The sequence below is a fragment of the Pezoporus flaviventris genome, unplaced genomic scaffold (genome assembly GCF_033815535.1).
Source record: "Pezoporus flaviventris isolate CSIRO_AGI_PZ_B2104156 unplaced genomic scaffold, CSIRO_AGI_Pfla_v1 ptg000066l, whole genome shotgun sequence".
Classification (NCBI taxonomy): domain Eukaryota; kingdom Metazoa; phylum Chordata; class Aves; order Psittaciformes; family Psittacidae; genus Pezoporus; species Pezoporus flaviventris.
Window position 1 is genome coordinate 1647265 of NW_026892614.1, and position 72089 is coordinate 1719353.

The 72089-nt window shown below is 40.1% G+C and overlaps 1 protein-coding gene and 1 long non-coding RNA gene across 3 annotated transcripts; both read left to right on the top strand.

Moving 5' to 3' along the window:
- Nucleotides 1-3454: 3454 nt before the first annotated feature.
- On the top strand, nucleotides 3455-36564 carry KCNK5 (potassium two pore domain channel subfamily K member 5). Its single transcript, XM_061470907.1, has 5 exons — nucleotides 3455-3827; nucleotides 29542-29653; nucleotides 31092-31258; nucleotides 32378-32546; nucleotides 33333-36564. The coding sequence occupies exons 1-5, from the start codon at nucleotides 3642-3644 to the stop codon at nucleotides 34151-34153; spliced, it is 1455 nt and encodes a 484-aa protein (XP_061326891.1). The 5' UTR covers nucleotides 3455-3641; the 3' UTR covers nucleotides 34154-36564.
- A 9884-nt stretch (nucleotides 36565-46448) lies between these two features.
- Nucleotides 46449-50582, top strand: LOC133278665 (uncharacterized). 2 transcript variants are annotated; one of them, XR_009746626.1, is made up of 3 exons: nucleotides 46449-46544; nucleotides 49269-50156; nucleotides 50203-50582. It is a non-coding gene; the product is annotated as an uncharacterized LOC133278665 (long non-coding RNA). The 2 variants fall into 2 exon arrangements; XR_009746625.1 differs by lacking the exon at nucleotides 46449-46544 and having other exon boundaries at nucleotides 48578-50156.
- Nucleotides 50583-72089: the final 21507 nt, after the last annotated feature.

Consider the following 72089-nt stretch of genomic DNA (forward strand, 5'->3'; position numbering starts at 1 on the left):
CCAGAGAAGGCAAACTGCTTGTCACAATAGTACACCCCTCAACTTACTTAAAACCATACATGGCTAGATGCATAGCACTTGAAAGCAATGTTGGAGTTGTCCAACTTTCAATGCATAGAGAAAAGTGACAGATGTAGAGTTGACAGGCCATCAACTAGGCAAAACCAGACTTCCAAGTGAAAAACGGCAGAGCCTTGAAGAGGTCTTATTTCATACTCAGTACAACATGCAGCCTTTGCCACTACATGACAGGTTTCCTTTGCCCAAATAATGTCTTTTATTTGATGTATCTAAAACATCTTCTGACATTTATCCAATCATTTCAGGCTGTTCTAGGAAACATCTGTACAGCAAATGTGTCTTAGACATACAGCTTGGATGAAAGAGATTTCCTTTTGGGCTGGACAGCCTGAAATAATGACCTATGCAAATAATATAAATGATTGATACTTATGGTATTGCTCACCACAGTGCTATCTGCTGTTTCCCGCCTGATTTTTTAATGAGATTTGCAAGCCTTTGAGTGAATAACCCCAGCCTTTTCATTAACTTAGCCAGCATGAAAAGCTGTGGGGCCTATGTGGCAGGTGCTGTGGGTTAACAATAAGGGTACTGTTTAATCCAAGGGAAACAGAGAGTAGAAAACGGCCATGAATAAAAGGATATAGGATCTTTAATGAGGTCAGGAGAGGCATTTTAGATCAGAAAGTACAAGAAGAGGCCAGCTACAAAAAAATATTCCTTCTTGCCACACTCACTTGGACAGCAGCATGAAATTATGCCTTGTAATTTGTTCTGCAAAAGACAAAGGACTCAAAGAGAAGTATCTAAATGCAAGAAGTTTGTTGATATTCAGAGGATTGCTTCTACCTGTGGGAGCTGTTGGCTGCAGTTCCTAAGGGGATAGACTATTCCTCTGGACGGTCCTCCTTCACCAGGCTCACCTCTTTGAAATTAAGAGAAACTCAAGGAGTCAGTCTATCAACAGCAACAGGATTTCAACACAAGGAAAAATGGTATGTGACTTACAGGTTTGTTTGTTTTTAAACACTGACTGACTCAGTTACTGAGAGCACTAATTATCACAATCATGATTGGGAGTTTAGACTGGAAAGCAGAAATGTTGAATAGAAATTGCAAACTTTTTATAAAATGCCTGGAACTGGTTTTGCTCTCATCTGTGCTTTGTAATTGCAGTAGGTTCAGGGTCATTCATGTCATTCCTTGTGCCTTTAAGATAGTGTTTCAGTGGTATAAATTGGCCTTTAGAGACTTGGAGGCAGATGGAGAAGGGTACAGTTTCAAAATTTAATCAAATACCTTCCAGTTATGAAGCACAGATGTATTATAGGATCAGGAACACATAAGTGTAATATTGCTATAATGTGTCAGGCTACTGCTGCTGCTGTTGGAATAATCTAACCCTTTGCAGGTGACTCAGAAGGTGCAAGAGCACCAAAAAGAAAATGATATCATAGTTTGCCTATGGGAACGGTTCTACCTCAATAACTTCAGTCACTTGCCATAAGTATTTACATACCTTACAGTTTCTAAACTTTAATTTTAAATCAGCAAGTGAGGCAATGTGGCCAATGGCTTTTCAAGTTTTGCAGAGGTCTTGGGCCAAGTGATAACACCTGGGAATAATTTTAGTGTGATAATTATGCATAATGAAATTCTTCTTTCCATTTTAGTTAACAGTTCTGCCTTACAACTTCATAAAACATCCCCTATTTTTGCCTTAATAAAAAATGTTACTGTAGTTTCTCTAAAGACACTTGTTATTTTAAAAATGTTCCTTATGATGCTTTCTATTTGATCCCGCCTCTAACACATATATATGATTTTTTTTGTTGCTTGGTTGGTTAAATTTTTGTTACTATTACAGATTGGCAATCCTTTTCTTAATGTTTTCTTTACACAACTGGGGAATCCCATGCAGATAATGATTCTGATCACGTAATGTGCTTGTGGATTTTGTGGTTTCTCCAGTCCTGTGTATAAGCTGCTGGGAACCTCCTGCAGATGTATTTTCACTGAGCACTAGACACTTTAGTTGGAAGGACTGATTAAGGGTCATATAATTTTCTGTGGGTAGTCTCACACAAGAGTAGCCACTGTGCATGATCGAAGTTTTACAGATAGGTGTCTCTGGATACCTCCTAACCAAGGCACATTCCTTTGCCTTCCGCATGCTCTCCTTTTTGTTTTCTCATACTCTGCTGTGTATTTTCTACTTACTTTCTTCCTCTTTCCCATTCTGCTCTAGTCTCCTTTCTCCTGTTTCAATTATGTCTGCGTGAGACATTTCATCTGGCTCCTCTCAGCCTCTTGGTGTGTGGACTCCAGTTTGCATACCTATATATCCTCAAATCCTTAGTCTTAATGCAGTTGATTATAGACAACTCTATTTTTTAGTGTCTTCTTCCTGTTGGGGGTTGTGTGTATGTGTCTGGAGAAGGCAGAAAAAAAGCTATCCCCACAAAAACAGTGTCTATATGGTGAATCACAAAGCACTTTGCTAGGGTGCAAAACACACTGCTGTATCCTCTCACTGACTTGCTCTTTCCCTGACCCATTTGACCCTATTTCCAGCCCCCATCTATTCCAAACAGTTGCGTTGCCTTCCTTCTGCCTCGAAGTGTGAACATGGAGAAGCCTGCACTTGTGCACGGGTGTAAGCAGCAGCTCCTAGGAAAGGCTTCATGAACGGGGTGAGCTTCAACGCAGCTTCAGCCCAGATGGGGTTTTGAGCATCCTGTGGAAAATAACTAGCCAGTGTTTCTCCTTGCTCCCAAACACGCACATAGTAGCATTTATTGAAAGCACAAAATGCATGAAGGGAGACTCAGTCCCTGCTGTGAAGGATCTGTAACACACACTTGTGGAAATCTCGGGGATGGGAGAAACCAGCCAACAGCCCCCCTTCTTCTCCTCAGAGCTCTTGCTTGCCTTCCCCCCTCTGCTTTGCCACTGCTCTCCTTTCACAGCGTTCCAGCTTCGAAAACGATAAATTCCACTGAACCTGGCAGCACGAGGGAACGGAGGGACGTCAACCCTTCTCCCTTAAGGCAAAACACGGAGCGCGAAGCGCGGCTCCGTGCACAGGGACCACCCGCTCAGGGGAAGGCGCCGGGGTCGGGCTCAGCTCAGCGGCCGCCACACACTCTTCCCCACGGCAGGGCGAGAAGAGCGGAGGTCGCGACTCCGCTCCCCCCCCTTCAGGCGGACCCCCGCGGGAGAGCGATGGTGGTGGCCGGACCCAACCGCCGCTCACCGCAGCCGTGAGGCGGGGCCAACCTTTGGCGGGTGAAGGGGCGCCCCGCCGGCCTTTCCCCTGGCGGCAGCCTCGCATGCGCGGGCGGGTAGGGGGAGGAAGCGGGAGAGCACCAAATTCAAATTGGTGCTGAGGAGGGAGGGGAGAAGACCAGGGGGAGCGGAGGAGGGAGGAAAGAAAGAAGGGAGGAGGAGGGAGAGTGGGAGGGGAGTGTGGAAGACTAAGGGAACGCGGCAGAGGCTGGGAGAGGCAGCACGGCGGACGGCGAGGGAAGCCAGAACTGTCAGGGGAAGGACAGGGCGGCTTCAGGCACCTACAGCCGCAGCGCGGGGCAGCCGCCCCAGCCCGTCCTCCCGCCGGCACCATGGTGGACAGGGGCCCCTTACTGACCTCGGCCATCATCTTCTACCTGTCCATCGGGGCGGCGATCTTCGAGGTGCTGGAAGAGCCGCACTGGCGCTCGGCTACCGACGACTACAAGCGGCAGAAGACGGAGCTGCTTAAGCAGTTCCCTTGCCTGGGCCAGGAGGGGCTGGACAAGATCCTGCAGGTACAGCGGGCGCCGGGGGTGCAGGGCGGCAGCAGCAGGTGCTGCCGGGCGCCTCGGAGCGGAAAATACTGCACCTTGGGGCGGCGGAGGGGAGCTGCGGGCGGCGGAGCCGGACGGCTCCCCGGGAGCACCCCACCGTAGCTGCGTCCCCACAAAGCTCGGTGCCTAAAAGCTGCCCCTCTAGCGGGAGCGCGGGGAAACCTCTTAATTATGCCTAACTGCTTAATGGTAGAGTGATTAAATAGGTCCGCGTTTCCTCCTCTTCCCCCGAGAAGTGGTGAAGGCGGTCGGGGTTGATTTCAGTTTTTGCTGGCTGGTCCTGAGGCTGGAGGAGCGGGCTCACGCACGCAGCATGCTCCCGCAACGCCTCTAGTAGCCGTGAATGCAGCTCTTGTTTTAGCACATGGGGTGGTTTCTTCTGCCTCAATGGGTCTTGTGTTACGAGATGAAGCCAGTCTTGATCCTGTTCTGTTTGGTCTGATGTCCTTCCCCTTCTCCTTTTTTACTTTATTTTCGTATTAAATGCTGAAAACGTGTCTGGGGGTTGGGTGCGGGTCCCGAGGTCAGTTGGGGTTATCGGCTTGCGTGGAGGGATGCTCACAACTCTCGTGCGGTTATTCTGATTCCAGGACAATTACTTCCTTCCAAGCTATAAGGAGTTGATAATCGTCCTATCTTGCTCATCTGGCAGAATACTTCTTCAAAACTAATCATTAATCAATAGCGTGTATTAAATCATAGAGCAGTACAAACTTGGTTAGTGCCTTCTTATGGATGTGGCATCCATCAAAATGTGGTGACAAGAAATGGTGAGCCATAAAAAAAACAGTTTGCCCAGATATGTAGGGCTCCAGTGATGAGAATGAGTAATTTGGGACTTTACTCCAGAGATGTTTATATTGACTATATCTTCTGGGATTTCTTTTAAATTATTATTTTATATTTAAAGTCACTAAGTTTACAAAAATGCCAAAATACAGAAGACTGAGGAAATGGCTCATTAGTTGTATTGGTGTAATCAATACTGTGAAAGCGTAGAAGAGTTCTTGATCCTAAAAGTTTATGGTTTAAATTCTCTTTCTTCATTTGGTGGCTGCTTTCTGTCTGCTCCAGATAGCAGAGCTTTCTGGTGGCATTGTTCTTCCTGTTACCATCTTAGTACCCTATTAAATGTGTTTTCGTGGTATAAAGTAGAACGGCTAGATAGAAGCTTGAGATTATAAAGCGATGTTGGAAAATGAAACATGCTGGGTTTTTTTTTGAGCAGGATTTTCCTGGAATCTTGCTGAAATCTTATTCTAGGTTGTATCCCAAACCTGTTCTCATATCCTTAAGAAAAGACCCGTATTTGGACTGGGATGTGTGTTAAGCCTGGCATGTTTAACTTGCTGCAGACAAAATGTAAATCTAGATTCTGGCTGAAATTAGGATGAAATTCATACTGGTATGAGAGTATCATTAGTTGTTTTGTTTTCCTGTGATCTTTATCACAATTAATCCTGAAGTGGCAGAAAGATTTTTCTGAAAACTTCACTGTCTGTTTTCTTCCAGACTTGTAGTTTTGTTCCTGTTCTTATTCAACTTCTATATGAGAAGTGATTGAAAGAAAGGCGAGTGGCATTTCTTGTAGAGGAGGATGGCAAGGTGAAATCTAGCCCAGCTGAAGCTAGCTGGGATGGGGGAAATCATGTAAGGACATCAGGATTTTATCCTGAGAGAACTATAAAGTATATCAGAAAAAGTCTTTGTCCATCCTCAACCACTATCTATGTTGCTTCTGTCAGGTTCTGCTGAATCTTCAGCACATTGCTAACATATGTTCTCTTTTGGCAAGTCCCAATGATCCTGGTCTCATATTAAACCTCCAAATATATCTAGAATGTTGTAGATTTGAAAATGTGCATCCCCATCCCCACCTCTGTTTTGTTCTTGTGAACCTCTTTCTTTAGCCTCTTCCATGGACTACTCGAACTTAAGAATAAGTTTTTAAATTATTTGACTAATTTCTCTGCTCTTGTCTCTTTACGTTTATTTATTTTTAAATTACATTTAGTCTTTATTTTAGAACTTTTTCTCCCAGTCTGCTTGAGATCCTCACTGACACATGTCTTTTCAGAGCCACATTGACCTTTGCTATTACTTTACTGATACTTTTTAATATCCCCATTTAAAACACACTGGACAAAGATCTACAAATATCACCAACTATAAAACTTAAAATGGTTGTTGGTAGAATGCAAGGATGCTAAGAACTGTTGTGTTAGCAATAACAATTCTGTTTCCAGAAGCGGCCTGAAAGGTGACAAGGATTGAGTTATTCAGAGACTGATCTCTCTTTTGCCATTGTTCCCTATCCAGGTTAGCTTGTGTATTCATCTGAGCCTAATGTTAGCTGTAAGTGCAGTGGAAACTCTGTGTGGAATGGCTACAAAGATCTGTAGTGTCATCTTAACCACTTAAAAAGATAAGTAGGTTATCAGCACAGATTCTCAATTAATGTGCTTCACATGACCATTTATGCAGGCCTCCAAAGGCACTCAGCCACAACCATGTCTTGGGACAAGGAACTATGTAATCTCAATAAGTACAATTACCTTGGAACAAGGTATCTTATGACACTGGAATATCTACAAAAATAAGTGTTTTTAATAGTAATGTAACTGCAATATATATTGGCATTGTGGACCCTTAAAAGTAGTGTAATATCTCTGTCTTGATAAAAATTTATAGCTTGTCCTTGCCTCTTGCTGCTGTGGGCCAAAGCCCTAGGACTCTTTAGGAAGAGGGGGAGAAGGCGAAGATCCACAGTAATGACACCTTTGCCAGCCCTGTTGTACGAATGAGGTTTGGAGAGTAAAGCAAATATTAAGGCAGTTCAGTCATTTCACTCTTCTCCAGTTCCTTACTTTTACTCTTTATTACTCCATCCTGATTGTGAAACATCAGTTTAATGATAAAGGAGCTATTCATGCAGGGAGGAGCCCTCTTGACCTTCACATTACTGTTCACATGAGCAAAGGTTAGCCAACACTGGGCTACATCTTATTTACTTGGAAATCCCTTTTACTAGCCCACCAGAGTCATCAAAATCTCAAATACTTCCTATTGATAAGCATCAGGAGTGATGAAAAGAAAATGAAGAATCTGAAGATGAGTGAAAATGGCTACTTTAAAACAGAGCAATGAAACTAAAAGAGAAGTTGTTAGCTCCATTTGGGAGACACAGACAAACATACTGGGTATGAGAACAAAACACTGAGGTCTTTATTTGAAAGCATACAAGACTCTAAACAGGCCTCAGAGAGAACTTTAGAAACCTAAATGTTTAGATTTAAAGCCCAGTGCTGTGAACAAACATTTAGAAGACTTTTAAGGAAAGCTTCTCCTGGGATATACATGGCACACATGACGTTTATGCTAAAGGAAGTAACAGTCAAGTAGCTTAATAATAATTTTTCCCTTTTTTTTTTTACGTCAGGATGTCTTCTCTACTCACAAATATCAACAGGTGCATTTACAGGATTTTGGTTTGTGTATGAGGATGCCAAAGTTTTCTTCTAGAATTGTTTGTTCTTGGAATTTGTCAGTTATATTATGAAACTTCAAAAATATTCTCTGATTCTGAGCACTTTTTCCCCATAATGCTTTACTACTTGCTACTTCAAGGTTTGAATCTATGTGCAATACTCTTAGGAGAGTCTGCAAACTATAGTTTTCTTAAAAACCTGAGCTAGGTTTTAAATTATTTTTGTTAGTTCAATATTTAATTAAAAAAAAATATGACTTATGCTTTGTAGCATGATTATTTTTTTTTCAATGTAAAGTTAATATGAACAAATCTTTCCCTTTCCACATGTTCTTCAGGAGATTCTAAAGTACTAGGCTTTGTTTGTTTGGTCTTTAACTTCCTGATCCTTTCTGTCGAGGGTATTCCTTTGTTGGAATGCCAGATGAGCTGTGTCTTTCAAGACTAAGACTTTTGTATGGGCTTAATGCAGTAAAGCTGAGCAGCTATCAGACGTGGACAAGTGGCTGACAATGGAAAATGTTTGACTGCAGAGCTGTTAACAACTACATCCAATACATCTTGTATAAATCTTTGAGGTGCAAATTAAGGCTTATGCCTGAGAAGTACTTATCACTAGATTTGTCAAACAGATATCTTTAATTATGCACCTACAAAGTTCAGAAGGGATGAACCGAGATGAAAAATGTAGGACCACTGTCCACAGTTCTCTGTGGCATCTCAGACTGTTTTACGGATATTGCCACTGCAGCATTAGGAGAAGAAAACTGAGAACAGGCAGTTAACAGCTATGTTACACCACAGCTTTTGCCTGTATGCTTCTACATGCAAACTCAAATGTAAGCAGGCATTCTTTTCTGTGTGTAGGGTTTTTTTTTGTGGTTTGTTTTTTTTTTCTTCCTGTTTAACCATTAAATTGTTTGAACTTTCTTGGAACATAGTTAAACAAAGCTGATAATGCATACAGTGCAACTTTCTCTGCTGATGGAGCAATAGTAGTCGATCAGAAGTTTTCCTGCAAAAGAAAGCCTATGGGCTTTTCCTTTCTCCTGCAATGTACTTAATCCTTGAGTGCTTGTAATACGTTGTCTTGTTACTTTAGGACAGAAGATTTTTGTCCCTGCCCATGGCAGGGGGGTTGGAACTAGATGATCTAAAGGTCCTTTCCAACCCTAACCATTCTATGATTCTGTGATTTGTATTACCTGAAATGTTACCTTCTGCTACTAGGCATGTTTTCTGGCAAGTTCTGCTTTAGAGGTGATGGCATGCAAGAAGATTTTCAGGTTATCAACAGCTTGTTGTCCTGAAAGGTCTTGGAACTCCTGCTAAGGTTCATAGTGTGTTTATGGTTATTGCAAGATATCTTCTATTGCAGGTACAGTGCAACGATGACTTTGTGCAGATTTCCTTCTTAAAAAAAAACAAATTGTTGTTTTGCTATTAATACTAATTAAACACAATTTATTTTTTGCTTTTCTCTGAATGCCGTTGACCTTCAGAGCAATCACATTTCACGCCAGTACTCCACGTAGATGTCAACATAGTAACATAGAAGCAGAAACAGGCTGGACTGTAAGTGACATATGGTAGTCTGATTAGCAGATGAGCATGTGAGAATACGTTTGTGCTTTGGTGCTGTAGACCTGCTGATCACAGTGCCTGTATTTGCAGGGATTTTATTTGACTCTTGGATTTGACTCCTATGGATTGAATGCCTATGAGCAAGTAATTAAATTTCTTCTAAAGTTTTATTTAGTCCAAAATCAGTTCCACTCATAAGCTCTAAGCCTCTCTGTAGTATGAAACAAAACATGGTCATGGGACAACTGGAAGAGTTGCACTCTTCATCTAAATTAAAACCCCACTTGAAGCTTTCCATGTTGCTACAGACATTCTCAAGAGAAGCATGCTTAGATGCCGATTGAGCCCTTAAATTGTGGTATGCAGTTTTAGTAGCTCTGTTTATTGAAGGGATGGCTTAGGCTTGAAGGCATAAAACTTCATCTTCCTTTATTTTTTGGCCTCATTCTGGTTCAGGTTCCTCAACAGCACTGCTGGTTCTAGTTACTAGATTTTTTCTTTAAAACACCAAGTTCTTTAGCAGGGAACTTCAGACTGGCAGTTTTTTGTGTCCACCCATGTTATTATGTCTTTATGTTAGTGTTCTTAGATATTGCTGTGTTTGTTATGTACTTACCAACGTTTTAATTGTAGGCAGGAGAGATGCCTCCTAGGCATACCTTGCCCTAGCAGCTCTATTTACAGTCAAATCAGTAAGGAAGTTATAATTTTTTTTTTTCCCATTGTGTTGTGTGAACTCCAGTGGATCGAAGGCACCATTAGGTGCAAAGTAGCTGCTGAAATGTTTTACACTCATGCCTTGTACACTGTTTTAAGATGATGAGAAGGGAATTAGAAACTAATAATAGGTTGTATATGATAGCCTCTGAATCTGAAATCAAGTTCCTTTTCTTACAATAGGTCTATCTGTAGTTTTTCTTGTGATGGACCTGTCTTGTTAACCCCTGTTTTGGGATCAATAGCTATAGATTAGCCCATCTATAGGACTATATTTCTGCCTTAGTGAAAGTGAAAGACATGGACCGTGATTGAGCAAACTGGCAAATACTAAATTGACCTTGTTCTGTGCTGGCATCTTACAAATATTGTGTAAGTAGGTTCCAACTACTGAGAAACAAAACCCAGACCTGTGTGTCTCTGAGGTTGCAACAGGTGCAAAAAAGTCCCAGTTGGACCTATCACAGGTCTCTGAACTCTGATCCTTCTTAGCAACAAAGATGACAGTTATTTAACAATATTAAAGTATTAAGTAATGAGATTGTCAGGTAATTACAGCGAATGGGTGATGGCTAATGGAACTTGAAGACAATTCTGTAAATGATTGTGAAGGTCCTGAGATAGAAAACATAGATACGGTACAGTATTCTTAGTGGCTTGGCTATAATACCAAATTCATCAGTGATGACTTCTGTATGTTACCTCCAAATGTTATCTGCATTTGTGTAGCCTACAGAAGTGCTCATATTGCTGCTCTTTTTTACTCCCAGCCCACTGAAAGGAGCAGAAGAGCTTTGGAGGAAAGTTGCTTAAGAGTCATATATGATCTGTCATTAGAGAAACAACAGCTGTAAGTATTTTGATCTGGCCTATTAGGGAAATGAGGCTGATGAGCCTCTTCCAGGCACCGAAGAAGCAGGAGAGGTGTTTGGAGCCAAGCAGCTGTATTAAAAAAAGAAGGGGTCTAATCAAGCTCACTGGTGGCACTGACTTCTCCTTTGGTTTTTCTTGCATCAGTCTGACTGGAACCCTCAACCTACTGCATGCTCAGCTGTTACAGCTGCTGCTAACCCACTTCACAGTCTGTAATGCAGATATATTGGAATCAAGCTAAATAGTTAAACTATGATAACTTGCCGGTTGAATTAGAATTCTCCCATTCAGGCTGTGGTGTGTATGTGACTGCAGAATGACAGGGTGGTTCTGTAATCAATGCTTGCCTTGTTGGCATGAGGGTTTTTGAAGGGCACTGGAATTCATGCTTAGAAAAATTACTCTTTCTTACAGCTGTCAGTGCACTCTGAAAGTTTTTTACCTGTCACTAATAATTTGCCCTCTTAAAATAATACTTGCATTTTTCAGAGTCGAATTTTGGGGGGTTTTAGAAGAAGGCAAGAGAAGGGAGAGGAAGAATGAAAAACTTTGAAGTTGCTTCTGTTGTAGCTACTGGGTTTTCTGCTACCGTTATTGTGTCTCTACATGATTTGTTATAGTAATACTAGATTTTCAAGGTAGTATCATAGCTGGATTGTGACTGTAGTATAACTGCTTTTTATGAAGTGCTACATAGTCTCTGCAGGGTCGTAAAGCTGTCAACTTGATTAATGAAATGAGCATAGATGTCTTTATTGATGTTTAAAAACAGCAAAATATAGTTCACACTCTGAGCATGCCTTGGCTTTATTTTCATGTGTTTTAAGAATGCTTACTCATCTCTGCTACAATTAGGACAGTAGGTTATTTGGACAAATGTCCCCACAGCTGGCTGCATGTTGTTTGCTGGTAGAGAAACACTTTCAATACAGTGGTTTCACACTAGGCATTGACTAGGTGCTTTCAGCTGAGTTTTGTGCATCTTAAGGAAAGCATCTCACTTCTTTAAGGTAACTGCAGCTTTTCTGTGGGTTTGGTGACTGTGCTGAGCAGTTTTTAATCTTGCGGGTTCTGTACTTAGCAGTGTGCAAGTGCTTCCTCCGTCTCAGCTTCTAAGAAGGTAATAGGTGCCTGCTGAATGGTTAGAAATGTCAGTTGCAGGAAATCCAGGCTAGGAAGGAGAAGAGTGTAACAAACAGAAGACAGCAGCTATAGTGTTCCTGCCATCTGATCCCTCTTCCCTTTAATACAATAGCAAGAAGATAACAGAGTGGTTTGACTTTCATACATCCTCAGGGGTGGGATCGTTAAGAAGTGACAGAGGAGTCTGTTAATTACCTGCCACCTGTCAGTGCTGTAAATTACTCTTTGCCTTAACTTGACTTGTGCTAAATGTTTAGGAGTGGCCTGCAAATATATGGGAAACATGAATCTGAAAGTGCACACTGTTTGGTAATCTTAAAGTTGACAGGATTTTCAGTTTACTAAACTTGCTTTTTCAGTTATTCAAAACACTGTCTACAGGACATATGCAATGACTTGTTTGCCATCAGATTTTGCCCAGGAACTAAATGTGATACGGGACTGAAAAGAAGAATTATTGAAGCAGTATCTGCTCTGCTTTTTGTCAAATTTATTGATTAGAAGCTCTCTTGGGAAGAAAGCCTCTTCTGTGTACTTTGTAATATGCCACAGAGCATTATAAAATAGCAGAAGATCATATTCCAGTGTAGCATGTTGTGTGTATTTAGTTTTTAATGTTATACAATCCCTGTAAAAATGGGAGTTGTGTGTATGCTGACACAACAGTGTTTAACAAATAATCTAATGCGTAGGCAGTTCTTACCAGCAGACCGATGCTATTGCCAGTTTAATTCCCTCACCCTGTAGAAGAAACAAGATAAACTAGGCAAATTATTCTGTTATTTATTTGAAAATATTTGTCCAGAGCAGCCTTCTCTCCTTTCCCAATCCTTCTCAAGGATCAGTCTTGAGCTAATATAGTGTTGCAGGTATTTATAGTAACACAAAATAATTTGTTTCAGGTTAAGCCCTGGATAAAGCTAATAATGCATAGTAAAAAATCTTGAAGCAAATAGTGTTTCTGTGTCAAATTTTTTTCCCCTTGTTGCTCCTCTTAACATGAACTAATCACCTTGCCATTAATACAAAGCATCCTGTCCATGTTGACATTGGAAGCCTCCCTTGCCTTGCCTCCTCCTCCTGCTGTCTGATGGACAAATGAAGGGAGAGAGACTAGATTGAGGTTATGTAAAGTTTTTGGTTGACCCCACAAACTTTTTGTTTGTTTGGCTTAACAGAGTGAGTTAGTAAAGCTTCTATCCCAAAGTTCATAGCCAACAATGTGACTCTGTCTTGCTCCTGCTCTGTAGTTGAAAAGTCTACTGCTCCACCCAAGTCTGATCACTTTCAGTTTTGTTTCATTAATTTGGTGGTGTTGTTTTAGCAGCACCTGCTCACTTTTTTCCCTCTTTTTTTCCCCCTCTTTTTTTCACTTGTGCTACCAGCCCACTTTGTCAGCAACTTCTAGTATGTTTTCAGAGAAGCAATAACATTTTGTATTGAAATTTGGGGGTGAAATGCAAAAATGCTGATGAACCCAAAAGCCTATTCCCTTTAATACAATAGCAAGAAGATAACAGAGTGGTTTGACTTTCATACATCCTCAGGGGTGGGATCGTTAAGAAGTGACAGAGGAGTCTGTTAATTACCTGCCACATGTCAGTGCTGTAAATTACTCTTTGCCTTAACTTGACTTGTGCTAAATGTTTAGGAGCCTATAACATTTTGGTCATAACTACTAAGAAGCAAACCCAAATAGTTCTTAGGCTGTTTCAGCAAAGTGACTTTTTGTATATTTCTTATTCTGAAGCGTGTTTTTATGCATGGTTATAAATGGAAGAGAGCATAATGTGCTGCTTAATGCAATGTTACTGCTGCAATTCATTCACTGATTTGAGAAGCCTCTTCAGCTCTCTGTAAGCAAAGTTTTCAAGCTTGGATTACCTGTGTTTTGACTTGTCCTAATTAACTATTCTTATATACTGAAAGCGTGAGGGTAGGGGGAAGTTTAAAATGAAACTCGGCTTCCTCTTTTACTGCTTGTGTGTTGTATCAAGGTGTTTCTGTCTAAATATTCCAATTTATACCCTTTTATGAGTGAGTGAAAATCTGAAGGTTAATTAGATTGCTGGATTGCTAATTCTGGTGCTTGAGGCCTTGTTTAAATGGGGGAGGGTGGGGAATTGCAACACTTCAAAGGTATGGTCCAACCCCTCCCCATCTAGTTAATGAATCTCAGTAAACTGTTTTGGTTGACACTAGGATTGTTTTGCTTTAAATCTACTTAAATCAATTTCAACAAAACCGAAATACATTATTTTGGAAACTCACTGCTGCATGGGTTAGCATCTGCTTATGCAATTGGTACCAACTCTGTTGCAATAGTCTCATGTAAACACTGTCTGGTTCTAACCCTGCCTAACATAGTTCACCAACTGGTGTGAGAGCTTGATTAAACTCTTGACTCTTCTGCTTCCACTTTCTTATCTCTAAAAGGGGGAAAACAGCATTTCCAAAGCCCTTGTAAAGGGGAGTTGGCTACATTAGTCACCATGCATGTAGTCAGATAGGAAGGAAACCTAATCTGCTATTACAGATTATTCAAACGTCTTATTTTCAACTGATGTAACAGGAAAGCTCTTGAAATACTTTCCCCGCTTCCATCCAAGGAAAAGTGTGTTACAAGCATGTTTACTCAGAAGCCCTCAAAATTAAGCTGTATAAATGAAAGTTATGAAATAGTCTGATAGGTTGTATTTCAAAATGAGAAATAAAAACGGCCAAAGAAAAATTGGGACACTCAGCATCTGCTGAACAGCTGCGGTTCTCATGCAGCAGTAACCTTTAGTTAATTTGTCTTCAAAACATGTCTATGTGAAACTTGGGAAAGTGAAAAGGAAACAGTTCTATAATTGCATTAATCACAAGAGCAAGGGAATGCTGGTAAAGCACTGAATATGCTTTTCATCAAAATAGTTTATTAACTAGTTCATTAAACTGGAATTTAGTCCTGAAATTGATGGGGAGGGGGAATCCGTATCAACTGTTAAATTCTGTAGTCACGATCTGCTGTAAAGAAGTCAGCTGCCTCTTCAAAACTGCTAGTATTTAAATCCGCCACATATAATAGGAAAGGAGAAATAAAGTTAAGCACCATTAGTTCATTCAAATATAGAATCTGTACATATCACAAATAGGTAAGCTTTAGCATATAATCCTGCAATGACAAAATAGTTCCAGTTAACTAATTTGCTGAATTATGAGTTTCACTTATTTAATTCTGCAGAAAACCACAAAAAGGAAATAACCTTGTTGATCTCTTTCCGTTAATAGCCCTCACATTGTTTGTCCTATGAATTATGACTTATAGGAAAATTAACTGCCCATGCTATACATCATGTATAAGCAAATCTTAAACAGTGAATGCTGTAAAAATATTGACATGCCTCCAAGAGGTTAATATCCCTACAAATTATCACTTTTTTCCAGAGGAAACAGTAACACCTATTTTTACTGCAGAATGGAAGTGCAGCTCTGTTCATTTACTTTTTTTCTTTTTTTTTCTCTTTTTTTATGGGCTCTTACCACCTAAGTCTCACTTGACTTCACATTTCATCCTAAAATAGAAACTATTCCAAAACTTGAGAGTTTATTGCAGAATTAATTCATTCTCTAATTACAGTAGTTTACCTTTAGTCTTCTTTTTCACACATCTGTGCTGGGAAGTCACTAATAAAGTATGCTGTTAGCTAGCTGTTATGGGAAAGAGGTTATCAGCAGGACAGCAAGGGTTAGAAATGAGGAGAAACTTAATTCAGATATAATGATTCAATTTGCAAAAAATACTGCACCTCAAAATTCACTGTGTAGCACCTTACAACTGCTTGATTTCTGATCAAACAGTGGCTTTAAATTCTTCAGTGCTTTCTGTCAAGGGCTCAATTGCATGCTTGATTTAATTTATAAGAACTAAAGCTGCTGATGTGGCCACAAGAGAGTTCATGATTACACACTTAAGATACAGAAACATAATAAATATTTCCAAAGACCTGATCACAGATTTCTGTAGAGTCACATGAGCAATGCTGGCTTGGCCTCAGCTTGCCTTGGTAAGGAAAAAAGACCATGTGAATAGGTCCAACCTTATTTGGGCTGAACAACCTTTTGCATCCTTATTTTTGAATTTGCTGTGTGAAAACTGAAGCCTCAACCTGGGACATTCCTTTCAGTAGAGGTAGTTTGGGAGAGCAATGGGGAGTTTCCAGAAGGATGGAGGAAACAGGCAAAACACTGAATTTGTTGCAGACCATGAAATCAATAAATATTATCCAAATCCCAGCTGGGCACAGGGCAGCAGGTTTCCACAAACACACATGAACACAATGTGAAGACTTAAGTATCTTTCATCAGAAAATTTCTCAAACTGCCCATTTTTTAAATGCGTTTTTTTGTAAAATAGAGGTTTATGATGGATAACTGCAAGGATAAATGTAAGACTTGCCTTGCTTTTTACAAAATGAGCAAAGACCTGCCCTTCTTCATTCCCCTGCCCCCTCAGTTATGTAGTATTTCTGATGCAGTCCTTGATTAGCATTCTGTTTCTTTTATTAGCTGGAATATTTTCATGCAAAATTTGCTTAATCCAAAGGGATAGCTCTTGTGTGATGTTTGTAACTGTAGCCATCTATAAACCATTCAGTAGAATGGCTCGTTGTGCAAGTAATAAGTGCACATAACCATTACAAAATCACAATTTGTACTTCTGTTAAACATGGCCTTAAGGTGAGACTTCCCAAAATCAGTTAGGGCAACATGTCCACTTGTAGAACCACTAGTGTACTCAGCAAAGGAAATGACATGTGTTTTATGATACTTGAGCCTTTTTTCAAAGACATTTAAAGCTCTTGTTAAAGGTCTTCCAGAAAAAATATAAATCAAGCTGGTGCTGCTAAAGTTTTGGTGTTCTATTTATCAGTACAGTTGTGTCTTTCCAAGTAATTTGTTTTACTCTCTAGCATTTATCTTTCACCTACTCTGCATTGTGCCAGTTGTTGAGGAAGAACTGCAAGCCTTTGAATGGTGCCACAGAAAGGTGGAACTGTTTACTCTTTCTCACAGCTTCTGTCTGAAGAACTTCATCTTACTAAGAGGATTTCACTGTAGGACAATAATATGCTCCCCAGTGCATTATAATTTTAATAAGGATTTCGGATCAAAAGATCTTGCCTGTAATACCATGTTCTAGAAATATTTACATTAAACTGGACCAATCAGTGTTTAGCTGGATGTTGGTTTAGACAGGGAAGTTTCTCTACACTACCATGCTGAATGCTTTGTTTAAAAACTATTGCATAGGTAGAGAACCTGTTTATATTACATATGAATGCTTTGTTTAAAAACTATTGCATAGGTAGAGAACCTATTTATATAAAAACTATTGCATAGGTAGAGAACCTGTCATGTTTGTGGTCTTGTGTTGTAGTTTCTGATAATAGTATAGAAAAAAGCAATCACTGGTTTTATTTTTGCAGTACAAATTACTTTGACTGACCCATAAGGGTTGTCTTATTTTTCTAGCCCTTGTTTGTCTCTGTTCCCATTTCTGGAAGGGAGATGACCAGAATTGTAGAACTAGTGCTCGCTAATTTTCACCAGTGCCTTGCAGAAATGATAGCAAGGCATCAGGAAAGACATTTCCAGCATCTAGCTGTTCCTTCAAGTTCTTCCCCTTTTGTTTTTATTTATGTGCTTCTGTTGTTGAATTGCCAAAACTGTGTGACTGGAGTGATGAGATGTAATGAAGGAAAAAAAGTATTCCCCTTGCATTTACTGCTGTTATGATAGCATTTTATGTCATTAAATGGAAAAGGAGAGGCAGAATAAATGGCAGTGGGTGACTAAGACATCTTAAAGCTGACTTTAAAAATATCCAATTATTGAAACATATTTCTTCATTAAGATATGTTTACTTGAAACTAAAGCAGTAATGATTTAGTCTACACTTGGCCAAGACTGTTTACAGGCTTCTCAAATCAGCTGAGCAATAAATGCTTGAAAAAGGTGTTTTTACGTTGAAATCTTGTCAAGGTCTGTAATATGACTAGATTTACAGGGTGCTCAAGTGGGTAATATATAAAGGTCAACTGCCATCTTTGCCATGAATGCCAACAAATGACTTCAAAAGATTTGGCCATTGTGCCAACTGATCGCTCTGTCATTACTTTTTCTTTAAGCTTACAGCACTTCCGGGGCTTATCACAACCCATGTGCTACCTCAATAGAACTTTATCTTCTCTAAATAAAAATTAATGCCAAAACCTATATTACTTTCAAGGGTAATGAGGTCCAGTTTCAAGATATAGAAGTTCTGGAACTCTCCTCTGAACTTCAGGCTAATTGAAGGAGAAATTCAGTTCATAGTATAGGCTGAAGGAGGAAATTCCAGAAACTAGATACATTTTAAGCTGTATTTTGTTAGTCTGCTCTCTCTTGTGGAAGGATATAATTGAACTAAGTCAGATGGTTTTCCAGTTTTCTTCTACAGGCAGGCATTTTCTGTTGTTAAATCAACACCCTTTCCTGGAATGACTGCTTTTCCATTAATTTTCTGATACTGTGGAAGCTGGGAGGGTTGAGTGGTACATTTGTTCCCTACCTGCTTGTTTGTGGAGATAATTCTCTGGTCATGTCAATGGTGATTATTTCCCAGGTTATTTTCCATTAAGTTTAAAACTCTCAGTCCTTGTTATCCTTGTCAAGGAATAACCCCTCCTCCAACAACAATAACAAAATAACCAACAACCAAACCACAGACAAAAAGCCCCAAACCTAAACACTACCCTTTCCACTCCAGCCAAAACCCCCCACCAAAATCAACACACACACAAAGAGTGCATTTGCATCTCGGGAAATATCATATCCTCTTAATTAGGTTTATTACTCGGCTGTAATTTTCCATGCAAAATTAAAAGATATCAGTACATTTTGTGAAGCTTGTGTGTTGGGAATGAAGAGCTGATGGTGATGGTTGCCAGTGCTGATTGCGCAGGTAATCTTCTTACAGTATGTTACAGCAATACTGTTTCTCCAAGTAGAAGAACCCTAAAGACTTGCTGTAGCTAGGGTACAGTTCATTGCAGTGATCAGCATTTGCATCTATATGAACTAAAATGGCCAGCAGATTTAATGCCTGGTTTAAATTGGGGGTGGGAGGCCATGGGGAGGAAGAAGAGAAGAATATTCAATACATCTAATTCTAGCACTGTAGAACTGCCCAAGATATTTATCCTTACTTCTTCTGAATCCTGTTTCATCCTGCTCATACTTTGTCTCATTTCAATCAGCTTTCTAAGCAGGGAATAGCTGGCACAATTATTTACCTTCTGTATTTCCAAAAATAATGTGGAATTAATTTAACTGTAGACTCACAAACTGTTTCCACTGGACTGTGTCCTGAGGCCTCCTGACTCATAAATATTAGCCACAATTAAATTTTTTTCAGATTCAAGCAAGTACAAAGATGGTTCTTTACATCTCCTCTAAATTCATGATTTATTGCATGGCCTTCAGATAACAAGCTAAATCCAGGCTAGAGCATATATCTTCTAATTTTGCATTTAAAAACCTTTCTCCCCTGTCTTGTCTCTGACTGATGAGAGATATTCTGATTAATAAAATGAGATTGTGCTTGAAGAGCATGATTTGTCTTGCGCAGTATGGGTTAATTAACAGATGCCTTTCTAAAGGATCATTTAGTCTGGTTAAACTATAATCGAAAGACAAGAAAACAGATGAACACTGAAGACTGGAATAACAAGCCTTCCTATTTGCGACAAATGTGAATTCTCTACGCTCATTCTTTTTGCCAACTAGGAAGCATGTACAGTAAGAGACTTTTCTGGCAAGAAAATATGTTTGTGCCTCTAGTACTGTCTTTAGCAGTTCTAGTTTGTTTTGAGATATTTCTGTGTTATTTCTCAGTTCTGAGCACCTAAATAAACTTCAGATGAAGCTTCCTCTGAATTGCACTATAATAGCAAATATTTTCCAGTGTCAAAGTATGTATGTAAGATGTTGAATGCTTTCTATTCCCTTTTCAAGCTTAGTCATGTTCTTCGAAGGACACACAAAAGTTTTTTTCACAGAACAGTGATGTATTTAGTCAAGGGTCTTCCCTCTGCAGAAGACCACTTCTCCGTTTCCCTGTGTTTGGTAGTATTTTGTATGTCTGTGTTTAGTGCTGTAATCTTCAGGTGTTCTTACTAGACAGCTTCTTCTGCTTTCCTGGCTAATCAGTAAATTAATCAATAGCTCTAATCCTTGGCTTTCTTCATAGTATGTACTTAATTACTTTAATTGGAATCTGGTTTCAAAGTCCAGTACAAGATGATGTATCCCAGTCTGTGCTTTTTCCACCTAATAAAACTAGCAAGGCTGCTAAATAAATAAATAAATAAATTTTTAAAAAAGCTAAGAACGCTGAAATCTAGCAATGGGAATGTCCCCCAAAAAAATAATAAAATAAAAATACTTAAAAAACAATAAAGAATTGTGACAAAATGGTCTAATTAAGAAATCAACACCAAGATGCATGTAAAAAGCCCTTTGGGTGTGCTGTATTTCCAATTAATAGAGCCAAATGATGTCTGGTTTGTTGTCCAGTTATGTAGCAAAACTATGCAAAATGAAACTCAGGCATGTATTTACGTGCATTCTTTAAATATCAAGCTTAGATGTAGGGACAGCCCTGTGTGAATTTGCATGTGCTGGAGGCTCTATTAGGTAAGAAAAGGCTCTATTAGGTAAACTTAAATGGAGGTCCAAATTGCTGACAAACCAAAGTTAAGCATAATGAATGGAAAACAGTAGAGTATTTTGGTTCTATAATTCATTTATGCATTGAGAAGTGCTGTTGCATGAATAGAATGAAACACTGAGAGGTTGCCTGAGTGAATGAAGAATCAACAATATTAGCTAAACTTCCTCTGTAGAGCAAGCTTGATCTTGTTTTATAATCCTTTGGATAAAATGTGATATTGGCAGTGCATTTGACCTGTATATGGTACTTTTTTTTTTTTTTTTTGACACTAAGTTACTGGTGAATCATTTAAAGTCATTTTTTGCAAATTTAAATAACTTTATTCTCATAGAAAAAAAAAGAAAGGAACACTGATACGTTGAAGCAATTAAAAAGAAGAGTTGACTATAACTTTAAGAATTCTCATTTTCTGTGAAGACTGGAAAACTGACAAGATAACATTCTATCTGCTGGATCAGTAGGAGTATAAAAATACCATCTCATTCTGGGTTAAATCTTGTTATTGCTGGGGAAAAAAAACAAAAACAAAAAACAACCCTCCAATGGATTATGTAAATCCAATTTTGCCAGGACTCTTTTTTTTTTTTTTCCCCGAGTGGGAATTTTTAGAAGTTTGCCCTTTGGTAGGAATTGTATTTTATGACTTAATTGTTGACTGAAAACTTCAAAATACTGTTTTTTTTTTTTTTTTGCGATAACACATTGCATTTATAAAATGGTTGGTTGTGACAGCAAGGGGAAAAATTGTCCCGTGCTATTTGTAGTTGATCTATGTAGGAATGTAAACACTGGGACTAACACTTGCTTTCCAGGCTTTTATTTTGATTTTTGTCCTAGTCCAACTGATAGATATGGGGGAAGGAATCTTGTGTATCTGTATTGATCTCTCTAGATTTTGGGATAATATTCATGTATGCTTTTGGTTAGGTTTATTATTTACCTCTGTCAACACCAAGCATGAAGCTTGTGGGTTTTATTCTTTTAGAAGTGAAAGTAATATTCCCTCAATGACTACTTCCTATTTTTTGCCTCAGTTTCAACTTTGGTCTTGTGGTAGGTGGCTATTGGCCGTAACCTCTTTGTGCTACTAGAAACAAGCTCTTTCTGCCTCAGATTTTACAATTGTTAAAATAGACTATGGAATTTCTGGTATTAGTGAGTGTCTTGGAGAACCAGCAACACTTAGTGTAGGTTAGCTGTGAAGAAATGCTATGCACAGCAGTTGTATTAACTGCAGATTCACTCCTATATACTCAGCTGATCCAGAATTAGACTTGTGTAGTTAGCCTCTTTAATAAATGTGGAATTTATGAAATCCCACCATCCTTCGCTAATGCAGGTGCTGCTGACTCACATCCTGCACCTCTTGCCCCAACCACCTTCCAACTCGACTCTCTGCATAGGTCAGTAAAGGACAGAAAAACTTTCACAGGTTAGCAAGACACAAGGGTGTTGCCTGTTAGACTGAGACAATGTGGTTCACTTGTCTTATTTTTCTTTCTACAAAAAAGGTCGCAAACCATTCCCACAGAAGTGAAGTAGGAAATCCAGGGCTCAGCTAAAAGATTTCTTTTTACATCTGGCATAGTTCTTGTCCTGACAAACATGAAATTCATATTGCGAACACAGATAATGATGAGAGGGAAATGAAAGGTCAGCTATCCTTCGTCCTGCTGGTTAGCGTAGTCCTGCAGAGACTGTCAAATGGCTAAGGCAGCCTGACAGGCTTGTTCATTTGGCCCTGCATCATAGCCCTGTTGGTATGCCAGTGAGTTTGAGTCCAAGTGAGCAATCAGAATAAGCCTGTCATTACACTAGAGATGGGGGTGAAGAGAGTCGGGTACTACAAGTGTATGTTTTTCTGGTGACTTTGAGCTGCTCTGGAGGGGTGGATAGTTACCAACATCCTTCCCTGAGAAGATATTGAGCTAATGACATACCAAATGTGCCAGGTGCCAAGTGGCTAAGTGGCTGTCAGAAATACGCTCCCAAGTAGAGTGCTGCTGTTTTGTATTCCGGGCTGTGTTTACTTGTATTCTGATCCTCAAAGGATTCCGCCCCCCCCCCCGAAGTGATGAACTTCAATTTCTCTGTGCATAGACATGTGTATAGCAGCCCTCCTAAGGATGGCATTGATATTTCTGCTGTCTTGATGAAATGATTTAACCTAATGTATTCTCTCATTTTTTTTCAGCACTGCCACGTTGTGCCTCTGGCTACCAAAGTGAGCATTGTGGCATGGCAAGATTTTCTTAGCAGCTGTTTTTGGAAGTGAAGACTGAGAACAGAAGTGAAATATTTCAGTCTCAAAAACATATAGGTTAATATGAAAGTTTTGGAGAACTCAAACAGAAAAATTTAATAAATTATTATGTGTATATGCTCATATCTAGACATGAAAAGTAAGGGGAGAGGAGGGAGGTTCTGCTCATTGGTAAAACTATTAGTTGCATAGTTGGCTTCTGTTTCCCTTTTCTTACCCAAATTCTAAACTGCCAAGATATTCTAGTGAGGAAAATATTTTCTCTGATGGGCAGTATCCTGTGTTCAGTCAGCACACATCAGGGGTGCAGAGGGAAGGCAGTTGGCTTTAAATTTATCTTTTTTTCCCTAAGCAGTAGATCATGGCATTTGTTATTATATTAAATATGTATTTGTTGCTTAACAACTAGACACACAATTTTACTCAAGAGATGAGTTATTACAACTGTCAGCCAGGATTAATATATTCCTAGTTTGAATCTGCTACTTTTGACCTAGCTATAAAGTATTTACAAATTCAGACTGCCTGTGAAAGAGCTTCTGCTGCTTGTAACATACAAGCAGATGTCAAAGTGCAATATGCCAACAGGGCAGGAAATTTCTGGCCATGGCCACTGGGTTGACTGGTTGTTCTGTCAATCTAGCTGTGACCACCTACAGACTTATTCCTTCAGAAGCAGTACTGAGAATTCTCTTTATTTATACGTCATCCTAAGACAATATTACAAAGTTCTGCTGACCTACATAATGCACATAGAACTTTGTAATGCATATCTGGCCTGGGAGTCTTAACTCAATTTTTTTATTACTGGAAAGACAAACATTAACAATTAAATATGTGTTGGTTGCATTTAAAAATCTGATTATTATGAACAGCTGAACACTACTGTAGCTTTATAACTGGAGCCAGAAAACCCAGTTAACTGCAGAAAATAGGACAAGTAGGAGAGTGTGTAGTTTGTATGTCACGGATTTTTTTTAAGTTATTATTTTTAAAGTAACATAGGAGCTACTTTAAGCCTTCTCTTGATTTTAAAATCCAGAAAAAATGCCCATACAGCTTCTTATACCACTTAACCTATTTGTTTTGCTCTGCTGCTGCTGGCTTTGTTTAAAATCAGCCCAAAGGTGATTATCAGTATAGAGTTTGATTTGATAATTATAATTTTAAACCTTATTATCCTGTACAACCTATTGTGATTGATTAAGTTGCCAGTGTTACATGTACCCATAATTAGATAACTACTGCACAGTTTTCCAATTTCTTCAAATTGTATTAAAAGATCTGGGTGCCAGTGTGAAAAGAGATTTCTGTGGGAGCTTTATTCCTTGTAAGAAGGTCTCTAAAGTACTTGGTAGATTTGTAATTCTCAGTGTTTTTTCTGTGCATTGCATCTTTACATTTTCAATAAAATAACTTGAGAAAGAAGCAAAATTAGTCTATGTTCCTTCAGATTCAGAAGTGGGGATAAAGCCAAGGAGTCCTGAAAGGATACATCAGTTATTGCTTTTGGATGAAGCAGCCAGTTGTGATTGTCCTTTATGTATCTGGTGATTATCCTGAGAGTAGAATGAAAGCCACTGGTTCTGATTTCAGGCTTAATAAATAGTTCAATTACATCTCCTTTCTTATGGAGAAGCACTTAGTGTTTGTGAAACAGTATTGCTCATACCACTGGGAGAAGCTTAAAACTGCCCTTAGACTTATGTGTCAGATCTCCACGGAATGCTTTGAGTAACATGGGAAGCTTCAGCCTCTTCAAAAGAGACCTGGCACTGAGCAATATGTCTTCTTGTTTGCAGTAGGGTGCCTGTGGGGCAGGACTTGTTGCTGTAGTTTATATAGCCTCTTTATTGTCTCATGTCTTTAGTCTGGCTTATCTATTTGGCCGTAAGTACCCCAGAAGTCAGTTTCCTTTCCTATTGCTCATTGTTATCAGACCCTGCTAACCCTTATTAATGTGTCTAGGATTTCATGCCAAATATGAAATTATTCCTGCTTAATATGCAAAACATGTGTCACAACTTTCTTGCGGTCCTTAACTCTTAAAATAAAACGACTGTGTATGAATTGATGTACCAGCACATGCTGGAAAGAGCTTTACAGAAAATGACCTGGGTTCTTCTGGATATCAAGTTGAACATGAGCCAACAATGTGCCCTTGCGGCAAAGGTGGCTAAAGGTATCCTGGGCTGCATTAGGCAAAGCATTGCCAGCCCATCAAGGAAGGTGATCCTTCCCCTCTACTGGTGAAGTCACACCTGGAGTACTGTGTCAAGTTCTGCACTCCCCAGTACAAGAGAGACATGGAACACACTGGAGAGAGTCCACCAAAGAGTCACTAAGGTGATCAAGGGAGTGGAGGGTGTACCAGTCTTCTTATGAGGAATGGCTGAGAAATCTGGGTCTGTTCAGCCTGGAGAAGAAAAGGCTCAGGAAGATCTCATCAATCTATATAAATATATATAAATACATTTAGTATACATATAAATCTATATAAAGGGAGAGTGTAAAATAATAGTTTTCTTCTTTTCCTGAGGAGAGCCTTGTGCATTTGTTCATGCTTACAGAAGTAGAATGTTCTGTCCCATTTTTCCTCCTTCTGATGGGCAAGAAGCCAAACTAAAATGATATATTGAACATACCTAGTTATGATATGCTTCGAGGCATATGACTGCCTAGAGGCAGTTTCCAATGTGCTTGTTCTTAGTTTTGCACCCTTGCATTACTTCTAAGGGCTAAAAGTCATTCTGTTGTCAACCATTTTACCGTGCAGTGGTATTGGTCAAATTTTAAACCTAACCATCCTTCCTGCTAAAACCAAGACAAGGACAGTTGAAATGGGTCTGCAAGCTTTTCAGCCACCATAGAGGTGGCATAAATGAATTAATATGTGGTTTCCCAGTTTGGGAAAACCGTGCTGCTATTCTGGCCTTACCTCCAGCAGAAAATGCAGAAGTAGAATAAAGAGCTGTAGGAATATGCACGTAATACTTATGAGTCAAGGCTTCCCCTTGCTATTTTTAAATTTGTTTTGGGAACTTTTGAGCCCTGTTATTACTTACTTATAGGGAGGCATGCAAATGGCATGTGCCCTAAGCACCCGAGAGAACCTCCTCTCCTTTAACCAAGAACAACTAGTTCTTGTGATAGGTCATAAACCTTGAATGAACCTGCTCATCAGAGGGTTAATAAAGATGTCCCCAAGACCAGAAAATACAAGGCTTTATTGGAGCAGTGCTGGGGTTTGTCTGTGGGGAAGTACCTGAAAATGGAGCAAATTGCTTATGATCAAATAGGATGCTTCTTTCAGTGTCATAAGAAGATGCATTAGTTTTATGTGTGTGTCTTATATCTCCCTCTGTGATTGCAAGTCTGTTTACTTTCAGCAATAACTTCAGGGGCTCTAGATCTTCTTTTTCTTTTTCCTTTGCCAAAGTGCAGAATTGGAGTGGTGAGGAGTAAGGGAGAAGAGGGGGCTTGATCCCTGTGAGGCAAAAGTTGTCTGAAAATATAGTCCTGCTTTATCAGTACAAAATGTCATGGGGGGGGGGGGGGCAGGGCAGGGCTGAAGCAATGCATAAATTCCTAGTTAACTGTTTTCAGCTTTTGAATATGGGCATATTTGAAAAGGTATTTTCTAAATGACATGCATCAGGATACTAAGAACATTTGCACCATGAATTCTCTTCTTCCTCTCCTTCCATGCCCCTATTTTCTCAACCAGAGGTGATTTAGAGGATGATCAGGGGACTGGAGCAGCTCCCATATGAAGATGGGCTGAGAAACTTGGGGCCTATTCAGACTGGAGAAGAGAAGGCTGTGTGGAGACCTCATAGCAGCCTTTCAGTATCTGAAAGGGGGCTATAGGATGCTGGGGATGGACTATTCATCAGTGACAGGACAAGGGGTAATGGGTTGAAACTTAAACAAGGGAAGTCTAGATTGGATATAAGGAAGAAATTCTTTACTGTTAGGGTGGTGAGGCACTGGAATGGGCTGGCCAAGGAAGTTGTGAATGCTCCATCCCTGGCAGTGTTCAAGGCCAGGTTGGACAGAGCCTTGGGTGACATGGTTTAGTGTGAGGTGTCCCTGCCTGTGGCAGGGGGGTTGGAACTAGATGATCTTAAGGTCCTTTCCAACCCTAGCTATTCTATGATTCTAACTTTTCTGCAGTTTAGGTTTGCCAGCACAGGCAACTTGGGGCAGTCTGTATCCTGGCATATGAAAATAAAGGCATATCTGACATTGCCTGCTTGGAAAACAAATGCGTATTTCCCACTGCGCCAAAGCTATCTAAAGCATGTTTTGTGACCATCTTTATTCCTGCAACTGGTATGCATATAGTGCATCCAGGCTTATTGTAGTCATAAGGTAACTTAAAATACTAGACTGCAGATCACAGATGTTTGTGTGCTAATAGCAGATACCTGTGTGTAAATAGGGACAGGAAGAGGGTGGCAGCTTTGGCTGGAGAGTATGTGATTCTCTATATGAAGTGTTTTTGTAACACAGATACGTGGCTGTCTCTCACCCCAAAATGTTAACTGCCTGGGTATGAAGGGCAGCTCTGTGCTGCAGTCCAGCAGCTTCTTCCTCTTGCGTCTGAGCCCCCTTCATGCCTCCGGACCTGGTGGATTTTAGTGTAAGTGTACATACCGGGAAGTAATGCTCAGAATGAAGGTGGAGTATTGCAATGAAATAACAGCACAGTGATAATGGAAACGGATACTTCAGTGCCTGTCTTATGAGATCAGTTGCTTTGTGAGGAAGGAATAATAAAAAAATATCCAAGTGTGCTTATTGAGTGGAAAATGACTGGAGAACTGGTGTTTGATATAACATTTAACACAGTATTGCATTAAATTCTGGTCAGCATCAGAAGTCAAGGCATCTTTTCAGGGATAATAGATCACAGATTGTACCTGTCAGGTACTTTGAGTGTCCTTTGGGACTTCTAGTAAGTTCATCTGCAGACCCTAGCAGAAACGGATGAAGTTACTTTGATTGATCTCTACTTAGACGAACTCTTGTGATCCATTGTACCTGCCTCAAATATTTTTTTTGGTGGTGTTGTGTATTTACTTGCCTGCTCTCAAGCTGCCCATTGTAGGGCTACTTCTCATTTCAGCAACTACTTACTTAGGACAAATGACTGCCTTGGTGAGTACTCTATCCTTTTCTATCCAGAGCCTGTAGGCTATGGAAAGGTACTGCATGAAGTTTACCAGGAGAAAAATCTAGCTTTGAACCTTCAGTTACTTTCAGTGCTTCTCCTTTTATCTTCTGCTTGTGTGTTGAAAGTGCATTTTTAATTAAATTGTTTGCATCTTGTATATGCACAATACATTTACTTTGAGGGTATTTTTATTACAGCAGCAGTGTGGTGATATATAATAAGTCTCAAGAATAATTAAAACCTGTGTTAACTTGTGTATGTTTTCCATAGTGATTGAACTTTGTGTTGAGTCTCTGCTGGGTCCAAGATCAGATCTTAATCAAGTAGGAAGGAAGGAAGGGATGATAAGAGAAGGAACAGTTGGTTGTAGGACCTCTGAAGTTCTTACCAGTTTAGCAGAAACTTCACCTGTCATGTTTACTAAAAAATGTATATTGTCTCCAATTTTAGGTATTTAGCTAAAGATAGTTTTTCCAGCACTTACTGAGGGAAGTTGGATAATGTTATGAATCAACTTTAGGAAATATCATCACCTCTCCTGTATATGGATGTAGCCTCAGAGTTTTGTTCAGGCAGTCTTGGTTTATACTGGAGGTAAAAAAGCAGAGTAACCTGAGAAGGCTTTAACTGCATCACAATGTTAACAGACCTTAGGAGAGAACATGATAAATCATTTGTCTCTTTTACTTCAGGGAAGCAGAAATACATGTCGGAGTCAGCAAGGTACATGATTTTGATCTGAAACTTTGACTCTCTGTACTGAGTAGTCATTAATTTTTCTTTTAAATCAAAGAGATTTCTGCAGTCTAAGTCTGGAAAGGTAGGGAAGGCTGTGGGTCTTCCAAGTCCCTTTCTACAAAAGATGAAGATGGTTAATAATGCTTGAGCACTTGAAGACCTGAAAAGACGTTAAAAAAAAATTGACTTGCTGAATCTGGAAATGCCAGTAACTATACTTGCTTCCCCAAAACATTGTAATCAAATGGTTTACATTCATCATGGCATACTAGGGTTCAAAGATGGGATAAAAAAAGGGGCCTGATTCAAGGGCAATGATTGTCGTCCTGTTGCACGAAATACTGTGGAAAAGTCTTAATTTTTCTGTCTTTGCTGAGAACTGGAGATTCACAGTGGCTTGTAGATGGTTTGACTTTACCAAAGACAGCAGGTGAATTAACATTAATCATGCTAGCTTTGCTAAGGATTCTGTGATGTCCTGCTCATACCCAAATCAAGCTGGGGCATGTAACAGTGTTTTGAAATTGATAGTAGTTCTGATGAAGTCCCTAATATTAAACGAAATTCAAGAACTGCACTTGTAGTTAAATGCTAGTTCAGTCTGGAGGAGTGTGTTTTGTCTCTGGAAGAGTTCCATTTGGGTTAAACTGGTAAATCAAGTAACATCTTACCTAATTAAACCCCTGTATTTGAATGCCATAGCACCTGCACTACTTTTTCTTAGGTGAAGCAAGTTTTAATTTTTCATTGCATTATTGTTAGCAAATATACTAGGCTAGCATTCACAAAGAACTTCAGTGATTATTTTGAAAGTATGAACAATGGTGGAAAACCTGAGAGGGACAGACAATTTTTTTTTTTAATTTTTTTTTTTTTTTTTTGAGGCTGCTAGGATTTTCCTAGATTGACTGACTATAAAGAGTTTTCTTGCAGGTTGTGTCAAATGCTGCTGGACAGGGAGTTGCCATCACTGGGAACAACACTTTTAACAACTGGAATTGGCCTAATGCTGTTATCTTTGCTGCTACTGTGATCACTACAATTGGTAAGTATTTATTATGTCAACTTCCCTAACTAGTTTTCTATCTGCTCTAGTTTGTGTATACTCTCCCATTTATGTGCCAAGCTAGCCACTGAATAAAGTCCCCATGGCTGGAGCTGCCTAGAGTATGTGTTCACCTGCAGGTTCATAGAGGAAAAAAACTCAGAGGAACTCTCTCCATGGGTATGTAGAAATGTGTGCTTTTCCAATAAGGAATGGATTCAAGGTGGTGTTGGGGAAGACTGGTGTCATTCCAATTCCCTTAATTCATGCACTTAGATTTCCAAATCATTACATCCCCAAATGAAAGCATTACAAAGCATTCCATTAAACTACTACTTGAAGCATGTGCGTATGAGGTGTTTGTATAGCTGTACTGTTACTCAGGTGCATCCTTTTAAGCTACTGAAGTGTTCTTGGTCTGCAGGACAATTTAGACTTTGTATCTATCAAAGAAAACAAAGTGTAACAAGTGTTCTCCTCTAAATTCCACTACTGATTGGTGCTTGTAAAACCCTCTGCACTGAAGGACTTCTTCCTCCTTTGATATGCAGATTTTTCAGAGCTCAACATCATCACCCTTCTGCTTTTACAGAAGAATATTTCCTACATGGTATTGCTGCACCCAGCAAGGGTGTACACCTACAGTACAAAAAAATCCCCCAGGAATGCAAAATAACCAGAAAAGGCTGGAGGTGTATAGAAATGGAAGTCTTACTGTTAAACCATATACAGTACTGTGGTTTTCTTTATTATTTGAAACTTGTAATACCTAGCTTATAGTATAATTTATGGCAAAAGCTTGAAGTCAGAAAACACCCATAAATAAGAAAGCTTTGGCAGACGTTCAGAAAATAGGCTGCTGATTTAGAGTTTGAGTTTGTCTCTTTTGGATTCTGTGACCAGCAAAGACCTAAATTCAGTTGAAATATCTTTCTATGTCACAGCTCACCATGCACTTAAAACTCTCAAACCCTTACCCTGGAAAAGTACCAGGTCACAGGTTAAATGTGCAAAGTGAATCTTTCATGTAGAACCTAGCTTCAGGATGAGTTTTGAGGTTTTCTTCTTTAAATTTGAATCAGTCAAGCTCTTAACAGTGCTGATTAAGGTTGGACAATCATATTAGAAGTTTTGAGATGAGCTTTGTATCGTATTTATCTCATATTGCAAAGAGCAAAGATGCATAAAATCTAGGAAGCATTTAAAATGCAGTAATACTCTCAGCTTGCATTAATGGAAGATATGTTTGCTAGAGTAGAATTGGAAGGCATCCAAATTCAGAAGATCAACAGCTGGAGTCAACTAAAGCTCTTATAGATGGTGAAGTAGGGAGCGTCTGATACAGCAGAAGCCCACGCAATGTTATTTTGTGCATAGGTAGAATTGCCTTGAATTCTCTGCAACAAGAACAGACCGTGCACAAACTTATCTCTCTTAGGTTACGGAAATGTTTCTCCAAAGACACCCTCTGGGCGTCTCTTCTGCATATTTTATGGGCTTTTTGGAGTTCCTCTCTGCTTGACATGGATCAGTGCTTTGGGGAAGTTCTTTGGAGGACGTGCCAAGAGGCTGGGCCAGTTTCTGACAAAAAGAGGAGTAAGCCTGGTAAGGAAGGCCTTTGCTTGTTTACCCTTGTGCTGTGTATTTTTGATGTATGAATTAAGCTTACACTTCTTAACTTGCTTGCTAATCTTAGTAAATGAACACTTGCACAAATGCGTATTTTCCCAAATGGTGTTACATATAAACAACTGAAAATGGGATTTGGTCTGATAAGTTAGTTCTGCAAGAAATTTTAACAAAATAAGATATTGCAGAAACCTTTGATACTAGATATAGATCTTGTAGCTTCTATGGAAACATGTATCTCCTTACATTAGTAACTTGCAGGACAAACATAGGTAAGGCTCCACTTCACAGGTATTTCGTGAAAGTTCCCCTGGCACAGAAATAAGCTGTCCTGCTTTGTTCCCACATGCTTCTATGCTAGTATGAGAACTTTCTGTGTAGTGAAATATCTGGAAAATAATGTTTTGTTATGAGTTACTGGCTTCTTGTTTTTTTTTTGTGGCTTTTTGTTGTTCTTTTGGTGGTGTCTTGGATGTGACTGTCTGACTTCCCCATCCTCCCTCCCTTTCCCCCACTAATAAGTACATTCTAACTCTGCGTGGAGATGCAAGTCAATGCAGGGCCATAGTGCCTGAACAGCTATGAGACTGGTTTAGGTCCTGGTTTCAGAAACGAAGCAAGAACACTACATTCTTTGTTCAGCACCTGAGGAGAAATTACTGAAAAAGATGGTGAAATGCATCCTTTTCTGGTGAAAGTACAGAAAGGATGGTGAGTGCAGCTTTGTGCAGAGGTTGCGTGAGTGGCAAAGGGTAGGAGACATAAATAGGAGAGAAGCATCTTAAAAACTTCTGAACTTCTGCTCAAATGAATAAAGGGAAAATCAGAGGTACTGACTGCTTTTTAGACTAGAGTGCTATGTCTGTATCCCATGCCTATTTATAAAATATCAGGAACTCCTTAAGCTTTTCAAGAATGTGAAGGAAATAATCCTATTTGAGCAAGTAGTTATAATAATAGTGAGTCCTGCGTAAGGGAGAAAACCCCTTTTTGTCAGTTTTTGTCAGATGATGCTTGATGCCATGGATGGGAAAAGAAAATCTGGCGATCTTTCCCTGACTTCTTATTTTCCCTTTTTTTTTTTTTTTTTTCCAGAGGAAAGCTCAAATTACATGCACAGCTATTTTCATTGTTTGGGGTGTCTTGGTCCATCTGGTTATTCCTCCCTTTGTCTTTATGGTAACTGAAGGATGGGATTACATTGAAGGCCTCTATTTCTCATTCATCACCATCACCACCATAGGATTTGGAGATTTTGTTGCTGGTCAGTAATTATATTTTATGTGTTATTTCACTACGTACATATAGTGTAGCAATTCTGTTGCCAAACTCTAATTAGAAAAGGTGCTTTCCCAAAACATTTTGCTGAATAGAAGGTCCAATTAATGCCACGTACTGATCTAGTGGACTGAATCTTGGCTCTTCAATCTTTGTTTAGATACTTAATGCCTTTATTGGGCTAAGTCTGGAGTTCACAACAATAGGCGCCCCAGGTCCCTATTTCAGACAAGGACCTATCCTAGCCACCATGATAGTTAAGCACCTTTGAATGGGATCCAGTTTACTAAGCAGATTGCATAAGTACTGGGCAATGCTCTCTGCAGCTGTCTAGAACTAGTAACAGGAAATGTTAAGTATGCTGGTATCTCCCTCCTGAATCCACTGTAGTGGTAAGGGCTTTGGAGATGGTCCTTGTAATATGAATCCTTTTCTTACGGAAGGTACTTATATCCATACCACAGTGGCAAGGAGAAGGCTTATAATTTTCAAACAGGGAAAAAGTTCATTTTCATAGTTTACAAAGGGAGGATAAATATTCTGCCATTTTGTTTTAGTCCAGTGGCCAGAATACACACAGCCAGGAAGTGGAAAACCCGGGACCAATTTTTTCTTTCAGAAGGGTTTCAGAACCCTGTTTACCACCTCTCAGAGCAGTGTTCAAACAAGGCTCTGTTAGTGTAGAAAGGAGTAGTTCTCAGGGTCATAGCTTCAAAGGTTTATCAGCTGTGAGTCCTCTTTCAGTAATGTTCTTGTTTTCAATTCTTTGTAGGTGTAAATCCAGATGCAAACTATCACGCCCTTTACAGATATTTTGTGGAGTTATGGATCTATCTGGGACTAGCTTGGCTTTCACTATTTGTTAACTGGAAGGTCAGTATGTTTGTGGAAGTCCATAAAGCAATCAAGAAACGGAGGAAAAAAAGGAAAGAGTCATTTGACAGCCATCCTCGGTCTAAAAAACCCCTTCAAATGGGTACCTCAAAGGATGTCAACATTTTCAGCTTCCTTTCAAAGAAGGAAGAGACCTACAATGATCTTATTAAACAAATTGGGAAGAAAGCCCTGAAAACAAGCAATGACAAAATTATTAAAGTAGAAAATTCCAAACAAAATATGCAGAATGCCAGTATAGATGCCCAGGTGACTTACACAAAGACAGAGTCATTTGAGTATGATGAGGCTTCCCTGGACATTCAAAATGGTCATGTACTGAGACCCATGCATGATAAACGTATTGGAGACAGTCCTCTAGAAGGAACCATGTTTGTAAACCAGCTGGACAGGATTAGTGAAGAAGAAGGTGAAGTATGGGATTCCAGAGACTATCGACCCTTAATATTTGAAAATGCCAATATAACATTTGTAAATGAAGACGATGATGAAGAGGACGATATCTCTGATGATGAGGAAACCTCAAAATCCTCCATGGATGATAATCTTGCAGAGGAATCTGAAACTGCAAAAAAACTGGTAAAATTCCCATCCTCTGATGAATCTACCTTTACCAATAATGAGCTAGAACTTTCTGTGCCTTACGAACAACTGATGAATGAATATAATACAGTAAGCAACGTGAAGGCTGCAACGTGAAGCATTTTTGACAATGGTTTTCTGAAAGTGGTCAGTGCTTATTGAAAAAAATTAATGGAACAAGGAGAAAAGCATGTTTTTGCAGCTTCTCCTGTCTCTTTGGAAACAAATGCAAGTTCCAAACTAATAAGCTCCAGTGTCCTTTTCCCATCCTAAGTTGATTTCTGAGCCAGTCAGCTTTGCTTATCTGAAAAACTTGTAAAATAACAGTTGAATTTGGAGTTCTGCTTCTTCTTGGGATTTTATGGTTCTTGAACAAGGTAGAAAAGAAAAGACTAGTTAATACACTGGACCTGCTCTACGTTTATGCATTTCATTGAGGAAGTAGTTTGGGAGTGTAACTGTACTGTTGCAAGGAGACTGTTCCAGGCATCAAATGTGTTCGGTTACTCCATTAGCCTTTCAACTCTGAAAACCTAGATTTGAATCCTGCTTTGATCACAAATGAAAACTAGGTGTTTGCTTTCCCCCCCAACCCTCCCAAGTTTCCCACTGTTAAGTTGTTACCACAAATAAAATGGTGCAACCACTAGTTGTACTTAATGAGAAACTTCAGATGAAATACCAGGACACAGATCTGAGCTGAGGTATGCTGGCAGACTGAGAAGAAAGCTTCTGAAACATCTGTCTAGAATATGTCAGTGTTTGTCAAATTATAGTGAACTGTAATTTCATAAATAAAATATTAAAATTAAAAATTCCAAAGGAGTGGATTGAGAAGGAGCCTTCTAACACAGAAGAATCACCTGGGATGAAGCTCACCAATTGGGCTGCTAAACAGCGTATCAGCCCTAGAACAGTTAACAAGTAAAGTGACTGGAAGACCTATTGATCAAAGCATGTATGAGCATATGCAGGATGCAATGAACTTTTTTAATGTGTAAGTGTCCTTCCACTGTCCATTTCCTAGAGGAAATACTTGAATGAACCTTATATATTATCTATGTACAGGTGAAGTTGTATTGACCCTGTTTTGAGGACAAAATCACATTGGGAGGCACAGATATCTCCAAATGCCCTAATGCCTATCAGAAGGGACCTGTAGCGCTGCTGCTGATCTGTGCAGTGCGATAGTCAGTATTCTTTTGTGTTTCCTCCCTTCCTCCCTGCCTTGGTACTTCACACTAGACTTGAATGACAGATGATTTTTTTTGAAACAGTTGATTACACTTTGCTTATTTGCTTTGTTTCAAAGTTGCATATACAATGGTTATTCTATTCCACTTTCAAGAAGGTTGGGCAATGCCAAATCTTTGAAAAACTGAGAGGTGATCTAGTGACTTAAGGCCATAAGGCAGTTTTTGAAAGGAACTTTGACTCTAAGCTCCTGAAAGTATTATTTTTTGGCTTGGAGATGGGCTTTGAGAAGGAAGTATGTCTCTTTATAACACTTCTGCCCAAATTGTTTTGGCTAGAAAGAAAATTATACCATGGCTTTATTTTTGTTTTTCCATATCTATGTATTGACCCCGACAACTCTTTCAAATGAGGCTCTTGATTACATGTTGGCAAAAGGTACTGTACTGACTTCAGTTGTATCCAGTATACTTGGAACAGAAAATAGCCAAGACCTTTGAACCTTAATATGTTAAGTTCTGTTGTTCTGTTTTACAGTATTTAAGTCATTCTAGTATGTCCAAAAGTTTCTGAAGTTCAGCGAACAGTTAAAAGTTCTCATTCTCATTTTCAGAATGCTGGCAGACTCGCTAGCTTTGTAAGAAGAGCTTATGGAATCTTGCAATGCTAATCTTGAATTACTAGCTATTTCTAATAACTGCAAATATTGGCTGCAGCTTCAGTTGCTAGCCTCCTCAAAAGAAGGGGGAGAAGGACATATGGGAAACTGACACTCTGGTTGGACAGCCTGTTGATGGGGAAGATTTGAAGTCATTTACTGTGAAACAAGGGACTGTCTTTACCAGTCATCTTTTCAGAATTTTTCATGTATATAATATTTTTTCTTTCAAACAGAAGTTGAACACTAGGCCACCTCTGTTATAATGGCAAAAATGTGGAGTCAACGTCATTGGATTTGGTACTTAATCTGTATTTTATGATAATATCACTGAACAAAGATTATAATTTGAAATTAAATTTTATTATATTACTGCTATTTGAAGCAGGGGTGGCTGGATGAATTTGGTTTGTATCTGACAGGAAAGAGGGAGAGGCCACACTGAGAAGATTCTGTTTTATTTCTAAAAGACACCCACACCCCTATCATTTAAAAATTACTCCCAAGCCCTTCAAGTGTTTCTGTATAACTGAAGGATTGTGGTTAACAGCTTGTAACTGTAAGAAATGGTAGGTAAGACTACATGCATTATACACATGATACTTGTGTAGCAAGTCCAGCCCTCTCTTTTTTTTTTTTTTAAAAAGTATACATTAACTTCAGAGAAAATGAGAAAGCACTCCATATAGTTTTTGTTGTTCTCCAACTTGTCTTCCATTACTGATGCAAAGATCAAAAGTTTAGGCACAGTTAGAAAGCTACAAGACAGTGAGGAGAGGATTGCTGAAAGTACATGAAATGGATAAGCATTCTCCATTCTCCATAAAAAAAATAAAACCTCTCTTTAATACAGAAATAATACAACCCAGACACTTGGCTGGGCTGCTTTGACTGGGAGAGGATGTTGCACACTGCAACCCAGACTCTGCATTCTCTGTAGCAAAGGGCACTTGTATGCCAGAGCTGAGAATGGATGGGATCTGTTTCATATTATCAAGTTAGATGTGGTTCTCTGGCCTTTCCCAGTGTAGTCAGCATAAACTCTAAGTCTGCATAGTAAGTATCATGGGATTTAAAGTAATAGTTTAAATTTATTAAAACAAAGTACAATATTCCCGCTTTTTTGGGAAACATGATCACACCTCACAAAACTGTTCTCAAGACATCCCACCATGTGCCTTAATGTAATCCTAACACTGGGAAAAAAATTCCTCTTTACACAGGGGCCATCACAATTGGTCTCGTTAAGCCCAACTTGTTTTCAGTGTTTCGGAGGGTTTAGTTGGTGCATAGCTTTCACACTGGTTCTCTCCAAGAAGTTGAACCATTCCAGATTATGGTGCCATCTCAGATTTGCCGAAGTGCTAAGCAAGACAGCTTTTTGCCTGCCTGTCTTCCATATCTTGAGAAAACCAGCTGCCTGGTGGATCCAAATTAATGTCTTTCTGCCTTCAGATTTATATGTTCTGAAGTGAGTTAGAGGGATATCCAGGCTGGATTCTGAGTTGTTCAGCCCCAAAAGTGCCTGTGAGTGAATTCCCCCATGCTACTTGGTAAAGTCTTTTAGTTATTTCAATTACCTGGTCCATCTGGAAACATTTTCTTCAGATGCCATGTAAGATTTTGTTTGGTTAACTGATAATGTTAACAGCTGTCTTAAAGCTATGGAATTGGTTTTATAGCTGAGACACATCTCCTCCCGGAAAGAGGGGAAAGGGGATTTTTAAAAAAGAAGGTGGGGAAAAAAAAAAAAGTATAATCCCTAAACCTAAAAGCACATATAAGGAAGGGAGTGAATAGAAGTGGAAACTCTTCTTTCTAGCTATTGCCTACAAGTAGATTGCATTTTCAGTCACATCATGTGAAGCGTGGGTCTGCTTTCACAATATAAACGTACTCACATTGCCAAGATGAGCCAGTGCTTTAAAAAAAAAAAAAAAGTTGAAATTTGACAACAAAAATCTGTCCCTACAAAAGCCCTCTTAAGTGTTATGTGCTATAGACTGCGACCCCATCCGTCTTTACTTCATTGTGGCAATTCTTGATTGTCTTCTGCTATTGAAGCTTATTATTACCAGGGGGGCATAATTTTCAGATGCGTATCTCACATCAGGCAGACACTGGTACGAAATCACTGAGGAAATACAGAAAGTGGCGTGTTAAATTTTTTTTAATCGTTTTGAATGGTTTATGAATCTGTTGCTGGCAATGGATGTCACAAAGCATGCAGAAATAAAACCAGATTGATAGCAGATCCATGGTGACACAGTTGTATATATTGAGATTTTGATTTTATTGTTTTTTCCAGTTGATCTGGGAAAATATGTGTAGTGACAGAGAAGCGTCATTGATGAGGAAAGCAAAAAAAACAATATAAAAGTCTGTTGACCTCAAAAAAACCCGAAGAAATTTTATTATAGACTTATAATTTTTGTGCCTCGTGGGATTCGTTCCATTTGTGATGCATTTACCTTTTAAAAAATTAGCTTGTCTTTCATATGGCTTTTGAAGTTTGTACAGTTCTGACTCCTCTCACTCCATAATATGCCCGTCTGTCTGTTCTTTGTTGCTGATTGTCACTGGAATCACACTGTATGTAAATATTTGCTAAGTCTTTGTAAAATGTAATTTATTTTAATATTTTGCAATAAAAATTTTACAATTTATCCTATCATGAGTAGAATGTCTATCCAGAAATGAGATTTTGCTTTTTATAAATACCTGTGTTTGCAATGCACCTCACAGGTGAGAATTGTCCTGGTCCAAAGAGCTTGCAGGTAAGGAGCTGATAAAGCATGTTTTATGCACACAGACACCTGTACTTGTATGGGGCATTGATGACTTCAACCGCATCTGGTCTTCAATTAGACACAGCATAGTAAGGTGTTATTCTTTGAGGATTTTGGACAGCTCTTGAAAGATAAATGAAAGTTTATTCTAGGGGCAGTGTTTTTTTCAAGGGGCTGTTTTTAAAGTAGAGACGGGAAGTGTTAGAATTGACAGTACTACAATAAAAGAAAACGGTCCTTTGACTGTTATCTGAATTTTATGCCAGAGCTATTAAAAGAGCTGAGTAGATCCTTATGAATTTTCACAAGGTTTCTAGCAGCAATGCTCACCATTTACAGTCCGACTCCAGCAGTTTCCTTTGAAAAGAGATAACTACTTATCTTAATGGGTAGCAAAAAAGTGGCTTTGTTATCCCCATGGTGGAGATGGAGCCATCTGCAGAAATTGGGCCAACCTCAGCCTGAAGGCAGAGACTGACCCTTAGCTTTTAGCCAACTGAAATTGCTGAGGCATGAGCTAGGAAAGTGGGGAGATGCATAAGCACAGGAGGGAAGGGTGGATGCTGTTATCATTTGAGTAAAAGTAGCTGATCTCTCGGTTTTCTTCCAGCTCCACAACAGAGGAGTAGTGGAGGAGGAAGAGGTGCCTGAAGGGTGACTGATGCCAAAAATAGCCAAAGAGGGAGGTGGGGTCCCTTCATGGAGCTAAGGGCAGGACATAGTCTGGTAAGCACCTGATAACATTTGTGTTGCTCCCAGCAGGTTGGAGCCCACAGACTGTTGTTCACCTTTTGCCCTGGGTATTTTAGTAGTGTGTTAGTCGTTTGTAGGGGGCAGGGTGGTAGGAAGTAGGAAAACAGGACAAACCTGTATCTGTTAAGTGCCTGTTCTTATGGTCCATGCCTGGCTTGTGGGTTCCCCTGAACACAATAGCTTAATAGATAAAATCACAGACCAACTGACACTTAAAAAAACTGTAAGCTTTTCACTGAGCACTTACGGGTCTTTACAATGCATGGTGCAACATGATACCCAGCAACCTGCAGCTCATGGAAATGGAGAGCTCAAAGTTTAAATTCTGGGAGATGAAGACAATGACAGAGCAGGTTGCTTTTCAGGGCCATTTTACACAGGGAAAAGCTATTTCACTCCCTTCGAGGATATTTTCTGTAGCTGGACCTGTGGGGAAGTGGGGGGAGGTCAGGAAGAGTTTTCTTTTCAAATTCATTATTTGTATCTTGTGCCTTTCAGCAAGGGTTGTGTGTTTTGTGATGTTTGGTTTTGGTTTGGTTTGGGTTTAGTTCTTGTGGGGTTTTTTTTGGTTGGTTGGGTTTTTTGTTTGATTTTGTTCTAAACTTTTTTTTTAGCCTCTACCTCCTCATGAGTAAGAATCATAGAATGGTTTGGGTTGGAAGGGACCTTAAGATCAGCTAGTTCTAACCCCCCTGCCATGGGCAGGGACACCTTCCCCTAGACTAGGTTGTGCTCAAAGCCCCATCCAACCTGGCCTTGAACACTGGCAGGGATGGAGCATTCACAACTTCTCTGGGCAACCTGTGCCAGTGCCTTACCACCCTCATAGTGAAGAATTTCTGCCTTGTATCTAATGTAAATCTCCTCTGGAATAAAAAAGGGTGGGCTGAGCACAGCACCTGTTAGATTTTGGCTTCTTTTTGTTCCAGAAAGCCTTCAGAGAACTTTCCTGACCTGCATGCACATGTGGTCTCTTTCACATCCCCTGCCTGGCTTCACAGTGTGATTGCAGGCTGTGGCTTAATTTTGACTCTATGCCTGAGGAACAAGGGGGGGCTGTGGGTGGGAGCAATCCTTGCCCTGCCAGGGGCCATGTGTCTTGCTGAGAGAGAACCTGTGGCATTGCCTTTCCCTGTCAGGCCCTTAGCAATTCCTCAGACGTGTTCTTTACCTACAGGTCTTGTGCAGCCTAGGATACTTGAAAAGCTTGCTAAACGATTTATTTCTCCCTAATGTGTTGACAGATGTTGTGGCCTTAAACCACAACAGCAGATACCTTCTTCTGCGTTCAGCTGATGTGACTGCTGCCAACTTATGGTACAACAGGCAGTCTTAGGGAGGAAAAGGGGTGCACTACTGACCTTTACTGCCTTGATTTCCATCCTAGCTCCCAAGAAAACCAGACTCATCCTGTGAGGGTGGTGATGTTTTGTGGAAACACAAATAAGTGTGCAAGGCAGGTGCTTTTTGTCTTGGGATGAAAATAAATTCAAGCACTGGTTATCTTGGACTACACAGCCACCCTAGCACAGGGAGGGGTACTGCGACTCATAGGAACACAGAGGTCCAGAACAAAACACCCACAAAAATTCGGCTCACTGACCAAGGAAATTTGTTATTTCAGATCAGAGGGGCTTATCTGGAAAGGAGGAGTTGAGGTGGACTGGGATGCTGCTCACACTATCCTGCATAGAGGCTCCCTGAAAGACAGGTACCAGGTTCTAGTTAGTAGGGCTTCCTCTGAAGGCCAAGTTTCCAAGTACAGCCTGTAGCCATAACTCTTCCTGATTGAAATATATATATATATATAAGAAATACATTGAAATAGGAGAAATATTCTGATGGAAATATTTTAATAGTCACTTTGGATTTTGCAGCCTGAAACAACTGTGAATGAAAAGAGGTGTATTTGCTATTTTTAGAATATTTTTCATGGGGTGCCTGAAGTTATCTCCCTTTTGTTGCTCCTTGCTGCTTATAGGAAAAAGCAGAAGAGAGACGCTGATAACTTTTTGTATTTTGTTGGTTATGTTGTTTTGCACATGGAGAAAGCTGTGGAAAGTGCACCCTGCCCCCTTTTCTCCTTACTAGGGTGGGGCTGTGAATGGCCGAGAAAGCAGAACAAACAAACTGAAAAGATGAATTCTGAAATTGGGGTGAGAAGGTTAAAACACAGAATATCTGAAGTAAAAGCAGTTTTCCCATAGACAGTCTTTGCAGTTTCCCATGCTAACCTTTTAGGAAAGTATGCAAAAGAATTTTATTAAATATGCCAAATAAAAGTACTTGTGTTTTCAAATTAGATCTATGCATTATTTATTCAAGAAAAAAAACCAAGCAGTTTGACACATTTTTATCCTTATTTGAAATAGTATTTGAATATAGAAGGCTCCAGGAACACCATAAAGCAGTTTTCCAATGTCTAAAGGCAGCCTACAAGAAAGTTGGAGAGGGGCTTTTGATAAGGGCATGCAGTGGTAGAACAAGGGGGAATGGCTTTAAATTGAAAGAGGATAGGTTTAGATTAGATACTAGGAAGAAATTCTTCACCATGAGGGTGATTAGACACTGGCATAGTTTGCCCAGAGAAGTTGTTTCTGCCCTGTCACTGGAAGTGTTCAAGGCCAGGTTGGACAGGGCTTTGAGCGACCTGGTCTAGGAGTACGTGTCCCTGCCCATGGCAGAGGATTTGGAACTGGATGGTCTTTAAGGTCCCTTCCAACCCAAAACATTCTATGATTCTATAAAAGTAATGTGTGGCACCATCCTGTCCCTTTTAGTTGTAAGGAGAGTGAATCCAGTCTGTATGAATGACTATATTCTCATACCGAGAGCAAAAATCCTGGTCAAGGCCTGCCATCAGCTTTGCTCTGTTCTGTGGTCTTACAGCTTTGGGCACTCCTTGATCACATTTTTCTTTGTCTGGTTAAGTTTCTGGGCGTATAAGGAAGTATAATTCCTAATACTGCTAAGATCATAGACAAAAATCCTCTTGTGTGCTTCTTTGTGGGTTGGACCCTACCCATACTGATCAAAATAAACAGGGTGAAGAGCACTCGTTCCTACATACTCCTGGTTGCTGGGCAGAACTGCAAAACATGTCCATGTGAATGTGAAATAAATCCATGTTCATGTTGAAATAGAAGTCACAAGATTCTGAAGCTAGAAGATAAGTGTTTACTCATAAAGCTGTGTTGTCCTTCCCTGGCAACCTTCATATTTGCTGCATATTGATTGTGCATTGGCAGTTAGTGAAATTTAAGGGAGCAAATCAAGACTTGAGGCACAAGTCTTGTTTTTCTATTTTCTATATTTTCTATTCCTCTCAACCAGGGACTTTTGCCAACTGCATCTCTGGCACGGCTGGAAAGGAAGGAAAAATAATAAGCTAATCGGTCTTCTCTTTAATTGATGATTAGCATGGGAAATTAGTACAAGAGCAGGAACAAACAGTGTGCCTTGGACATCTGAGGGGGATGCTGCTCTCTTTAGCTGGTTTTGTGGCTCTCCGTTTTAATAAATGATAGAAAATTAGTGTCTTAATTCAAAATGAGAAAGGCATGCAATCATGTAAAATTCCTTCATGTAAAATAGACCAGGTTTTAAGATTTTCTTCTATGCTGTGTTTCAGAAAGTGAGGCTGTCTAAAATATCAGACTAGACTCTGAGATGTACACAGGAACAGATGCTGACAAAGCAAATATCTATTCCTAAACTTCAACCTTCAGGTTCTATGGTGCAAGTAGTTCTGTGGTACAAGTTCTCCATCCTTTACAGCTGCTTAAATTGAGGAGAGCCTGACATCTAGCCCCAACTTTGATAACCCCAACATGTCATTCAAGCAAAGTTAAAGGGAAGTGGTGTTGAATTGAGAACAATTTTTATCTTACAGCAAGAGACACAATTTTTATCAAGTACAGGAAGAAATCAGAGGCCCAAAACTATAGTAACTGAGGAATCTGTTATTTGTGGGGACATTTTCTCTAAAACACATGAAAATAAGTTTTCTGGCAAATAATTTCAAGCAGTTTTCTGAAGATCTTGTCTGGCCAAGTGATACTGCATTTTCTGAGGAAGTTTATTTCGATGATGCTTATCTGTAGCTGAAAAGTATAATCTATGTGGGCATGATCGCTGAAAGCTACAAAATCTGCAGGAAAGAACTGTCAGGCTGTTAAAATGTGTAGGCTTGAGACAGACTTTTTGTTTTAGAGAATGCAAAAATAAGAAAATAAGGTGGAAATGGACTGAAGCTCTAACTGGCTTTTATTTAAAATTTGTGACCCCATAAATTACTGTGCCTTCAAATGCTATGTGGTTTTGGAAATGCTTGGGATAAACTTAGCTTCCTCTGGCACAGAGACGGAGGAAAAGGCTTTGGGGTTATCACAGCTTATTTACTGTAAAATGACCATTTTTAAAGCAACAAGATTCAGGATGGGGGAGAGCAGCAACTGCTTTCCAACACTATTCTATTCACACCTACACAGTAATGACCCAACTCATTATTCACAGAAGGATACCACTTCCACCCTTTTTGTCTGTCTCCTCTGGCTCTCACCCGTTTTCTCCATGATTACAGGTCTTAATTTTCCTTTTCCTTTGCTGTGTTACATCTGTCTCATTGCAATTCCCGCGGCCCCCTAGGAATGTCACTGCTGCCTGCAGGCAGGACACAGGCCATTTGGCATTTCAGGCTGATAGCCGGAAGATAGATTTGGCTTCTCAAAGAACTCCAGCCTGAACAGCTTCAACTAAAGGAGATGGAGGTTAAAAAACCAAGGCACCCAACTGTGTGGTGAGACAAGGAGGCACAAAAGCATAGAATGTAATCAGTTCTAAGTAACGTTAAGTTTGATGGCTTTGTAGTGAAAATAACTGAGGTGCTTGAAGAGAAACCATTGCAGTTGACATAGTTCTAGGTCCTTATCTTAGTACAGAAAACAGTAAGAAAAACAGGACCTGAGGACGGGGGAGTGTCTGGGACCAGCAGAGGTCCAGGATAGGTGCAGTTAAACTAACTGATAAGTAGAAAGACAGGATGATTGCTATGTCCATAATGTTAATGAAGCTGGTGCTACAAAGACTGCCAGAATTTATGAGGATTGTTGGAAGAAATAAACGACCCTCAGAGACCACCGCCACATTTGTGTACGCATGTGGGAAACTTTCTGGAAAATGATGTAATTCATACGTAGCCTCATGAATATGTATGTATGCCCAGAGACTATACAAGGACGGCTTGTGTAGCAATACATTGATACACATTAGGATGAGCTATCCCCTGTGTCTCCCGGCACTGCAATAAAGAATACCTGCTTGTCAGCTTGAAAACTTTGTTGGCGAGTTTGTTCCTGGAGTTTTCTCCAAATCAATTTGGCACCCCAGATGGGACTACTCTGCTCGGCTGCAGGACCCGCTCAGGACAGGGCTCCCTAGGGCCCTCGGGAACTTTTCCGGGAGGGACCCCTCGATTCATTTGGATCACTGCGGGAGCAGACAAGGACCATCTTAATAAAAGGTATTCTTTTCTTTTGTATAGTCTGTAAGGTGCAGGGGGCATCTTGCATAGAGACTAAATTGGTTTGGTAAGCGTATGCAAGGTTTGGAAGCCTTCCATAAATTGAGATAGGAAATCTCGTGGATAAAGATGTATACCTGGCTTCTAGCATCTGTTTGGTATATACCCACAAGAAGCAGGTGGCATCTTGTGGTTTGGGTCCTGCAAGACGCGGTGGGTGTCTTGTAGAAATGACTTTGGATTTTACTGGTATTTGACTTATCTTGGGGCTTGTTATAGTGATGATTTTGGTCTTGTGACTTTGGTATTGGTGATAGGATGTTATAACTGAGTTATTAACTGTTGTTCATTTGATAGAATTTTAGTCTCTGTCTCAAGTGTTGTAACTGTGTGGAGTGTGTTTGTGGGATCCCGTGTGTGTGTGTGAATGTGAGATTGATAATGGGAAATCAGCAGATTGGAGAGATCTTGAAAAAGAGTCCTTTAGGGTGCATTTTAACACATTGGAAAGAACTGGGAGGGTTTCCTGGAGGCTCAGTAAATAAGAAAACTTTGGTGAAATATTGTAACCAATGGTGGGCATTCTATACTCTGGAGGATCAGGAGAAATGGCCAAAAAATGGAACTTTGAACTATGATACATTCTTACAATTAATGTTGTTTTTGAGGTGGCAAGGAAAATGGGATGAAGTAATGTATGCAGATATGTTTTTCACTTTCAGAAACCACCCGGAGTGACAGACAGAATGCAAAATTTATAGCTCCACCAGATCCCTTAATTTTGGCTTTGGAAAAGGACAGGGAAAAACTGAAAGCTAAGCTGGAGAGATGTTGTTCAGATTGATACTGGGGAAAGATGTTTAAAGTTAAGGAAAACTAAGGGGGAAAGGAGGGGAGCTCGGGTAGCTCCTGTGTTTGAGCATGGGATGAGTGCTGGGGAGGCAGAGGTGGAGGGATGTCGGGCAGAGGTGGGGGAGTGGGTTCTTCTCCTATGGGACAGGATCTGTGTACGTGTGCTGTGGGGAGTTTGGACATTGGAAGTGAGACTGCCCTGGGTGGGGAGGAGTGCCATGCGGTGGCTCTGGTAACTGAATTGGAACTAGACTGACAGGGACCTGGGGAATCTACCCTAGCAGATCCACTGGTTAAATTAAAACTAGGGACTAGAGGGAATAAAGTGGAATTTTAGTTGATACAGGAGCAATGGAATTTTTAGTGGATATAGGGGCAGCTTATTCAGTGTTAAATCAGAGGGAAAAGAATTTGTTACAGATGTGAGAGCTGCTGGCCACCAAGAAAAAGAAAAAGAAAAAGAAAAAAAGAGGCATTCTTTCTGAAACCCTTAAAGTACAAATTCGGAAAACAAATATGAATGCATAAATTTTTATGCACGCCAAATTCTTCAAAATCTTTATTAGGGTAAGAAGCAACATTTAAAGAAGGCAAAAGAGTTTTTAAGAGTTAAAACCAATCAATTAATTGCAGTTCTGGGTTTATCCTTAATTCAACAGAAAAGCAAACAGGAGGACCTCCCTGAAATAGAAGATATCCTTAATCAGGTATATCTGGGAGTATGGGCATCTGAAGTTCCAGGTAAGGCGAAAAATGCTTTGCCTGTTAAAGTAGACATAAAAAGGGGGTGCCTGCCCAACTAGTATAAAATAATATCCCTTAAAATTGGAGGATCAAAGGGAATTAAAAAAAATAAAAAGAAGAAATGATCATTGATAAATTTTAAAATATAGATTATTAATTGAATATGAACTGGAATATAATACTCTTATCTTGCCAGAAAAGAAATAAAGTTGCAGATTGGTTCAAGATCTCAGAGCAATCAACAAATTTGCAGAGGATATTCATCCAGTAGTAGCTAATCCGTATGCCTTGTTGACTAAATTGAATAATAATCAGAAATGGTTTGCTGTCTTGGATTTAAAGGACTCTTTCTTTTGCTTACCATTGGCCAAAATAACCCAGAACTTATTTGCTTTTGAATGGGAAAATCCTGACACAGGAAGGAAAACCCAACTAACTTGGACGGTATTACCTCAAGGGTTTAAAAGCAGTCCAATAATTTTTGGAAATCAGCACTGGAACTAGAATCATGGAAACCACCCACTCAGACAGGGACTCTGTTACAATATGTGAATGACCTATTAATTGTCACAGAAACAAAGGAAGAATGTGTCCAGTGAATGGTGGGATTATTGAATTTTCTGGGGATTAATGGTTATCGGGTATCCAAACAAAAGGCCCAACTAATTCAAACCCAAGTTTCCTAGATAGGATATGAAATAACAGGAGGACAGAGAGAACTTGGAACCACTAGAAAAGAAGCTATTTGTCAAACTCCACAACTGTCGACCATCAGGGAGCTCTGGACGTTACTGGAGATGGCTGGATGATGCAGACTTTGGATGCATGATTATGGTGTTCTGGTAAGACCCCTATATGAAAAGGAAATACTGTTAAAAGGAAATACTCCCTCTTTGGAATGGGCTGATTCAGCAGAGAGGGGCTTTTAGAAATTTAAAAACAAAGCTAATGAGAGCTGCGGCTCTGTGACTTCAGGATGTGACTAAATCCTTTTAGATCTATTCCTATGAAGAACAGGGAATAGCTTTGGGGGTCCTTGCTCAGAAACTAGGACCCTATAAGAGGGCAGTGGTGTATTTTTCAAAACAGCTGGATGGAGGGAGCAAAGGATGGCTTGGATGCCTAAGGGCTGTGGCGACAGTTGTCAGGAATACTGAAGAGGCTCGCAAATTTACTTTGGGGCAGAAGATTACTGTACTAGTGTCCCATGTTGTATTAGCCATCCTGGAATAGAAAGTAGCCCACTGGTTATCTCCTTCTTGTTTTTTAAGATACCAGGCCACCCTTGTAGAACAAGATGATACAGAAATTGTGGTCACTAATGTTGTGGATACAGCATCCTTTTTGCAGGAACAACCAACAGAACTACTAACACACAACTGCTTGGCCACTGTATATTCGAGCCAACCAGATTTGAAAGAAACCTCTGGAACATGCTGAATGAGAATTGGCTAAAGACAAAAGGATAAATATTTGGACTGATTCTAAATATGCATTTGGTGTGGTCCATGCACATGGTGCCATCTGGAAAGAACAAGGACTTTTGAACACACAGGTGAAACAGATTAAACATGCTATAGAAATTCTACAACTACTGGAAGCTGTTCAGCTACCTGAGGAAGTAGCTATTATGTATTGTAGAGGGCATCATCAAGGTGACTCTAATCAGGAAACTGGAAATAATTTGGCCAATTTTGAAGCCAAACAAGCAGCTGAACAATCTGAAATGATGTCCTTAACCCCTGATGTCAAGCTAACAATTGAGAAATCTAAACCTAGATATTCAAAAGAAGATAGAAAGTTGATTGAAGATCTGAAAGGACAGGAAAACAAACAGGGTTGGGTTAAGGTACCTGATGGGTGAATTGCAACTCCCTATAACCAGCTCTGGAAATTAGTTCAGGAGGAACATAATAAAACTCATTGGGGTAACAACTCTTTGTCTAAATACTTAGACAGACAAATTGTAGGAAGGAATCTATATACCATAGTTCAATTAGTGACAATTCTCAAGAATAATCCTGAAATTGAAAGTAGAAATCAAACTGGGACAATTGGTAGAGGACGTTATCTGGGACAGCAGTGGCAAATAAATTTTTCTGAATTACCGAGAAAAGGAGGTTATCGATATTTGGTGATGTTAACGGATACTTTTTCAGGGTGGCCATAAGCATTCCCTTGTAGAATAAATAATGCAAGACAAGTAATTGGAACATGGCTAAACAGTATAATACCTTGTTTTGGAGTACCAGAGGCAATTTCTTCCGACTGAGGCTCACACTTTAGTGCAAAATTGTTACAAGAAATTAGCAAAAAATTAGAAATTGATTGGCAACTACATGTTCCGTACAGGCCTCAGGCCAGTGGGCAAGTAGAAAAGATGAACCATCTGGTCAAACAACAGATTAGTAAAATATGTCAGGAAACTAATTTATATTGGTACCAAGCCTTACCAATGGCTCTTAAGAATTCAAACCAAACCTTGATCGAAAGAAGAGGCTAGCCCATAGAAAATTTTATATGGAAGACCATATCAGTGCCAGTTTAAAGGAGAAAGTCTTCAGGAAGTGGGAGAAAGCTATCTCCGAGAGTTTCTGGTCAATCTGGGGAAACAATTAGAAGAAATAAATAAGAGAATATTAGGGACAAGAGCGAGAGGCATGGATTATCCCACTCACCCTTTCAGATCTGGAGACTGGGTTTTTGTTAAGAATTTTTCAGGAGATCCTCTACAGGAGAAGTGGAGCGGACCGTACCAGATAATATTGACCACCTCTACAGCAGTGAAGATAAAGGAACAACCTGCTTGGATACATCATTCAAGAATAAAGAAAGCACCAGAGCCAGAGAAGACATGGTGGATCGAACCTTCAGGACCCTTACATATGAAATTGCATCAGTCATAATTTGGATTTATACGATAACTGGTGTACAAGCTTGGGACCAAAATTTATGCCTGAAATTAATGCAGAATAAAGTTGTTAATCGTAGTGACTATTGGGTGTGTGCACAGTTGCCTAAATCAGGAGAAAATCCAGACCTTTCATTAATTGGCGTTCCAATTTCCAACACTATCTCATGCACAAATTTGAGGGTGAACACTAGCAATCTAAGTCTGAGGGAAAGGTTAAGATTTGGGATAGTTAATCCTAATCCAAGTAAAGAATATTATACCTGTGTACAAAGATGTATTACAGCAGGAGCCAGAGTATGAGATTATGATTGTTTAAATGCCACAGGTGTAGGTCACTATTCAAATTATAATTACACTATTAATGCAGATGGTATCATAGTTCATTGGTGGCCCATTCCTGAAGGGAAAGGATGGTATTGGTTATGTGGAGAAAATGTTTATAAGACTCTACCCCCCAGCTGGAAGGGGGCATGCACCTTAGGTACCGTGATGCCCAATCTTACTATTATTGACATGTATCCTTCTGGAACCTGGGTAAGAAGTTTTCCTAAATGGGTTAAGCGAGGGTTTAACTCTATTGCTGAACAGAACACCGCATTTCATAGTTTTGTAAGAGGGCTAATTCCATCTTTGGGAGTAGAGTGAATTAGAGAAGGCAATCGTAAATATCTCAGCAACCATAGAGGAAATAGAAAGTAAAACTATTGATAAAATCCAAGCAGAACAAAAAGAGATAACTAGCCTATCTAAAGTGGTATTACAAAACCAAATGGCTCTAGACATGTTATTGGCTTCACAAGGAGGGGTTTGTTCCATAATCAATGAAAGATGCTGTTCCTACATAGATCTGAGTGGCAGAATTGAGACAGATATGGAGGAAATTTGGAAACAACTAAGATATTTCATGAAATGGCCAAGGATGGTACCTCCTGGGTGTTTGAAGACATACGGAAAAAGTTAACTTCATGGTTACCTGATCTCTCCTGTCTGAAGCAACTGGTTGCAGGAATATTAATATTAATTGCTTTAATATTGATTACTTGTGGTATGATACAATGTTCCTTCTGGTATTGTAAACAATCTATGATAAATTATGAAGATTGGAAAAGAAATGAAAACAAGCGTCAAGTAGAAACAGGAAATTATTTCAAAAAGACTCTAGATGGTAATGGTAGTATATAAAATGTTGCAAAGGAATTTGCAAAATAACAGAAAAAGGGGGGATTTGAGACAAGGAGGCACAAAAGCATAGACTGAATCAGTTCTAAGTAACGTAAAGCTTGATGGCTTTGTAGTGAAAAAAACTGAGGTGCTTGAAGAGAAACCATTGCAGTTAACATAGTTTTAGGTCCTTACAACCTTAGTACAAAAAGTGTAAGAAAATAGAAAAACAGGACCTGGGGATGGGGAGTATCTGGGACCAGCAGAGGTCCAGGATAGGTGCAGTTAAACTAACTGATAAGTAGAAAGACAGGATGATTGCTATGTCCGTAATGTTAATGAAGCTGGTGCTTCAAAGGCTGCCAGAAGGGATGAAGATTGTTGGAAGAAGTAAACGACCCTCAGAGACCACCGCCACATTTGTGTACGCATGTGGGAAGCTTTCTGGAAAATGATGTAATTCATACGTAGCTTCATGAATATGAATGCATGCCCAGGGACTCTATAAGGACGGCTTGTGCAGCAATATGGTGATACACGTTAGGATGAGCTATCCCCCATGTCTCCCAGCACCGCAATAAAGAATACCTGCTTGTCAGCTTGAAAACTTTGTTGGTGAGTTTGTTCCAGGAGTTTTCTCCAAATCAGTGGTCCTTCACTTTCTTCAGTGAAAAAGTTCAAGCTTTTGCACATGTTCAGCTATGTCATTTTTTATCTGTGGATAAAAAATGATGTGGATTTAGATTTGATTGATTGATGTGGTTTGGTAAGGGCAAAGGTAGAGCTTCACTACAGGGCCATGAAGTGGACTAGGCAAGCCTACCTTAATATTTGCAGAGACTTGTAATGAGGTTGGGGTTCAAAATATTTTTGGAAGAGGCTGTGCCTATTGAGAGTTGTAGTTGCACCCTTTCCAGCTCCATATTCCTCCTCCCCTTCTTCCCACTCCAGTTCCCTTTTATTATCACTCCTACGCTCCCCAGTTCTACTTTATGACCACAGTTGTCCCTACTACTCCAGCCCCTGAACTGCGAGGATAAAGCTTAGCTCTTTTTAGTCTGGAACCCTACAGAAACACTTTATCTTGTTGCTGTGTGTTCAGACTGTTTGACATGACTACATTTGTCATGTAGATGTGACCTAAAACTATGTTCCAGTTGCACCAAGTAAGCAACAAAGTTATCACCTGTTTAAACAAACATTTGGCTCTTAATCAAGAATTCAACAAGAAAATTGAATAGAACAAAATATGTTTGATTATTTACTAAAGACATAATGGGCTGGAGACTGAAAACAAAGAGTGGGACTGAAAGCCAGATGGCAACCAGTATAACCTAGACAGCCTACTCATCAAGTCTTTAGGGTACAGAAAACTCCTACCGTGGATATTTTAAGAACTAGAGACATCTACATGTGCTACTTTTCCAGTTATTTATTCCCAATAAATGCCAAAACTGTGACTTTAAAAATATCATAGATTAATGTCCAATGTCAGGAACTGTTTGTGTATTTCGTAACACTTGCAAGTGAGTGACTCCAGAACACCAGTGAGAGGGCAGGAGTGGGAATGGGGTCTCACACCACACCTGTGCAGAAGCCCCCATCAAGAGATTTGTCATCTGTGTTATCAAAAAGTCTATAGAAAGCTAGTAAGTATGAGAGCACATAGCATGGATTTAGCTGGTACTGTGTGCCATAGTTGAATTATAGTGTATTATAGTGCCAGGGATCATAAAGGGAACATTTTAGATGGGGCAATCAGCTAATTACTGACACAAGAACAAACAGTGAATATAGAAGGTGCCACTGGCCCCAGGCAGAGTTATAAGTTGCAGCAGCTTTCACATAGTTTGCATACCTCACAGCTGACTAGTCACAAACTGAGGTAGAGGAGTCCTGAGTACCAGGGATAGCTTGGACTATCAGGGTAATTGTACACAAAAATGTAACCCTAGGAATGAGAAACAGGGCTAGATGAGGACAGTCATCATCTTGAGCTTTGGCAAGGAGGACAACAATGTTGCGACCCTCACTCCAGAGCATCATCTGCACAGTAGGTACTCCACGTGAGGGGGAGTAAGAAATCTTGTTAACTGCAGACAGCAAAGTTTCTTCTACATACCTGTTATCATGGTTTAAGCTGAACCCAGGACACCTGTGTCCTGCTGAACAGATCTTTGCTTTGGCTTATGTTTAGGTCTGGCTGATATTTGAAGTGGCAAGGGTAAGAACATGAATTTGGGTGAATGCAACAGCCGTAACAAGGCACTTTCTCTCGTTTCTTCTGTTGGAGCTGAAGGCCCTTCAAGTATTTCTGTGCAGTGGGACTCTTCGATGTTGAACGTTCCCTTAATAGGAATCCTCAAAAAAGGAAGGCAGAGTATGTGCTGCCATATGCCACCTGCTGGGAAAGGAGTTTGGGGAAGCAAAAATTAGCATCTACTCAAAAGGAGCAAACAGTAGAGAGAGGTGCTTCATGAGGAGTGTACAATGTTCTCTTGTGGAGCAGACTCCTCAGGAGGGCAGCTGACAGTTACTGAGGATATACCCTTGCTCCCTGTTACTCCAAACTATGAGGTGTCTCATTTCTTCTTGCTGCTTCTTCATTCACCCATCTTCTCACAAGAGAGGCAGTGCACCCTGATCACTCAGGATCAGACAAGAACCTAGGTAAGTGTTCTTCACAGAATCCCTAATGCAAGCTTAATTTTCTCTCATTTGTTCAGTGCTATTTATAGCCTTGGAAGGCTAAAAAGTGTGAGCAGATTTCTTCCCTCTCTAACATCTGATAATGAGTAGCTAGCTAGTTATATCTTTGGTGAGATCTACTGGCAGTGTTTCTACCCCCTCCCTTATCAGATTGTTGTTTTTTTTTCAGGTAGCATAATTTTTCTTATGTGCAACTCTCTGAAGTTTGATTTCATTATAGTTTTCTGTTCTCATTATCAAGTAGAAATAAGACAAGGACATTTTCCTTTTCAAGCAGCTTTTCCTTGAACAGTGTGTCCTCCCTGCCTATCTTTTCCTCCCACTCCATATTCTCCTTCCATTGCTTTTCAACCACATGTAAGGATATTTTTGTGACATGGATGAATACATGGATGAATTGTACTGTGCATCAGTTGTCAGGCATGTAAAGTTACAAAAGTCATCTCTTGATTATAATCCTCTGGATTCTGAATTCGATGGCCTTTCACTGCTGTGTAGCAAGTCCCTGCTCATTTACCCCACTGTTTAATAGAAGGGATAGAAAAAGTGTTACAAAATTCTGTGAAAGGCTTTGCCTTACAGAGTAGCACAGATGCTTTGCATAGCTCCATCTAAAAAGTAGCAACTGGTATCTCAGAGGAACATCATTCCCTTTGTGGGTGAGAGAACTGGCAAAACCTCTGACTGCTGTAAAGTTTTATAAAAACAAGTCTCTCAGGAAAAAGAACACGAAGCTTATTTACAATTCAATTCCAATGTTATCCCTGATTTGGGTTGGTTGTTTTGTTTTTTTTTTCTTTCGGTTTTACATCAGCTCCTGTGACACATGCCTGCAATTTTACAAAATGTTAAGCTATTTCTGTTTCTGGAGTAGAGAAATAAACAATCTTCTTGGACACCTAGGATTTGCTTGTGTAGAAGAGAAGCCTATTATAATGAACTGATAAATCAGCTGGACATACAATTCAAAACTGAAGTAAGAATAAAGCTTGCTTTACTAAGGTATGTTAGAGACCATCTGGAACGCTGATGTAAATCACGTTTTATTCAGCTCAGGGAAAAGATCTAAATAAGATCAGTATTTCTGAGTCTTCATTTCTTGGGTTATTCGAATTACAAGGCTTTTAAAGATTGTTTATATTACAGCTAATTCCATTTCCCCAGACTAGAGACAAAAATGTTATTTACTCTTGTATTTAGGCTTTCCTGGTAAAGAAATGGGAAATATTCAGCTGCCATGAGGTCCCATGTGATACTGATGGAAGGCCTTTCCTTGTAGCCCATGTTAATCAGGCCATTCAGGAAGACAGAGGGAAAGCTGGTGAAGAAGTGAAAGCTGGATCAGTGTAACAGCTCATAACCAGCATGTTTTCCTTTTCTAGGCATGCCAGGGACTGTCAGCACCTCAGCCAGGTAGGGATGTATCTGTCCCACTGAGGACAGATCTGCTTCTTTGAGGCTGAGAGCCCCTTGGGTCCAACTATGCTGTGAGAGCAGCAGGGTACCACCACCATGATTCACGGCACTTCACTGTGTCACATGGAAACCTGTGCTCACAAGACAGGAGAAAGAGCTAAGAAAGTGGCCCTGGGATTTCTCTTTTTACCAAATTTCCATTCATTTTTGTGTTTCCCCCTAACTCACGCGCGTTTTCTGCTACGCAGGGCAACCTGTGAGATTTCTCACATCAAGCCTAAAGTACTCTTTGCCCCCTACTGGCATCCTGTAAAAATACAAGAGCACATCAAGAAACAGCTCCACCACTTCAGCGATTTAAAATCACAGGACAGGAGAAGAAGGTACACAGAGACTACATGCAGTCAGTGGTGGAACAATGCTCTTGAGGTGGTGAGCAAACCTTCACGAAAGCTCAGTGAGCAGCTTCCTACAGCTCCTCTAGATACAACATCCTGGTTATTGCTAGAGGAGTTCGGGCACAGCAACCCCTTCCCCTCACTCTGTCCAGATGTTTGAAAGAGAAAAGTCACTTTTTAAAGTGATATCTGACTTCAGGTTATTTATGAAGAAGTCTAGGAAATGAGAACTAGCTCTGCAGTTGCTGTTCATAGTGTTTCTATACACTCTGTCTGGTTTCCAAGATCAGGGAACAGGAGCAAGCATGGTCAAAGAAAATTACTTGACTGGCTACCATGGATGTGGGAACAGGCTGGTAATCTTAGGCAGCACTTTTAATCCTGAGGAATCACACAGTGCTTGAACATAGTATAGGCTTGAAACGTTGCACTGAAACCTGCTGGAAAACCAGCTTTGGGGTGGTATGTAGTGCTTGCTCAATAGCATGTAGACATTTGGGACAAAGTAGAAAAAGCATTTTATTCACTTGAAGATATGTGGACACTTTAACTTGGCAACAAACTACAGGATAAATGGAGTAAGCATGTTAACACTTCTGACAATTCAGACCACAGTTTTAGTATTCAGGCTGACCTATTCTTGTCTTACAAGGTCTGGAGGAGTCTTTCATATCAGTCCCAGCTGTAAAATCCAATAGATTTCGGTTCCCCACAAAATATACTATGAAAAGCCTCACAGAAGAGCTTGTTAATATAAAATAGCTTGCAATAGTTAGGTAGCTAATACTAATAAGCTACTCTTAGTCACTATCATTCTTTATTATTTTTAAAATTCAGTGTATCAGAATAAATAAGAAACTACAGGGCAGTAAAAATTTTCAGAGCTTTCATGGGACAGGCAGCCCACTGGCTGACAAATTACATAGCTAGGTAGTCCAATAGACATGCGAAAAATTAGTCACAATATCATCTTATTTATCAGAATCATAGACTCCTAGAATGATTTGGGTTGAAAGGGACCTTAAAGATCATCTAGGCCCAAACCCCCTGCCACATGCACGGACACCTTCTACTACACCAGGTTGCTAAAAGACCCATCCAACCTGGCCTTGAACACTTCCAGGGATGGGGCATCCACAACTTCTCTGGGCAAACTGTTCCAGTGCCTCTGGACAAACTGTGCCGTCTTCATGTTGAAGAATTTTTTCCTAATATCTAATGTAAATCTACCCTCTTAAAGTTTGAACCCATTCCCCCTTGTCCTGTCACTACATGCCCTTGTAAAAAGTCCTTCTAGCTTTCTTGTATGCCCCTTTAGGTATTAGAAGGCTGCTACAAGGTCTTCTTGGAGCCTTCCCTTCTCCAGGCTGAACAAGCCCAACTCTCTCAGCCTGTCTCCATAGGAGAGGCGCTCCAGCCTTCTGGTTATCTTCATGGCCTCTTCTGGACTTGCTCGAGCAATTCCATGTCCCTCTTGTGTTGGGGGCCTCAGAGCTGAATGCTCCAGGGTGGGGTCTTAAGAGAGCAGAGGGAGAGTAGAGGGGGAGAATCACCTTCCTCCACCTGCTGGTCACACCATCTCCTTGATTGTTTGCTTTTCTTCTCTATAATGAACTCCAAATGTACCCTGCTTCCACAGGATCTAAGAAATTACATTTTAGGCAATTTAATTTAATTTTAATAACAGCTGACAAACTGCAATTTTTCCCCTCCCTGTTTTTGTATAGGGTAAAAATTTCTTCAAAATTGACCCTTTGATCTCCAATTTCTTCAATACAAAGGATGAGAACTATTTTTTCTTTGTAATTCACAAACAGCATTTATATTCACCAGTAACAAGAGTTGCTGACAGGAAAGCAAGAGTCATCTGGTCTACTGAAGTTACCAGCAGAAATCCCACCGCCTGCAGCACTGCTGGAATTTCACATTCAGGATTAGGCATATCCTAATCTGTTTTGATCTTTTATGCAAAAGACTGGTAAAAAGAATTTAAAGTTTAATCAGATTAGACACGCAAATACTTAACAAATCTATGGCCTTTTAAAGATAAATCTTGTGCCTCTAAGAGGCCTGAGTCATGGTGCCTGAATGCTTGGAGACTGTGACTTAATTCTGCTGAGAGGGATACCTTGTTCAAGCTAATGATCTCAGCAGAGCTCATGCCTGAGGAATCGTGTTGGCAGCAGAAAGACACAAGAGGTAGTTTACCACAAGAGTCAGATGTAGCAAAGACTGGCAGGCCTGATTCCCCACTGGTTATTCTGCCCTTCAGATTCACCAGCTCCCATTAGATTTGGTATGTTGTTTCCTCTCCCTTGTTGTTGCTGCCTTGGCATACTAGGGAGGATTGCTTGCGCTCCTATGAAAATGTATTAGTATTTTAATCTTTGCAATTGGTAGATGTAAAACAATACTGCCTTGGAGGAACTTATCAAGGTCATTTCCAAAGTGATACATTTTCTCCCTTTCATCCTTCATAAAAGGGAGTACATTCCTGCCTGCTTCCTTTAGGGACAAAACACAGTGTGGAGAGGAACAAGTAACTAAAATACAGAGTGGGAAGAAACAAGCAATAATTTTTCACTTGTTGAAGATATATTTTATTCACAGAAAAAAAAAAATTTTGCTTAGTTTGACCCTTAAAACCTGAGAGTTTGAGTAAGGCCATGTTGCCATGTTTCACCTCCCACTGGCAGAGGCACAAAAAGTGTACACATACTGCCTTATATTTGTATGGCAAAGACATCCCAAGGTACACATCTGACCTGCATACTTGCTGAGATTTTTCATAACTTTTCATGTTTTTTTCAAAAGAAAGGGTTGAAAATAAAAATACAGGGGCAGAGAGTATCTCCTGCATGATCAGGCATATTCCATGGGCACTACAAGTATCATTTTCACAAATACATCCAACTTCCTTTTAAAACTACTGAGGGATTTTGACCTTAGAAGAAGGCTGCTATAAATTCTCATTCCTCTGGTTTGGAAACCTGATTTCCACCACAGGTTTATTCTTGACTAGTTCTCACCTATTTTTAGTAAGCTAACATTGTCCTTTAGCTTAAGTATTCTTTTCCTTTGCTAGTGTTATGGCCCTGTGTATTTACTTACAGTAATTGTATCCCCACCTCACTAATTTGTCCTTACTTTGCTAGACTAAACAAGCTAATATCCTTTATCTTCTTAACTGACTTATTTGCCTTTCTCTGTTCCACTCCAGTGAGTACAGGAGTAGTCAGGTATTTTTACAGATTAAAGCTCACGAAATAAAGACTCTTTTTTTCACTCCAAGAAATTCAACAGGGAACACTATATTCTAGAAATAAACTCTTGGTACTATTGTTATTGATACTATTGCTATTTTATCAATAGCAATAAACTAGATTGTATCTCTTGTTCATACTATAATCAACTGATGCATTGAGTTTTCTTCTCTCCTTTCAAGGTAGCCTGAAAAAGCAGTATCATTTTGAGGCCTTAGTTTACTGGCTCTCATTTTTTCTAGCTAGAACCATAATCCTGGAACCAGAGTCACTTGCTTTTTAATGATTCATGCTGTATTTTTAACACATGTCAGTGTATGAGAGCTGACATCACATTTTAGGTCAGAACTTGCCTGAGCTTCTCTAAGGGAATAAAACCAGACCTTACATATTTAAGGGACCCACAAGGTGCAGAAAAGAGATTAAAAGCAAGACCTGATTTCCTCTGCAAAGAAATTGGTTTTGTGTCTCAATTATGAATGCTGGTGGGGAGCCCACAGTACAGCTGCAAAACTCCTGATGCAGACAAAGTAATAGAAAAGAAGTGTCTTTTTTTTTCTTCTTTTTTTCCCCTGCTATAGCTTACATTGCATGGGGAATTTACAGGAGCTATGTTAGCAAAGAACTGCAGTGTTTTGCCTTGTCTAGTAGGTGCAGGTTGCTGACAACACCCCAAGTCTGGAGTGTATCCCTAAAACAGAGTAACAGTACTTGAGACGAGACTACAGCAGAAGCTGGGAATGCAGGCTGAGCACCAAAAGCAGGCACAGAAAGGCTCTGCATGTCTAAAATGTGGTTTAAAATGAGCCCAAGAGGCTCTGAAGACACTCTATAAAAAGGGGTGCTGCCACCAGAAGGGTGAGAGCAACTGCTTTCACTGCAGTGCCTGGTGCCAGTGATGGCCAGACATACTGCGAGGTCTGCTGCTCTGGTGACCCATCTCTCCTCTCAGACACTGAGCTCACCTTTCCCAAGGGGGAAGGCTGCAATCCCCCAAAAGCCTGTAGAGGAATCAGCCAGGTTTCTCACATCAGACCTGTGCATGGTGCATGACTTCTGTGACCCTGAAATATGGCATTCACCCTTGGTGTAAAATCTGCTCAGAAATTAGGCTTCAGTTATTACAAAGTTAGCTTCCAACCACTGTGATTGCAAGGAAACCTGAACACCAGCTGAAGCATCAGTACTTAATATCTGAAAAATACCACTTGAAGCTACTCTGCTCACCTTAGCAGATATATGAGTGTTAGTGCCTTGTGATGAAAACTAACTTATTATCCCCATCCCACGCTACCTCTCCTTCCTTCCCAGCTGTCTTCATTCCAGCTCTATCTCCTTTTGACAATTCTGCAATACTGTCAACATGTTTTCAACCCAGTTTTGCAGCACTCTGAAAGTTTGGAAGTGTGGAGGACTTATAAACCAAATTGCACTTATGCATAGAAATACTGTTTTACAAGTTTTCTCCAACGTATGCTTAGTTCATGAAAACCTGTGTGTTGATGTTAGCCCACACTGGATCAGTTTGGCATATCTTTCTTCTCTCCTGGGGGTAGATGTCTTTGTGACAGGTCTTCATACCTACATAGAATTTCAGGTCTGAAGCAGGCTTTGAGAAGCAAGGATTCAGCTTCAAGTCTTATTAAAGAACTGCTGAGCATTTATCATGAAGACACTTATCAGACTTTTTTAAACATATGTTTCAAAACATCTACCAGAATTGAATGCAACAGGCAGAAATACTGGGAGAGATTCCAGTGGAACCTTTAAAGCAGATGCCAGCTCATACAGAGTCCTTCCTAATGTATACATGACCCTTGCAAAGACTACATTTGCTCCTTTTAATGTATCTCCAGGACTGAGCTACCCGCTCTATGTCATTTTAATTAACAGGAAAAGCAAATAATCTTTGGAGTGTTGGGTGTACTGAATCCAGCCTCAGAAGTCTTGCGTGTCTCACCAGGTATCTCAGAACATGTTCTGGTACATCTCCATGCCACAGTTGTCCCAGCTGAAAAAGGAGTAAAGCACTTCAATTTCACCTTGGCATGAAGTGCTTTGAAATCTGCAAGATCGAAAGAACTTCAAAGCAAAGAGCAGTGTTATCGCTCTACTATGTAAGTAAACTCTTTGCATGCATTGCTAATTTCTGATGGCTTCTTCTCCCCATTTCCCTAGAGTGGCAGCTACAGAAAAAGCAAGGCAGGTACCATGTATCTTGTCAGCAGTTTCGGTTGAAGACAGAAGGAAATGGAAGTGGGAGAGCCAGAGAAAGAGAGGGGGAAAACACCCGTTAGTTTGAATCCTCACTTCAGACAAGATTAGCCTTCACTGGCTCCTGATGTACATCTAAGCTGGACATTACCCAGAGGTTAATTTTATTCTGATGAGAGCACTACAGCCCATTGTACCACAGCTTAGGCTTCCCCTAGTTGTCAGCGCAACTGACAGGGACAGTAAATTATGACTGCTTGATTTAGCCTGAACTTGCTGGTTCCTGCCATCTGCAGGAACACGTCCTGAGCACTAAGTGATTTAGAGTAATGCTCTGAATAATCAAAGGAATGGTGCATGCACCCAGTGTTATATTATACTGATGAGTATGATAAATGAATTGGCCTGTAATTTCCTGCAGCATTAGCTAGAGCAAGTATTTCCTTTTGTAGATTGTATTTATGGAAATCTAACTGTAGCAGGTCAGAGTGACTTGATACACGGCTGAGGCAAGCAAAGATCTTTTTAAAGTCAGACAGGCTGGGAATAAGCTTCCCTCCCGTCAGGTTCAGACATGGTTCTGTCACTTTGTCTCCTGCAGCTATGAGAAATCCAAGTAACTGGTCTCAGTCACACCACAATCATGTAAGGATGGTCATAGCTGAATTTTTGCAGCACTCAAGAGGTATCTATTCAGAAATGCCTTTGAGAGGATCACTCCAGGTTGGTGATGATAAAGCACTGGCATGAGTACCCAGTTTAGCACAGGCAAAAATTTGGGCTAGCCATAAGTATCCGTATTTTTGTAAAAGAAATTTGACAGCACACGTCAGAAGAATTTACTGCCATTGATCTAAGTAACGAGATTTTTTTGACATAGACAATACAGAAGTATGGCTGCATATAAGATTCATACTTTTATACATTTGAGAAAAAAGAGCAAAAATTTCCATAAGAAAAAAAAAAACAACAAAAAACAACTATGCTAAAGTCAATTAATAGATTATATCTCAATGTGGCTAAAATAAATTTAATAATCTCTCTGACTTCAGACAGCCTTAAGGAAACACCAAACCTAGGCACTCAGTATCACTTCTTCTGATTCATAAAAAAGCCTGCTTAAAATTCCCAAAGGCCTTACCAAGCCCAGACTCAGACTTCTAGGCACACTTCTTATTTACTTCGGTGCCTTGCCACAATCCAGCTGTGCTATCAGGTACCTGCCCTGGACAGTCTCTAGGAAGCAGGTGGCAAGAACAAGCGTTACCTGAGCAAACTTCAGTGTAATAATATTTATTTAAACAAGCAGTTTACTGTAGTAATTTCCATACCCCTCTCTCTCCTGTTTTCCTATTTGTCTTGCATACAGGAGCTGGGGAAAACATTCCCCACCCTCAGACACAAGCCATTTTTTGAACATGACTTGTACATATTTCGAAACTTTGTAGTATGAGTAACTCTCCAGAGTCCCATCAGTTCCAGCCCAACTGACCAGTTCCAGCAAACTTTTAATGTGTCACCCTATGTCCCCTGCACTTTCCTTTAGCTGCTCTTCCCTCCTTCTCCTGGACAGACTGCTGGGAGGGCTATAGTACCTAATGGGAGAGAAATGGGAAGCTCCCCGGGAATGCGTTTTATCACAACCCTGGCTGTGAAACCAGCTCTTCCTCCGCTTCCTTCTTCCCTCTTGCTTTTTATCTCGGGGCATAAGGAAGTGGCATCCAAGTGCAAAGTCTTCTGCTTGACCTAAGGGTAAATCAATCCTCCTCATGCTCAAATCCCACCCAGCAGCACATGACAGGCAGCTTCATCACTGCTTCTTTCTGCTACCATGTGCTGTTGCCCACAGCAGACAAACAATCGCCCTCAGGGAGACTTTTGCTGTATCCTGATGTTGCTGCATCTTCCTAACCATAAAAAAGTCAAACCCAGTGGTTCCACAGAAGAATTGTCCCCATTAGAAAGTGAGGCAGTGCACCGGCTGCACGTCTGTTAAAAAAAAAATAAATGAGAGATGCTTCTATTTCTTTGCTACAGCCAGGATCAGACAGATGTTTTTGCAAAGTTCACAGCACCATCTATATTGATGCTCCTTCCCTCTCCCTCTGTAACTGCACTTACAGGAAAGAAAGAGACACTAAACTTCTGTTGTGATCTTAGTAACACAATGACAAAAGCTTACCGGCATGTACGCAATAAGCCTCCTTTTATCTGTCTCCTCAACATGAAATAACCCGCTTCAGCTTACTACATATTATCAAGACATTTCTGCCCGAGATCACCACTCCTTCAGTAAGAGCTATACTATCTCCACCCAAATGGAAAGAGGATGATTGCTCCCCGGGGAGGGTGACTCAGGGTTTGGTGGCAATACAATGTACGTTAAACAAACAAAGTCCACAACAGAGAACGCCAATACTCTGACTGCATGAAAGGACACTTAACAGTGTTGCCAAACACTTGCACAACATTTTTGACTGAGAGATGCCCAAATTCTTCTTAGGACAAGGATAAAAAAGATATACATAATCTTTAGAAAATCTTTCCAACATGCCTGTATTATTAATACCATTCTACTGCATGTTAGATAGCAGTATGCAAAATCAAGGAATTGCCCCTGCAATTCTATAACACAAATAAACATCACATAAGTACCCTGTCCACTGATGTACAACTTAGGCACCTCAAATGATGGAAATATTAATCAGTGATATATCTCCACTGGCTTGTGTTAAACAAATGGAATTGAAGGGATAGTTCAATGAGTTAACATGTTGATGGACAGAAATATTATATGAGCGTATTAGCACAAATAGCTGTCTATCTTGTTATGAAGAAAAGTAATTAAAACCTGAAGCAATGCAACTAACAATATTGTTATCAAGGAGCTCGAATCTGCAGTTAGAGGGGAAATAGTTTTCCTGGTCTATGAGCAGACCATCCCAAAATTTCAAGGTCTTAAATTTGCACAAAATTTAGAGAATGTAAAAGTGCATCCCAGTGGCAAAGACCTTCAAAAGTCTTTTGACAAAAGCACCACAGCTCAGGATAGATATCACAGATTGTAGTGATCAAGAAGGTTGATAAGAGCTATGTGGAAGGTGGGGGAAGTCTGAAGGAATGTATTTAGTCTAGACGAAAGACATCAGGTTGTCTGATACCAGATTTCAAACATATAAAAAAGCTTCTGCAAAAATGATGATGATCAATTGCTCTCCATCTCCAGTACAGGCAGGACGTAAAAGTGAAGAGATGAGGATTCATGTGGGATTGGAAAGAGCTTTTTTCAGGAATAGGCTACATAGCCCATTTTGTAGACTCCGATATCAGAGTCTACAGAAAGTTTTGAAACAGCTGATATATACACCGGGGAACATCTAGGTCCAGCTATTCCTATCTGGATCAAGCAAGCTGTATGTGATACCTTGAGGGCCTCATAGATTTAAACTTCTGTGGTTCCAAGAGGTTCCATTTTTGAACATCTGCCATTTTCTGACTTTTTTTATCCCAAAAACCCCTAATAATTGAAAAAGGCTGTTAAAAATGGTCTCTTACTGTTTTCATACTGTCTTGACATGTGAGAAGCACAGAAAACATTACTGTGAGGTTTTTCCATGATTGGGAAGTTAGTTTAGGTTGCTTGTGGTTGCTGTCCCCCCAGGCTGAAGGCTATAGAGGCCCTCAACAACTGCAGTTGGGTTGCTGCTCAACACCATCAGCTATTGCAGCTGCTTTTCTTCCCGGACTCCACTCATAGCTCCTGTTACTTAGGATACAACTAACATGTCATCTAGCCATCACACCTGGAAGAAACAACATATCTGAAATGTGCTCCAACAAAATGACCTAACACCACATAAAACCCACAAAGAACATTGTTGCAAAAAAATTCTTTCTCAGTCCACAAAACCAAGGCAGAGAGTCTGAATGAAGATCAGGTAGCTGTTTAGCACTGTGAAAAGGCTGAAGAAATCTGACAGGAGGGAGTGGTCACCACTCTGTCTTTAATAGCCTTGTTTGTTAGATTAGTTCACCACACCAAAAAGAACAGGCACCTCTTTTCAAAACATCTCAGGAGCTGAAGTCTGTTCCCCTGGTCAATGGTGACTTGCAGGGCTGTACAGCTCTGTGGTCACATCACACGTATCTTCTTAAAAACGTGTGTTGGTGAAGGAGACTCAGTGATCCAATTGATAGCTCTGAAGATGTGGGGAAATATGGTTCATTGACCTGATTCAAGAAGCTTAACACTGGGGAAATCTTGTGTCTTGGGTTCAGCAGTAGCAGTCATTTTTTTGCTTTATACTAGCTAGCGCAATGCTGTGTTTTTGACTTTCAGCCTGGGAGCAGCACTGATAACACCGATGTTTTTAGTTGCTGCTTAGTAATGTTTAGTCTGGCCAAGGACTTTCTGAGTCTCATGCTCTGACAAGGAGGAGGGGAAGCCAGGAGGAAGCAGAGACAGGACACCTGACCCAAACTAACCAAAGAGGTATTCCATACCACAGTACGTCATGCCCACTCTATAAACTGGGGGCAGTTACCTGGAAGGGCTAGATCACGTTCGGTAGGGCTGGGTATCGGTTGGCAGGTGGTGAGCAGTTGTATTCTCTTCCCTTGTTTCCCTTATCATCATTATTACTGGTGGCATCAGTAGTGATTTGTGTTACACCTTATTTACTGGACTGTTCTTATCTCGACCCGTGGGAGTTACATTCTTTTGATTCTCCTCCCCATCCCTCCGGGAGCAGGGGAAGGAAGCAGGGGGAGTGGGCGAACACCTATGTGGTTTCTGAGTGACAGGCTGGGTTTAAACCCCTACATCTTGTAATAGAAAATATCAAATTGCAAATTCAGAGATCAAATTGATCTCTGAATACAAATCAGAGATCCAGGAATGATTTAGATCTGCTTTTCTCAACCTCCAAGGCATCTAAGTGACTACCTTTTAAAGATGAAAAAACCCATGTCCATGCCGAGCTGTGTGCGATCTGCCCCTCAAGCTCTCAGCCCTGTGAACACTCACCATAAAGCTGGTGGGAGTAGAGGGAGGAGCAACACCAGCTGGTGAACACCATGATCCAGGATGAAGGCTAATTGTTAAGAACTTAGCTCAGGAGAAGTAGTGCTTGATCAGGGGATTGATTGGGTACAGGAGTCTTGTCCTGTGTGAGGAAGGGTGCGTCATATCCTGAGCATATTACTTTCATAAACTCTGCTGCTGGCATCTGTGAAAAGGCTAGGAGAGAAAGATTTAGGTTGTCCTGGTAGCTCACAGCTCCAGTGAATGAGACCAAGGCCAAACAGTCAGTACAACAGTTCCCATCAGTAAGTGATGTTGGGTGTAAAAATTACTGAAGATTTGGCTTTCAGGTCTACATACACTGGCAGGGGCTGAGCTTTCACTGCTGTCTTTTCCCTGTCTCACACTACATGCATCAATGAGAGAGACCACAAAGAAGTTGGAAAATAAGCTAAGAATTATCCTTTGCTGAGTCATGCTACCGAAACAACAAGGATGTAAGTGAAAACCCAAGCATGCAATAATGTGGTTATATAATCCATTCATGATGAATGCAGCAGTTAAATAACATTCATTAATGGCATTTATATAGCTATGATTAGCCACTGTAATGTGGTAATCTTTAAGCTGTTTTACTTCAGGTGCAGGCAGCTTTATGCTCCACAAAAGGTGCAGGCCAAGAAGAGAACAGTAAAATTGGTTTTGTGCTACCTATACCCTTGGCTCCCTTGCACATTCATTCCTGTGTAAATTATGGGAACTTGGGGTGGGTTGTTTTTTAATTCCCGTATGGCTCATCAGTATTGAATGCTGGTAACACAAGCACTGCACATGCTCTGGACATGCCTCCACACCTGGGGTCAGTCAGCAAACGAAGAGGGAGATGGGCGGCAGCTGCTCTGGTGCTGGGCTGAGAGAATTCTGCTGGTTGCAGCCCCCACAGCCTGCATCATCAGAGCTGAATCTGACAGATTCAGACAGAAAAGGACCTTGAACTGGTGCCTTAAATGACTACTCAATTACAAATTAGGTAATATAAAAAAAAAAAAAAAAAGCCATTTCAATTATGCACTTTAATGTTTGGCAAGCACAGGAGTGGATAAACTCTTCAACGGAGATGTCCTTACTGCAGTGTGAAAATGGTAAAGGTAAGACAGTAGCACAAATGTTTCTCATTGTTTCAAATGTTTCCTCCTGGCTCTGAAGAAAGATTTGAAAAGTATTATTTTTTCATTCCCAAGGAGGCTTAGATGAGATTTATCTCTTTTCTATGAAAGCTTTATTGTTTTCAATTGACAGTGCATACAGTTTACAACCATTTTTTTCACCCAGAGACTTTAATGCTCTTGGCCCAGGAACTGTGTTTTCATTCATTTTGTCTGCTATATTCTATTTTAGCACATCATGTCACCATAATTTTCCGATTCCCCCCCTTAATAGGAGTATAAAGCAATTCTTCCTACCAGCCAAGTAGCTGTGACTTTCTGCATGCTACTGGAAAGGGGTAACCATGATGTCCTTTCAGAAGAGGGGTATGTGTAATTCATTGGCATGTAACAGTAGAATATTTATACTAAGCCTGTGGTTAGTGTTTTCTCCTCAAATCATAAGTATTTAATATTTAAGCAAGTGCATGAAATCTTTCTTTGTTGCGCATAACATTACTAAGGAAGGAGGAAGAAAACACAAGCCATTGAGACAGACTGAGGGAGTATATTACTAAAGCCAGTTCCTTGTGTTGACTTTGGCCTTAGTTCTTGACTGGATAAGACAAAAAGTACGTTTCTTTCATTTGGTGTTTACCTGCCCTCCTCATGCACATTTCGCTGCAATTTGCAGGACTTGAAAAAGAGTGTGTAAAGCCCCCAGTCCAGTGAGTTTCCTGCCGTGTTCTTTTCTCATCACAGACAGTGTTTGCAGCTGTAGTTGTTTGCAAAGACTTTTATCTGATTTTGTTACCTCCCAGAACAAGTTTTCTCACAGTGATGCAAGTTACTTCTTCACATACAAGCTTTCAGTAAGAGCAGTGTCCTTGAGGACAAGATGGCTTAGCATCTAGCAGCACGTCCACCCGAACAACTCAACTGCCTGAATATTACTTCCTGATTTTATCTACATCCCACATTTCTGCGGGGGCTTTCCCCTCTGCCCAAATAGTGACAGTTTAATTTCAGAAAAAAACACCAACCCGAAACTCACACGTTCCTCTTTGCTTTGCAGAAGAATAAGGTGTGAAATACAGTTTGGAAACTGGACACTAACATTGAACGTCCACATGCAGAAAGCTTGAAACAGCTGATGGTGCTCTCAGTCTCTTTTACTCATGGAGCAACTCCATGAGCACCTTTCATGAGGCTCAAGTTAAAACTTCTATCATAAAGACTTTGAACAGATGAAGTTAGCATTAATTTATAATTCCTAAGTAATCTGATGCTTTCAATCACGCAGCATTAGATCCTCTGCCATCTAAGAAATAGATCCAAGCTTCGTGGTTTTCTAGCTGCCACTTAAGTGAGTCACAGAGTGACAAGAAATGACATTTGGTGGCAGTTTTGTGGTTGGGACATTGTGTGTCTCAGATTACTCAAAATGTTTTCATCCTCTACGAAGTTATCACTGAACTTGCTTACACCTTCAGAAGTTGTTTTTCGGGTTATTTGTAAGTGCTGAGTCAAGAAGTGGAGTGATCTCTAAAGCTACCATGGCATCAGCGCACCACTGTATGGTAAAAAAGTCATGTCACTTTTACACCACAAAACCTCAAATGGTTTTGCTGAGCAATTATGTGCTATGGACTTGACCTTTATCCTTTCCCAACTCAGTGCCTTGCCTCTTCTCCAAAGGGAATTTTTGTGTTTGTAGGTGGTTTATAGGGAATCTTTTTTCTCAATGCAGCAGCAGTATTAGGAATGCTGGTAAAAAGCCAGGTCAGCTTACAGCTTTGAAATGGCACCATCCAACCGCAGGACAGTAAACAGTAATTAAAAAAAAAGTCAAAACTATGCTTTTGTTAATGTGTGGGTGTCATAGAAGTAAGAGGAGGGAGAGACAGGGAGAAAGCTACTTCTTCAGTCCCTGTGGACTACTGCTTTTGTATACTGGGGCACAGGTAAGTGTTATCAAAGAACTGTGCATTTTATTGTATTGAGCTAGAAAAAGGAGCTAGCTGAATTTCCCAAATAAAACATAAAAAAGTAAGCTGGGAAAAACATTACCAAATTTTTAATGGCATTTAACACGATAGGAAGAGATCCATTCTTACAAAACCTGAAAGACATACAGATAATGTGGGGAAAATCTTGTGCATTCCTTTCTGTACTATCAAGCTTACAAAACTTCCAATAACGCGTCGGTGTTCCATACTTTTTACCTCCTGAGAACACTCCACAACAACAGATAACCCTGTGGTGTCTCTGATTTTGCAGAGGCCTTCTGTGTCCAGTAAATCAGTCTGGTGTCTCTGATCAACACTATATTTTCCTAAAAGTTGTTATGAAGAGGCTTAATGAATAAACTTACACTTGAACACAGATTGAACCATAAGTTCTACCTTCATGGTGCTGAGAGAGGAAGAGCATTGCTTTTAAAACCTGTGGGTGTCAGTTTTTCCTGGGTGAGTGGGTGTGGGATTTTGGGAAAGGTTTTAGGGTAAGTCACAGTCTGTTTGGTAAGTGATGTGGGCTGGGTAGAGGAAGTGGCTAGTCTGAAAGCCATAAGCACCATTTGTGGAGAAAGTTGTTTAAATACCCCCATCACACACAGGTTTAGTATCAGAGGTAAGGAACCAGAGACCAGAAGTAAAGGTAACTAAAGGAATAATGGACCCCCAAAAGTTTATGGGTAGCTATACCAGCATCCTAAATATTTTTGTTGTCTTTGTATTTCTTTATGTGAATTCAGAGCATCATCTTCTTGCCCAAACTTTTCTGGTAGCACCAGTAACTCTAAGTGTTCTTTAAGCTTCACCAAACCCAGGCACTCATGCGTTTCCTTCACAGGAGACCCTTCCCAGCAGTATAACCCTGCTTAACATGTCACTGTGATTGCAGCACAGGGGAAAGCTCTCTATGTAACCTCAAGATTAGCTGTTTTGAAAGGGACAGGACCTGAAGGCGGGACAGTGAAGGCTTTGCCAAGAGCCTCTTTTTCCTGCTTCACTGCCATGATTTTGTTCTTTTTGAAGGGAACACAAATGAACCTGCAATAAAATGCTGTGAGGAGCTTTTCCTTCTCAGGTTTCCATTTCACCTGTAGCGCTATATTGTATCAAGGGCATATAGATTATCAAATCTCTGCCACAGCTAGTAGACAGAAGAGACTACTGCTAGCTGGCAGTCACATTTGTTTCCAGTAGCTAAAATTAAAGGAATTGATAGTGACATCTGAATTATTCTAAATGCATCCTCAATCATATATGTCTCAAGTCTCAGCAGAGTCAGAGAAGCCCCACAGTTTTCAGGGTTTTTTGTGTTGCTTTTGGTTAAAAAAAAAATCACTTCACCTGTGTACAGATGAGGTGATTTTGTTTTTTACTGCTTACTGATAAATCCAAAGAAAGATGGTTCATTTCTCTAAAGCAGCAGAAAATACTTAGTATTATCAGGCATTGACTGAGTTAAAGAAAGCCATGTGCTGCTTCATTTTCTGTTACAATTGGAGAAATTGGTGAGGTTTACTTTAACTTGATGATCTACTTTATTAATGATGCTACACACTGAAACTGCATATAAGGCTGTCAAGTTTAAGAAGATGAGGAGAATTGCAAGAAAAGTGGGAAAATATGATGGAGGGAACAAATAATAAAAACAATCTCAGAGATACTTCTGGCAATGATTCATTAAGATGATACAAACATATGAAGGACCTCAGGTTGTAGATTACACTTCGTAAGACATAGTTTAGCTCACATGCACCCTGTGGCTTTGCTAGAGCTAGAACAGGATAAACCATGCATATGGCCAGGTAAAATAGGCTGGAAGGAGAAAGAGCTTATTTGGGGGCACACGGCAGTATAGGGTAGTTTTACCATAGTAGGACAAATCCTGACTTAGGAGAGAAGACGGGCAACTAGGTTTATAAATACATTAGCATGGAGACTCATCAATGGGAAGGATAATCTGGGAGATTAAAATTGTTCTGTGATGCTGGGACACTCAAAACCAAGCTTGCCTGAATGCATTGTAAAGTCAGACCTTCCTGTCCTTTTATGCAGCCCCCCAGATCAAACATGGAAGATGAAGTATTTTCCCAGCCCTAAAGTAGCTGAAGCTTCAGCTGATTAAAATGCTTCCCCCATAACTTCAGACTATCTATAAAATTTTGCAGTTTAAATAAACAAATTCTTCCTTGTCTGTCCCTCATATGGCAAATAAAGACCCTTTGGCTGCTTGTTTCAAAATGTAAGCAGAGTTGCAAATACGCCTTCCCTCTGAAATAGACAGAAACATCCTTTTATATTCTTTAGTTTATGACCCAGATTCATTCACTTGTGTCCTCAGCAGTATTCACCCCGAGAATAGTATATAGGCTCATCTCACTGTGAAGTGTTCTTGAAGACAATTTCATTTTCCCTGGGAATTACACAACATCTATGCCAACACAAATAGCTTTAATGGCTGAAGATATAATTACTACTCCTCTCCTCTACTGAGCTACACTATTCTTTCCTGGGCTGCCACTTACAGACATGCCGTCATTGCTGGTACAGTCATTTCCAGGAGGGATTGAACATGAGATGCAAGAGCTCACAAGGACTTTTACTACCTGGCTTAAGGTTGGGTATCTTATACCTGAAGCTAGAAGGCTTCATGGGCTCAGCTGTGGTGTATGCTTTGACTCCTGCTGATTAAGCACCTGCTTTACTTGCTTTTAGTTACAGCTGGGTTTCAAATTGGTATTTTAGCAATGACCCACAGAAACAAGCTATTTGCTGTATTGATTATTGTGCTGTGGTGAGGTATCTGTTTTCTCCTCAGTCAGACCAAATTTTTAGTACCAAAGAGGTAGGTTTGTTTTAGTGGGATTTTTTGTTTGATTCATTTTCTAAATACTCTCTTAAGTGGTGAGCTGCAAAAGCTACTATGGTTTGCCAAACAAAGATCTAGGTAGAGCAGGTGAATTTCAGTTACATCTTATTTGTATGCTCTGAGAACTAGAAAGCTTCCCCAGACCAATAAAGCTGAAAGAGTTTATTTGCCTTTTCCTCTTGCTCCCTTTGGTCTCCTGATATTTTACAGTTCAGGAAAAGGCCTGGGCTCATCTTTCAGAAAAGTCTCTACAAACATGGTAGGAACTTCTGCTGCCCCTTGCTGTGGTCTATCTCCCTGAACGGACCTTGAGGAATGAAAAATAGCATATTTCCTTGGAAACACCAATGATACCTATAACCAGTCTTAACCCATAAGCTTTCCTACAGACAGATGCTGTGCAGGCTAGATAGAATTC

Coding starts and splice junctions, on each gene's coding strand:
- KCNK5 (XM_061470907.1), top strand. CDS start 3,642: ATGGTGGACAGGGGCCCCTTACTGACCTCGGCCATCATCTTCTACCTG. Junction 29,654..31,091: donor TACTGTGATCACTACAATTG/GTAAGTATTTAT, acceptor TATCTCTCTTAG/GTTACGGAAATGTTTCTCCA. Junction 31,259..32,377: donor CAAAAAGAGGAGTAAGCCTG/GTAAGGAAGGCC, acceptor TTTTTTTTCCAG/AGGAAAGCTCAAATTACATG.